At 37.4% G+C, this 60948-nt stretch overlaps 1 protein-coding gene across 1 annotated transcript; it reads left to right on the plus strand.

The window, feature by feature from the left end:
- The first annotated feature begins 1491 nt into the window (after positions 1-1491).
- On the plus strand, positions 1492-53170 carry LOC127183086 (leucine-rich repeat-containing protein 52-like). The gene is made up of 2 exons (XM_051138907.1): positions 1492-2550; positions 41166-53170. Exons 1-2 carry the CDS (start codon positions 1902-1904, stop codon positions 41498-41500), a joined length of 984 nt encoding a protein of 327 aa, XP_050994864.1. The 5' UTR covers positions 1492-1901; the 3' UTR covers positions 41501-53170.
- The last annotated feature ends 7778 nt before the right edge of the window (positions 53171-60948 follow it).

Genomic DNA, 60948 nt, shown 5'->3' on the forward strand with positions numbered 1-60948 from the left:
TTCCACAAATTTTGCGTGTATGCAAATTGTATGATATCCAGTGTACACGTTTCTAGTAATTGGGCAGTTAATTCTCATATTGTATTTTCCTCTCCCCAAATTTGTCATTACTGAAACACAGTAATATATAATTTAATAAGATGTGTTATATTGACCTATTAAGAGTTTGCTTACATCTTCTTTGTAAATCTTTTTTTTTTTCATTTTATTAAAATGTTTTCAGAGGTAAATCAATGACAATTGTAACAATATTTCAGATGTGATTTATGAGATTTATTTCGAATCCAATTTTTCTTTGTGAAAGGCAAGAAGTTGATAATACTGATTTCAAAGTTAAGGATTCATTAGTTTGGATATACACTTAACCAAACACTATCATAACATCTTATGATTAAACATACTAAAATACTAAAAATGTGCATAACTTTGGTAAAAATTTGCTTGTTTCTCCCAAATAATGGATTAGGTGTTCCTTTTTGTCACTGTTCACCAAATGTTTTGGTCATGACAATTTTGGTAGTGACAATTTTTGAACCTAGCTCCAATAGGAGAATATAAAAATGGTGTTCAGTAGTGACATTCTTTTTAGACACAATTTTTTACTTTTACTTAATACTTTTGAACACATTTACCTCAAAATAATACAGCCTATCTACTCACCATAGCTATGAGAGAGAGGGACAAATATTTCCTGATCATAAATGTAGGGGTGTAGCTGAAATCAGTCTTCCCCAATGGACTAAAACATACAGTGTTTCGGTAGTGACAGGAAAATGCAGGACACATTTTGTACATAAAGTTTCATAATTTACAAAGAAAAAAAAGAAATTTAGGGGTTAGGGTTCAGGACAGCCACCTCCCAATTGCAAGCACCAAATGATGATTTTACATATATATTAAGCTTACTGATATTTTACATATTATTGTGGGTTTCAGTAGATAATAGTTAACATCTAAGATTTGAAAATGTGTTTTTGGCTGTGGGACGGCAGTTTGCACCGGTTCTGTAGAATGGCCCATAAGTGTGTGTTTGTTTGTTTAGAACAAAAAAAGATGGAACAAAAAATATTCTGTATGTTCGTCTAACATTGTTTTAGAACGTTCGGAGAACACTGAAAAGTAACATTTCCATAATGTTTGCAAAATGATCAAATGGAATGTTCCTGTGTTCTGTATATCCAGGAATTTTGACAGTTTGAACGTTCAGAGAACATTCAGAAACAATGTGTTAATAACTTAATGGCCATAAACTGTTCTAAACTATTTAACCTTAAAAAAGTGCATCCACCTGTGTGCTCTTTGAGCGCAGTGCACCTGTGTTGCAAGCTTTTAAGACGTATACGTGGGTATTTTTCTACTGTGCAAATTAGCGGGACACACAGACGTTGTGTCAGACTGAGTGCAACAACCTCCCTCTCTTTCTCTTCCTCACACTCACTCACTCACTCACTCACTCACTCACAGCTGCAGAGAGAAGCAGCGCAACACACACCAGAGTGAAGCCGCCGTACAGCAGCAGCACACACAGCGCGATGGTGCGCCTCAGAACCGCGTCGCGCAACTTAACTGCGTTTCAACGCGGAATCAAACTTGTGGACTTGTAAGCCAAGTCAGTTCAAGTGTTTCGTCCTGAACTAAGAAAAATGGTCAAGAAACTGTTTCCAGGACCCTAACACAACACTGCAACGAATGAGCTCATGGTGATCTCCACAGAACGGACTAAAGACGCGCCACGCACGGTCACCTTCGCTGTTGAGGAGACTTGCGAGAGGATTCCGAGAACAGCAACGGCTCCGTAACACCGAAACGTTCCTGGCCAGCAGTAACGACCGAACCGGATCCCGCAGATCAATGAAGAATGCGCGAGCGCACGCACAGTCGATGAAGCCGGCGGCGGGATCATGCGTGTTCTGCCCGAACCGAGCGCGCAGTCACTGCGGCTGGTGTTCCTCTTCGTCTTCGTCATGGATGTAGCGCCGTCCCCGGCTCTGACCGCCGGCTGCCCGGACCGCTGCGTGTGCGACGACCAGCTGGTGGTCCAGTGCGCCGGGCAACAGTTAAGCGACTTCCCCGTGGACCTCCCGCTGGCCACCCGGCAGCTGATCATCTCCAATAACCGGATCGGCGACCTGCCGGCGCTGCAGCTCAACTACCTGTCGGACCTGGTGTACCTGGACTGCAGCAACAACTCGTTGACGGAGATCTCCGAGTCGACTTTTGGCAACCTGCGCAAGCTCGCCTACCTGGATCTGTCTTTCAACAGCCTGACGCAGATCGAGGACCGGACGTTTGGCCCGCTGGCCAGTCTGGTGATGTTGAGGATGACGGATAACCCGGGGCTGTCCGAGATCCACCCGGACGCGTTCGCGGAGAACGCGGCGCTGCAGGTGCTGGACGTGAGCCGCAACAACCTGACGGCGCTCAACATCAGCTCGCTGATCGCGCTGCCGGCGCTGCGCTCTCTGGGGCTCAGCGGGAACCCCTGGAGATGCGACTGCGACACGGAGGACCTGTGCCTCTGGATCCAGATAGAGGGCTTCAAGTTCCAAGGTGAGATGCGCTTCTCGTCTTTAACTGCTCTGAAAACTTTCCAAGTTCAACTTACGGGTAAAAAAAACGGCAGCTGTGGTTGCCACAACTTTAGCGTTTTAAAACAGTCATATAATGCTGTAATACCAACCAATTCGAGCTATTAAAACCAGTTTGTTACTGTAAAGTCTACTAATAAAAGCACATGTGGTTTAATGGAAGTCGACATAATGATTAAAATATGATCAAAATGACTCCAGCAAATAAAAAACAAAAAATGCACATTCCCAATTGTTCATTATTATTATTATTATTATTGTCGTTATGTAGGTAATAATTTAGGCCTAAGTGTTTTTACAGTATTTTGCAATGCCAACGTCTTTTAAAATATATTTTCTGCTGTGGTAAGATGAAATAAAGCTAATTAACATTTTTTCTTTTATTCATTTATTTATTTATGAAGCACTTTTCAACTACTTCATAGCTCAAAGTGCTGAAAAATCATGAAAAATTCAAAGGACAAACATAACACATCACATTAAAGCGCCACACATCAAATCAGCACCCCTAATTAAAAGCCAAATAATGCAAATAGGTTTCTAGCCGAGCTGTAAAATTAATGGCAACTCCATAAACCTTTCCGTAATCTGGGCCCAACAACAAAACTATGAACAAAGTTTTTACTGTGTATCATAGATCAATGTAATGAAATTGCCAATAAGCAATTTATTGTTTAATAATTCAGTGACTTATAATACGAAGTTGCTTAGAGTACACATATTACATAGACAAGCGCACTGGAGCAGGTTATAATCATCTCTTTCAGAAGTCTTTAACTGCTTTTGCATTAACAAATGTTATTGCCTTTCCTCCAGGCATCGTAATTGAGCTTAATGGAAGTGCTAATTGTTAATTAGTCATTTAGCTGATGATTTTATACAAAGTGTCCTCGTACACATATTATACAGTCTCCCTGGGGTAATTTGGAGTTACGTTTTTCGATCAAGGGCACTGTGTGTCACCACTAACAAGCGATAACCACATTTTCAAGGTTGGATGATAAAAATGTAATCATTTAAGATTCAATTCAAATTAGTTGAGCACTAATCTACAGCCCCGACTTATGAAGTCTGACCAACAACCAGCCTAAATTAATCACCGGAATACATTACCAGTGGTTATTCCTTTTCCTTAAAGCTACACTGCTGAATATAAAAGCTAGTTGTTAAATAGCTGTCAGTGAAAAATCATTATTTAAAAAAACATAATATGTAGATTTAGGTGATTTCAGTTCATTTCAACAAATGACCTTAGAGTGAAGGATAAAGAGGAAGGGAATGAAAGGCCAGCTAATTATCTCCACCATTAGACCTCAAGAGTGAGAAGGTCTTTATCAGTCTTATCACCACAGTTTGCGTTATCGAGTTATTCAGGCTGTTAATTTGATCTGAAGACTGCGTCTCGGTGAAACAGAGGGCAGGGCACAGGCAGACCCTGTAAACACTGCGGTTTTAGAGGGCAAACTGGCTTTGTTTACAAAACCACGACAAAAGACTAGAACAATATGTTTGGTGAGAAAAAACAAGACGTCAGTGTGATACTATGTCTTAGCTGATCATTTGCTCATTTTAGGAAAGGAAACCAGCTGAACACCAGCTTGGCCAAGCTTGGAGACCAGCTAGGCTATATTAAACTAAAGCCAGTTTAGTCTTGGGGCAAATACTTAAATGTTAATCTCTGCACAAATGTGACATTTTGAGCTGAATGCTCATCGTTATTTTTAGTCGAGCAGCTGTAATTGAACTTCAGATGTGTGTGCTTCACATGATCCATGTCGCTGTGTGAATCATGCATGTGCGTACGTAGGCTTATCCAATTTTTTGGGGATGGTTATTTTCTGCCTTCCAGTTTAAAACCGTGCTTTAGTGGAATGATTGATTGACAGGGAGTAAAAAGAGCTTCGGTGTTGTCCAAAATGCATTAGGGCAGATTAGCGTTTACTCTATGAATGTGGTTTAAGTTATTTGATCCCAAAACTTTTGGGATGTTTAGGGCTCACTGTTCACACTGGCATTTTGAATGTGACAAAATGTATCATTATATGGCTGATTGCCAATAACAGAGTTTCAGTGTCCAAAACTATTAACATGTTCACTCATTCTCTATTCATTCAAGAGGAGTCTGGATTTCCTTTGCTGTAAGGAAAACTTTCTTCTATTTGGCGTGTACGACATTAGAAATTAGAGATTACAGTTTATAAAGTTTGGATATGGATATTATGATATTTATGGATATGGATATTATGGATATTTTTCTTACACAAACACATCGATTCACTTCAGAAGGTCTTTATTAACAAAGCTGTGCGGAGTACTTTTTATAATAGTTGGAAGCACTTTATTAGACTTCAAAGACTCAACACCCATTCACCACCATTGTAAATCTTGGAAGAGCCAGAGCCAGGGGTCATCGGATGCTAAGTTGACTTTTACATGCTGTTTGAACATTAATGTGTGTTGGCAGTGTATGTACAAATCTACCCTGTAATGATAAAAATCCATGCAGTGGTTTTTAATTAATCTGTAAAAATAATATCCCCTTTTTCAAATCGAGCCATTCTCAGATGCCTGTCAGTGTGGCGTCACACCCACAGAGGCCGCTCCCAAGATAGTTGACTGACATGAGCATCTTACCTGAGATCAGTTGTAACAGTCCAACCTCCATGATTTGATGCTGGAGCAGGGATGTAAGTTAGACAACAATTGAGCGACTGAGGTGTTGTGTTGCTGGATGTAATAATAAACATAGTGGTCGTCGTTTACTCACAACATCTGAGCCGCTGAAGATGCAGAGGATTTCGTCTGTTTGTGAAGGGAATGCGCCTCCCGATCTACATATATCCGTCTATGTTCACGTGAATCATTCATGATCCAGCTTCACTTACAGCATAAGTGAGTATAAGGGTTTTTTTATGAATCTTTGCGATCACCTTTCCTAATAATAATCCTAATAATGTAAACGCGGCTAAATGCAGCTAAAGAAAACAGGCTCGTCACTCCACAGAGCAACCTTGACCAGAATGAGATGATTTTTCCAGAGCTGATTTTGACAAGGTAAAAAGTGTGTTTTACACAACCACTGAGAATTTTTAACCAAAGTATATTATAGACTTTTCATTAAGACCCTAAAGAATCATATCAACTTGTGGAAAATGGGCATCGATGACCCCTTTAATATAAAGCCGACAAGTCATCAAGGATGGCTTGAAGGTGTGTGAAACTAAATGCACATACAGTTGAAGTCAAAAGTATGCATACATCTGCAAAATGTGAATTACTTTTACCAAAATAAGAGGGGTCATACAAAATGTATGTTATTTTTTTTATTTAGTACTGACCTGAATAAGATATTTCACATAAAATGCTTTACATATAGTCAACAAGAGAAAATAATAGATGAATTTATAAAAATGACCCTGTTCAAAAGTTTACATATGCTTGATTCTTATTACTGTGTTGTTACCTGAATGATCCACAGCTTTTTTTTTTTTTTTTTTTTTTTTTTAGTGATAGTTGTTCATGAGTCCCTTGTTTGTCCTGAACAGTTAAACTACCTGCTGTTCTTCAGAAAAATTCTTCAGGCCCCAGAAATTCTTTGTTTTTCCAGCATTTTTGTGTATTTGAACCCTTTCCAACAATGACTGTATGATTTTGAGATCCATCATTTTACACTGAGGACAACTGAGGGACTCATATGAAACTATTACAGAAGATTCAAACACTCACTGATGCTTCAGAAGGAAAAACCATGCATTAAGAGGCGGGGGTGTAAACTTTTGAACAGAATGAAGATGTGTACGTTTTTTTTATTTGCCTAAATATCATATATATATATTTTTTATCATATATAATTTAGTACTGCCATTCATAATCTACAGAAGATTTCCCAAAAGACAAAATAAGTTAAATGTACCCTTATCTTTAAGTTCAAAAAGTTTTCACCCCCCGACTCTTAATGCATTGGGTTTTCTTCTGGAGCATCAGTGAGCGTTTGAACCTTCTGTAATAGTTGCATTTGAGCCCCTCAGTTGTCCTCAGTGTGAAAAGATGGATCTCAAAATCATACAGTCATTGTTGGAAAGGGTTCAAATACACAAAAATTCTGAAAAGCCAAAGAATTTCTGGGACCTGAAGGATTTTTCTGAAGAACAGCAGGCAGTTTAACTGTCCAGGACAAACAAGGGTCTCATAAACAACTCAGTTAAACAAAACAAAAACAGCTGTGGGTCATTCAGGTAACAACACAGTATTAAGAATCAAGCGTATGTAAACTTTTGAACAGGGTCATTTTTTATAAATTCAATAATTATTTTCTCTTGATGACTATGTATAAATGTCTTTTATGTGAAGTATCTTATTTGGGTCAGTACTGTATGATACCATTTTGCACATGTATGTAAACTTTTGACTGCAACTGTATGCATATTCACACAAATGGAAATAAACTTATTGTGCCCCCCTGGAAGCTTGCTGAGGCCCCCTAGTGGGCCCCGGCCCCCTGTTAGAAAACCTTTGGTTCAGAACTGCAAAGAGTTCCACGCAGAATTTGTAAACACTGGATCTTCTGTTTGTCTTTGCGATTTAGACCTGAATGGATTTGATTTGTGCGTGCTAAAAATCAGACTTTGTGGGTTGTCTAAACAAAGCCTTCTTTTTTTTTTTGCAGAGCAATTCTGTTCTTGGTGCTTTATCAGCTGTTACATCATAATGAAGCTGTTAAAGATAGAGCATAGAATTTATAGAAAGAATAACAATGCACACAATCTGTCCAATCCATCTTTCCAGAAATAAGTCAGTGTAGTCTGAGAACTCAATAGAGAGCTTTTCCAGACATTGAGATTGAACATAAGCTCCGTCCTCTCCGTTATCGGGGAGCAAAACCCCAAGAATGCAAAAACCTCATTTCTCTCGGTCTATTCAAAGACGCGCTGTCTGTCTGCTCATTGTCTCTCTCCTGATTAGGCTCTCTGACGTTTTGGTGTTGCGGCGTCCACTGAGAGCAGATGGCTAATTATGTCTTTTTTTAAAGTGGATATGAGAATTCTTGTCCCATTATATAATCCTGTCCAAGCACTCTGGCTGCACCAGCTTACAAGAGCACTGGTGCGTCTCTCTTAATCACCAAATATCACCGGCTTCAGACAAGAATACTTGTGCGTGAGCGTGTTAAAGTGATAGTTCAGTAAAAAAAAAATTACAATTCTGTCATCAATTACTCACCCACATGTTGTTGCAAACCTGTATGACTGTGAACACGAACAGAGAAAGTCTGAAGGAAGGAAACAGAAGTTTTCAAGCTTTAATCAGATGCAATATCACCATAAAAATGATGAATATGACTTGTGTGCTATATTTCAAGTCTTCTAAAGTAATTCGTCTCGACTTGAGAGAAGTGATGTCTGATTTATGAATGAATCAAGGTTTTTTTTTTTTTTTTTAAGTGAATCAGACTGTTCCAGTTCTTAAATTCAACTTGCTCAGTGATCCAGTCGCAGCAGTTTAATCATCTGTGTCAGTCCCAAAATTGCATAAATTTGATCTATAGTTTTAACAAAAGCTGTGGAAACTGTCAAAAGTCAGCTGGATTGTGCAAAATGACTAATTTTTTCATCCATTTCATCCAGTGGACATTTGCTGACAAAAGTAGATATGGATATGTGACAATATCTAACAATACAAAGCTGGTTGAAAATTGACAAACTTATACTTTAAAGGAGAAGTCCACTTCCAGAACAACAATTTACAAATAATTTACTCACCCCCTTGTCATCCAAGATGTTCATGTCTTTCTGTCTTCAGTCATGAAGAAATTATGGTTTTTGAGGAAAACATTTCAGGATTTTTCTCCATATAATGGACTTCATTGGTGCCTCGATTTTGAACTTCCAAAATGTAGTTTAAATGCAGCTTCAAAGGGCTCTAAACGATCCCAGCTGAGAAAGAAGGGTCTTATCTAGTGAAATGATCTGTCGTTTTTTTTTTTTTTTGGAAAATAAAAATACTGTATACTGTATACTTGTATACTTTTTAAGCATAAAAGGTTGTGTAGCACAGGCTCTGGGATGCGCGTTCACAACACTACGTACTATTGAATCACTTCGAAAGGTCACGCGGAACTACAGACCCAGTGTTTACAAAGTAAACACCCACAGTCTCATAAAGTACAAGTAAGTCAAACGCTGTTTACAAACAAGAGGGTACAATGATGTCGGACGATTCTGAAGTTGTAAGAGAAAATGAGATGGAGTTTTTCACCATACTCTACCTTTTTGAGCCGGAGTACACAGACAATGAACTTAGACGAGATTCGTAGCGTCGTGGACGCGCATCCCAGAGCTAGTCCTACATGAACTTTTGTGTTTAAAAAGTATACAAATTTTTATTCTTCGAAAACAATGACAGATCATTTTGCTAGATAAGATCCTTCTTCCTCGGCTGGGATCGTTTAGAGCCCTTTGAAGCTGCATTTAAACTACATTTTGGAAGTTCAAAATCAGGGCACCAATGAAGCCCATTATATGAAATGTTTTCCTCAAAAAACATAATTTCTTTACGACTGAAGACACAAAGACATGAACATGTTGGATGATAAGGGGGTGAGTAAATTATTTGTGAATTGTTGTTCTGGAAGTGGACTTCTCCTTTAAAGTTCAATGTGTTTCTCATAAAGCCATTCTGTGATCTTATAACACTCGAAATATAGCATAGAAGTTGTGTGAACCATTTTTATGATATTAAGCTCCAGTTCACATTCATTCTAGTTAGGGCTGGGTGATATGGGCTAAAAATTATCACAATATTTTTTTTTCATATCAGTCAGTATCGATAATTATCACGATAAATGTCAAATCTTTATTTCTTTTAAGTTTAAAGTCAGATTTTTGCTCCAAAGTGAAAGTTGTAGGAACCAGACCATAATTAACAAAATAAATATCTAAATAGAACAATTAATTTCTGCATGTTCTAATGAGTTACATTGTTTCAAATCAAGAAACAGGTTTGGGTTGTCTGATAATAATGATGATGATAATAATAATAATAATAATAATCACTTTTTTTGTCTCTTAGAAATGCACATTTGATAGTAGCTTGAGGATGCAGAGGTAAATTTTTGTTCATTATCAATCAGTAACATCTGTAAAAATTGTAGTAACTTCAGTTTTATATTAAATTTATTCTGACCCAGTTTTTTTTTTTTTTATTTAAGCATTGGTCTCCCATAGTAGCAAGCATACACTTTAAATCATGATAAACGCACTTAAAACCACACATAATGGTACCTCAATAACATGGTAAAAATATAACTACATTGTTTTGTAAGTAGCCTATTTGTATGAAAAACGGTAGTCTAAAAACATTCAGTATAAATGCACACATGCTATAGCTCAATCACAAATACATACATACTATAATTATATACCATTACTCCTGTAATAAAAATCAGTGTGAATATCCCACATTGCTGCCACAATACCATGGTGCAGTGAGTGTTACTACAGTAAATCCATGGTAAGTGATGGCAATGTGTAGATTGAAAAGCCTCTGACTGTTTCGTTGCACACAGCTTTAAACTAGTTTGAATCACAGAATCATTTGTGTTCATCGCTGAATTCAAGTGTTTCACACTGGATCTCACAGCGTTGTTTAGTGCTCGTGTGACGGAGTAAATGCATCTTCTAGTGAGTGGCAGTTTGAACTTTGGTCCGAGCGGATAAACGGTCCGTGTGGCATGATTCAAATTCAAATTCTATCGAACATTTATCGAACTCTTCATATCGTTTTAGCGAAAATAATATTGTGATAATTATATTGAATTATCACCCGGCCCTAATTCTATTATTTTACGACAACATAAATGTAAGTAGTTGTTCGAAACCTGTATGATTTTCTATATTCTGTGCACAAATAGAGGAATTCTAAAAGAAAATGCACAGCTTTTATTTATAGTGAACCACCCTTTTAATGCACCCTCCTATGCTGACTAAAAATGTAGAAAAGAATGCTAAAGTATATAATAATACTCTTTTGTGTGTGTCAGTGTGTATGGAGTCTATTAAGTGTGTGTTTGGTGCAGATTGAGTGACCACTCTATGTGATTCACACCACTTTAGCATCTGTGAGTCATTTCGCGTTTTCTGCCTCCCTCTTTCTCTCTCTCACACCCTGAAATATTCACAAACAGGCCTTCAAAAAGCTTCTATTTAAATCAATGTCTTAGTCCAGTGCAGTATGCTAATTACAATTCTCAGCGCAGGGCTCCTTAAGAAGAGAAAGGGGTGAAACCAATATTGCAAAATTGACGTCAGCCTGAGCTATAAATGTGGGATGAAATCCTGATCCATCACCATCCTCCTTTAGCTTTGGGTATTATTGATCTTCAAAGATCTCTCCTGCAGTTCATGTGTGCTGAGAAACGTTTATGTGAAGTAAAGCAGTTTCTTTGGTTTCATACACACACACAAATCATCGCTCTCAGCTTGTGCTGTCTTAACCTCCCCTTGAAATTATTTTATGAATGTAAATGAATGCATTTCTTACATGTGTTGACGTATGTACAGTTGAAACGTGAACATACTATCCTTTGCTATTTGCTTGTTGGTGGTGGTTTGTAATAGGCTGATGTTTGGTTAATTACCACAACCCAGTTAGTCACTATAAGTACATCTTCTGGAGCCAAAAAGTACATTTCTCTATTAATTGTCACTCAAAATTAGGCTTATTAAATGGAAAATAAGATAAGAACATATATATTGCTTATATTTATGCATTATAGTACAGTAGATGTTTTAGCAGTGCTGGTTTTGCTCTTGTGGACTGCTGCTGTTCATGTCACTATGGAAACCCATTTCCAACTCTGAGTAAAAGAATAAAAAGGTATCTGCAACTTTATATCTCACAGCTGCAGTTTCATTTTGCACAACTGACTTTGTGTCTTGCAGTTGCAAATTTCTTTCTTGTAATCTGTGACTTTTTAAATGTCAGTGTAACTTTAAAGCAGTGTGACTTACTCTTAGTGTCACATTACTGTTTAGTGTGACATTACTGCAACTTTGTTTCTGATAACTGACTTTATAATTCACAATGTTATCATACTTTTGTGTAATTGTGTTTTTTATATCTTACAAATGGAACTATTTTTCTCTGACTTAATATCTTGCTGTGTAATTTCATAGCTCATAATTCCAGCTTTTTTAGTTCACAACTGACTTTACATCTTGCATTTAAAACTTTGTTCCTGTAATTTGCGACTTTTCTAGCAGTTGGTCATTCCATGCCAAATCAAACTAATTTCAAAAACTTTCCATGCTCTATTTTTTGATTTGGCTAATATTTTTTCTGACGAAAGATAGACGTGTATAGTGATGAAAGGCAAAATATTAAATGTCATGGATTAATATTTACTGAGTAATCCACTATTTTGTAGAGGGGGGGTCAAAATGGCAATTTTCACCTGAGATTCAGAGCCAATTTACAAGGGGGTAAAAATGACTTCAGAAAGATGGCAGCATCATAATGTTATTTTTACACAGAGATTGATAGCTCTCTTAGTATAATCTGATGACTTTAGCCACCTTTGTTGCAGTATGTGCCAATGGCAACCAATCAAAAATGGGGAAACAGCACTTTTCAAGTTTTTTCTATAAGTTTGCATGCCTGTAACTCAAGAAGTATTAAAGATTTCTTAATGCCCCTTTAGATATTGGGTCTTAACAAACTTGCCTTTTGGCATCTTTATTTTTAATGCCCTATGAGATTCGGTTCCAGAGATATGAGATCTAAATGTACACATTTCTAGTGGTCAAAAGCTAAATGTGGGTCAGTTTGCAAAAATATGATACTTCTTCTTCTTCTTCTTCTTCTTCTTCTTTAAGAGGAATGTCTGAAGAACAAATAATGTTGAAACTAGAGATGCTCATTTTCTTCTGTCAAAACAGCTGCATTGAACATAACCTGTTTGAGTGCCATAAATATTATTTTTCCAAAGTGTTGTAAGGCCCTACATTGTTCAGTTCCAGAGATATAGGGATCTCAATAAGTGGTTGAAAACCAAATGTTAGTCACTTTGTATACAGCTGATATTCTGATAATTCTGATTTAATATCTCCCAGTGTAATTTCATATCTCATAATTTCAGCTTTATAACTCACAATTGACTTCATATCATGAAATTGCAACTTTGGTTCTTGTAATCTGTTACTTAGCAATTGCAGCTATTTTTTATAATTATAATATTCTGAGTATGGTATCTAATATGACTTTTTGGTAACACTCTAGTATAGGGAACAGTTCTCACTATTAACTAGTTACTTATTTGCATGCCTATTATTAACAGATTGGCTGTTTATTTGTACTAATAAATCACCTATTCTGCATGACCATATTCTTCTTCCTTAATTCTACCCAATACATGAACTTAAAAACTACCTTACTATTAATAAGCAGCAAATTAGGAGTTTACTGAGGCAACAGCCATAGTTGGTTTGTTAACAGCGAGAACTGGACCTTAAAATAAAGTGTGACTGACTTTTTATATTTCACAATGTGACTTTATTTCTCATTTATATTGTTCAGCGTCACATTATAAACTTGTCTTTATAACTCACAGTTGCTGCTTTATTTTGTGTAATTGTAGTATTACATCTTATAACTGTGATTTACAACTTTGTTTCTCAAAAGTGGCTTTATATCTTATAATGTAATTTCATATCTCACAATTGAATCGTTATGTCTCACAATTGATCTTTTGGGATCCAGAGCATCCCAAACATGCTCAATGGGTGACATGTCTGGTGAGTATGCTGGCCATGCAAGAACTGGGATGTTTTCAGCTTCCAGGAATTGTGTACAGATCCTTGCAACATGGGGCCGTGCATTATCATGCTGCAACATGAGGTGATGGTCGTGGATGAATGGCACAACAATGGGCCTCAGGATCTTGTCACGGCATTCAAAATGCCATCAATAAAATGCACTTGTGTTTGTTGTCCATAACATACACCTGCCCATAGCATAACCCCACCTCCACCATGGGCCACCCGATCCACAACGTTGACATCAGCAAACCGCCCACCCACACGACGCCATACACGCTGTTTGCCATCTGCCCTTTATAACTTACAATTGTATCTTTATTTTACATAATTGTGATTTTATGTCTTATAACCGTGATTTACAACTTTGTTTTTCAAAACTGTGGCTTTGTATCTCATAATGTAAATCTTTAAATCTCACAATTGATTTTGTAACTGCAACTATGTTTCTTGTAATTTGTAATTCTTGTAATAAATGACTTTTGTGACTTTCGTAATTGTGACTATTTCTTATAATTTTATCTCATTTTGATCTGGATTTGGTTTATATTTCCCAATATGACTTATATATTTCACAATGTGACTTTTCATGTGACTTTATAAATCCTGCAATTTCACATTTTGTCTCGCAATGTCACATTAAATCTTCCAGTTGCAAGTTTGTTTTTGATAACTGACTTTGTATCTCTTAATTGCAACTTTATTTTGCGTAATTATGATTTTATATCTTACAACTTGGATTTAAAAATTGTATTTTACATCTTGCAATGTCATTTCATATTTCATAATTATAGCTTTAAATCTCACAGTTGACTTTGTATCTTGCAATTTGCAACTTTTCTAATTTTCTTGGTGTGACTTTATAAACCTCGCAAACTGATTTTTATCTAACAGTCACATTTTATCACTCGAATTGCAAATTTGTTTCTGTTATTTGCCTCTTGGTTTGCATAATTGTGATTTTATATCGTACAACTGCGATTTACAACTTTGTTTCTCTAAATTCTGACTTTATATCTTGCAGTTTGTTTGACTTTTCTAGTATATGTAACCAATTCTCAAAATTTTAATAACCTGGGTTTGATTTGCATCTTTCAGTATAATATTTTTTGTATTCACATTGTATCTCCCAACTGCAACTTTGTTTCTGAAAAATGACTTTATAACTTATAATTGCGATTTTATTTTGTGTAATTGTGACTTTTTATCATACAACTGCAATTTGCAAACTCTGTTTCTCAAAATTGGGATCTATTTTAAACTTTCACAATTACCATATTTATTTCTTGCTATGAGGCTGAAAAGGGCCAACATATATCACAGTGCAGGATAGTCTCTGAGTCCCCAGTGAAGAGTTTGGGTCTGTGCGGGACATCATTTTTCTAGCTCTATAAAGTCTGCAAATTCCATCTGGGCTTGCTCATTACATTTTTTTCTACAGCGACAATAAACACAGGCCAAAAGCAGGTCTGTTATGATGTTTTATGTTTTCTGGCTTGATTACTTCATTTTGTGTTTGTAGGTGTGTGTGTGTGTGTGTGTGTGTGTGTGTTTATAGTTGTGCGTGTATGTGTGTGCTCTCATATCTCTGTTCTCTATTTGTCCTGAGCCTCAGAGAGGCGGTTTCATTAACTCACACATTAAAGACTCCCTCCTTTGGGGATACCTCTGCTCCAGTTGTTTAGTGTGTGTTTCTGTGACGTGTGTTTCAATGAGGCGTCTGGTGCCGAGAAACTAAGTTTCACCAACTTGCTGAGTTCAAATGAAGTTTTACTTCATTTACTGCATAACATAGACAAAGCCTTCACTTTGAGTTGAAAAAAGTTACACGCTGCTCTCTGCAGCGTGTTTTTGTGCTGTAACATGCTGAAGTGTTGACACATGGATATGGGTGTTTGGATGATCAGATGTGAGAGGTAATTGTGAGTCCTCTGGCATAGTAAATGCAGCGTATGGGAGTGTGGGTGTTGCATACTGAGTGGATGCAGAGGCATGTGGTGACGCCAGATGCTTCTGCTAATAGGGTCTGATTTAAAGGCGAGCCTGGGGCTCACGGTAAGTTCGCTAAGTGCCGCCTCATTCTGCGGGCACTAAGCGCATGAGAAATGAATGTGACAATCGTACGTAGTACGTTTAAACACACCATTTACGCTATTGAGTATGTGGCAAACACAGTTTACAAAACTGAATGAATTATGTGACCTGTAATGCAGTATTTCACGACAAAATGCAGTATTTTGTGCAGAAAGAAAAAAGAAAGTTGCATTTCATCAACACAGATGTAAAGTCAGCACTTCATTTGGTGCACAGAATTAAAAGAAATGCATTCACAACAGTTCCTTTTAATTTGTGCACATAATGAATTCACAGTTCATTTAATGAAAAACACTTTTTGGGAACAAAATGCACCCAGTGGGTCACAGTGGCTTCTTGACATATGTATTACATTGACCCTTTATTAGAGAAATTTAGCACTTGACAGATGGAGATGGCACTTACACAGACTGCTTATACTCAATTTGTGGCAGAAACAATCCAAGATCTGACTGATGTCACCAGTCTCAATCTGATTGGCTGGCTTTTTGGAAAAACAAAGTCATGTTTTTGAAGACCCATGCTGCGGTAATCAGCCTGTCAGCCAACTGACAAATTTGTTGAATTTTCACCTTGAGTTTACAAGAAAACTAAAGAATTTGTGTTTGTCCATACAATTAAAGACAAAGTGCCTCTAACTACATTTTTGTAAAACTACAAAAACCCATCTGTATGTACATGTCACTCCAGTTTCCGCCTAAAATGTAAACTAGTGGCATGTAAAACACAAAAAACTTTTTGTTGCCTTTTCACACTATAGTGGCAGATTGCTGATGACTTTAGTGCAATTTCCTTGCACAAAACACCTCAAAAACATCTCAAAACACTACGCTTGCTATCGGTAGCCTGTTACATTTTAGTACCAAAAATTTAACGTACCACATAAACAGAGTATGGAGAGATGACTGATATGACAATGGCAAATGATTTGCAGATCCTGAGCACCATCTAATCTTGTAAAATGTGTGATACTGCCGCTTCGTAGTATACACAGAGTACGTGTGATAGCAAATCTCGAAAGTGAAAGTAAAAAGTGAACGCGCATTCAAAAGCTATTTCAGTGCACCACTTATTAATACTGGCTCCCTGATACCTGCAATTTTTATCTACAGTATAATTGCAAGAGAAAGCACTAAATTGAAATTTTCCTCCCATCTAGTATTTGTTTCCTTTAAAGATCCGTAGTACACATCCTTTCCTATCTGAACACAATATTCGGATTTGGGCACATCCCTAATAGTAAACTTGCTCGGTCGCACACCTGGTGCATTTTATTGTACTTAAGATGTGTAGTGCTTGTAGTAAAACTTGTAGTAGCTAAAATGGCATGACTGCTTAAGCAAATGTTTTTATCTCACAATTGCTTTTATTAAAACTACCAGTTAGGTTCAGGATTGAGTTTAGAGTAGGTGACATGATGTTTTCAAATTCAGTAGACCAATTTGGAGTAGACTTCACAGTTACGTTACCTGCAGCTGCGTGCACATAGTTGTTGCAGTAAAACACTGGTAACAAGTGGAGGTAAATGTGTAAAATCCTTGGAATAAGAGAAAGAATTTTTGTGCCTTTTGATGTCAAAATCGGAATGCAAATAATTTGTATAGAATTCTGTTGTCAGAGATACCATTTGAAGCTAAATTCAGATGTTTCAGATACGATGGATAAAAACTGCTATGATTACTCTACTTTTAAAGCATAAATATGAATTAAACAATATAGGTCTACATAATATTCACATATGCTGTTCACAGAGGACGCGTTGTATTATCCCTATCGTTACAGTATGAAATATTATTTAAACCTATTTTTATTAACATTTTTACATAACACTTATTTATTTTATCTTGCAAGACTTTTTTTTTCGCAAATGCAAATTTATATCTCCTAATTCGGACTTTATAATTCAATTTAACTCAAAAATAGTGAGTTTGTCAATTCTGAGGGAAGAAAAGCCAGAAGTGTAGGATATAAACTCCTATTCTGAGCCAAGGAGAAAAGAGAGAATGACGAGTTGTTTTTCCTTATTAGATTTGTGACATATAATCTTGGATTTGCAAGAATAAAGTCAGAATTTTGAAATATAAAATCAAATTGACCTCTTTTTTTTAAATCTTTTATTCCATGGGTCCATAGACTGCCACTTGACAACTGTTATTTTCTGTCACCAGATAGGCTCCACCCACAAAACGCTCACTATCTAATGTTAGTTTTGTTGAATAACAGTGGGGTGACAAGCTCTTTTAATATGCGGAGAACATTTTTAGAAAAGGACATCTAATCAATATAATCTATAATCTTTTTAAATGTAACTATTTTGTACCCTCTCCATGTAATTCTCTAGCCGTAAAGGCTATTTCTCCGGGGTTTTTTGCAACGATGTGCGCGTATCGTGAATGTTTACCAACTTATACTTGGTCTATAGAACATTAAGTATTTAGCGTCACTCAACAGATATTTAATTTATGGATTTTTCTGCAATACATACAAGAAACAATATAATGAAACATTGCTAGTTTAACGTTCATCTGTTTAGGATGAAACCAAATGCGCTTTTAGCACCACCCGCTGGACAGTTATTTAAGTTCTGTAAATTGTGCATAAAGCAATGAAATATCATTTTGCAGAAATTTCACCTCAAGCATGTTTTTTTTTTTTTTTTTTTTTTTGCAGTGATCACTTTATATGTCAACCAGAGTGTCTCTTCCTGTCTAAGTGGGCGGTTCTTGGCTATAATATCTGCTATGTGGAACAGACTTTATGCTGATAGTCAAAAGTGTTGCTACAGGACTACTGACAACCACACAATCAAAACGCTAATCATCCTCTGGACGCTCATTGCATTTTTTGCTGTGCATTCACACTTTGTGTGCCCTTATTTTCTGACTGTTGTATTGTGGCAGCCCATTGTATACTTCTCACTGCTTCAGTCTATTAAAAGCAGAACTTATAACCAAGGGTCTCATCAGGATATGAACGATTACTGCTGGCTCATCAACTACTGTGCCTCATAATAAACTAGTCTAGGCCATGTGATTGTGTATAATTGTGATGTAGTGTGTCAGAATGCGAGATGATGGCATTTCTCAGCGGCTCTTTTGTTTTTGGATCAGCTGCTGGAGAGGTGACGGTTCTCCTCATTGTCAGCACTTTCACAGTGTTGACTAACAGAGCGAGAGAGGAAGAAACTGTAAGGGAGAGACAGGACCATCTGACAGAACAGCATTCTTAATGATTGACACTCACCCAGAGAACTTTATTTCAGTCTGACGTCATCAAAATCACCTCATGTCTGAGATATATTAGCTCTGGTCCAAACTCTGGTGAGCTGCCTACCTACGCACCATGTTAGACTTGGAATAGACGGAAAGATAAAGCAGTACATCTGTGTCTGCCTATAAAATACCCTGTTTTGTCCAAATTCTAGAGCAGGACTTCATGTAAGCGTCATGGGTAAGGCAGTCCACTAGGGGGCGCTGCTAAAAGGATGCTTTTGGCAATGGTAAAGGATTAGTTCACTTCCAGAATAAAAGTTTCCTCATAATTTACTCACTCCCACGTCATCCAAGATGTTCATGTCTTTCCTCCTCCAGTCAAAAACATTCCAGGATTTTTCTCCATATAGTGGACTTCAGTGGTGGCCAAAGGGTTGAAGGTTCAAATTACAGCTTTAAAGGGCTCTAAACAATCCCAGCTGAAGAATGAGGGTCTTCTCTAGCTAAGAAAATCTTAAACATAGTGTATCTGGTAAAACTAGACTTACTTTTGTGCACTTCTGACACAAAATGAACTTAAAATGATGCAAAATGTGAATTTACCTGTGAGTGAATCACAGGATTTGACGACTAATTGTCTAAAAAGAAGGTGAACAGATGAACACTGTTTAATAACAGCATAAAAGAAATACAAAACATGCTTGTAACTGTATTATTGTAGTATTTACTCAGATACTGTATACTGTGTTATAATTATATTGCATTCTAAACTGCAACATATATTCAGAAGATCTGTGTTATACTCATAACTCATATCGATTGACTCAGAAGGACAATAGATTAGTCCCGTGACCTCCATCTATACTGGGAAACTGACTGAATTCCCTCAACCTCACACGTCCACTGATATCTGAAGTGTATACGGTTGTGTACGCAAGTTTTTTGAGGGGGCCGATCTTGGAGAGAGTATTAGATTCATATCTGCAGCAGTAAGAGTGATGCCTTCCAGCAAATGCTGTTTAACGGGAAAGAGAGCAGCAGTTTATGTCACTGAACACTTGTGTTTTTCTCTGCAGTATGGTATTGCTTTCACCTCATCCCAATCCCTTGATTTTTGCCCTGTTGTTCGCTTTGTTTCACCCTGATGGAGTGCACTGGTTGGCTGAAGGGTATCTGGTCCGGCCAGGCTCATAGGCACAGAGCCAAAGAAGTGGGCGGGCTCAGGATGAGAGTTAAATATTCATGAAGAATGGGATCAAAGCACAAGGAGAAAAACCGAGTCAGAGGGAAAAGCAGATAAGAAAACAGATATGCAGAATGTTATGGCTTGGTCTTATGAAGCTTAGATCAAAAACAGATATTTGTTCTGTTATTTCCTCTACTAGTCAATCATAAATAGATTTTTAGTTGTTTCGTACACATGGGAATTTGTAGGCACAGCAGGATTTGATGTTGATTCAATAAGTCAAGATCAGATTCCACATGATTCTTTATGCATCTCAGTGTTTCAGTGCTGGTATTGACTCATTGTCATGATGTAGATGTGGTTTTTAGATGTGACGCAGGCCGTAGAGTCGTGTGTGATGTGTTTGGTAATGACCTCGGCATACGTCGTAGTAGCTCATACTCCACAGACTCAGAGGAAGGTCACCAGACAGGCGCTGAATGTAATCTACCTTAGCTGATGTCATTGGTAGGAGCAAATAATATGCATGATCTCAAGGGCTTTCTGTGTGCCTTTATTTAGTAGTACCTGTAGTTGACATTCAGGAGAGTTTTATGGCACTAAAATAACGTCATTCTCCTCAAATAAAAAAGCAGAAGTACCATGGCATAAACATCTGATTGGTCACTGCAGAGTGCACTTCAGTACAACTTCTCCTAAACATACCAAGACAGATATTTACTTTGTTTAGCACTGGACTGGCAAGCAATTCCAGCTGCAGTGTTGAACCCATCCCCCGGTGGGCATCTCTGCGTTATCCTGTCTTCTTGTGCATTTTGTTTTACGTGGACGACCAGCCTTTTTGGATGACTGGAATTAATTAGTGTCATTGTAAACCTGAAATATTCGAGAAATCACAGATTTGGAATTAGCAACTTCTCTTGCAGTGGCTGAAAGTGTCATCCCTTGAAAAACCCGAAGACTCGAATCAGGTGAACTAATTCCAGTACAGAACCTAATAGGATGTTGCGCATGCGCAACTGAACGAATCACTCCCTGAGACGACTCGTTCTTACCGAGTCACATTAAAAATTAATTCAAAATGAACGAATCGTTCAAGAACAACCACTAATCACTAATTAGTAGCATTGTGAATGTGCATCCCAGAGCCTGTGCTACACAAGCTTTTGTGCTTAAAAATTAAACAAATTTTTATTTTTTTTTTAAAAAATGACAGATCGTTTCACAAGTTAAGATCCTTCTTCTTCGGCAGGGATCGTTTAGAGCCCTTTGAAGCTGCATTTAAACTACATTTTGGAAGTTGAAAATCAGGGCACCAATGAAGTCCATTATATGGAGAAAAATCCTGAAATGTTTTCCTCAAAAACCATAATTTCTTTACGAATGAAGACAGAAAGACATGAACATTTTGGATGTCATAAGGTGAGTAAATTATTTGTAAATTGTTGTTCTAGAAGTGGACTTCTCCTTTAACCTTGTCTAATAGGTGCTCAAACTTCATTGGCCTATGGCTGCCACGTTTTTTGAGATACACAAATGTCCTTATAAACGCTTGTAGCACTTTGGACCAAGACCGCGCGTAGTGATTTTCACATTGCGAGGACAAATGGTTATAGTCAGTTGCGTTTTTTTTCCTCTTATAGCGCCACCAAGTGGCCTCAGCTCTTACATACGTGTTGTGAGTTTGGCGAAGATATCTTGTTCCGTTCAAAAGTAATAGCCATTTTAGTAAAGCCGGCCCTGCCCCTTTTGAACATTTTGGTGCCCCTTTGTGACGGAAGTCGAAAGTTGAAAATATTTTTGATTATTATTGATATTCACTCTCCAGAGAATCTTCCTGCACTGGTTTGATTCAAATCGGGCAATAAACCTAGCACTAGTTCACAAAAGTGATCGCTGTAGCTCCCTCATCAGGCTGATTGGGGCGAGCCCTGGTGACACCATCAGCGGTGTGAGTTCTACCGTCTCTCCAACTTTCAAGTCTCTATGACTTATGGTCTGTCCGATCAGTTTTATGTAGAGATCACTTGTCCGTTACCATACAATTACAATAGGGCTACGCACTTAAAAAACCCTAAAAATCTTACCAACCAATTTTTGAACAGTAGTGTGTCTCACAATGTGATTGTGTATCTTGTAATTGTTGGTTCATTTCATACATTTATATCTTGCACTGTGACTTTATTTCTTATTTTAAACTTTTCTTATTACTCCAGTGTGCTTCTATACAAGACTACACAGCTTAGCACAAAATCAGAGCCCAGTACAGATATACAGTACATGGCAGGCGTACACATTCACACTGTACTACAAGGTCATTCTGGGGTAAAGGAAATACAGCACAGTACTGTACATACACAGCATCACACATCCATCCACAACTGTGATTTACACTACAAAAACACAAGACATTTTATAAAGCACTGCTGCCTGAGCTAATTCCTGTACAATAATCTTCTCCCCACCGCACGCTTATCAGAAAGTCCATCCTCATTGAGATTCAGAATGAGAGTGGGAAAAAGTCTCCCACCTCCCAGCACTTCATCCTCTTAAAGATTACCATATGCAATTACGTAATTAGTGAGCTTTAAAAATAGCAGGCCGCTCTTCTAAATGCATTTGAACTCATCCCTGTTAGATTAATACATGCAGTATTGCTAGAGAACTTTACTAGGCATGATTAGAAAACACAATTAGAGAACATAAATGGAAACTGGTCAAAAGCATGAAAAGAACTGGAGGTGAATGTCTCCAAAAATGTGCCCATGACATTTCATGAGTATCTTGTTATGAAAGTATTGAAATATTCGAGCACAGTTTATGAGCCACAAACAGGTGCATGTGAGTGCTGTACTGTCAAGCGTTGTGAAAGTGTTTGGCAGGAAAGGACCCAGTGTACTGCAGTGTACAGGCATCTGATATTTGACAGCCATAAGGTTTTTTTGAAGAGATGAGCACATGCTGTGTGTTGGATACTGGTCTCAAACATACTGGTGTCCCTACCAGGCTTTTTATCTAGAATGACTGTGTTTGTGCACCTGTATTTTCTTCCTTGTGAACAACATGCAAAAGACCAACAACAAACTAGTAATGAATCTGACTGGACTACCTTAGAAGTTCATTTAGGTCTATGCTGAACTTGACTGCACTGGTAATTAGTGGGCAAGCCATTCTCAGGAAAAGCTGTGGATTTTCTGAGTACAAGGATTTAGACATGAAAGCCATGGAAGCACCAAGATATTCATGAATCATGTTTTGGATGATGTCATTTTTCCTAAAGCACATTTTAATAAGCATTGAACTGTGTATGATTTTCACTCTCTCTGAGATCTTGAAGGAACATCCCTGTTAGAACAACAACCCATATTCTGATTCATGCACCAGTGTTTATTTTCCAATCTTTTCATTTATTCCAAAACTAAAACCAATAAACATTCATTAAAGGGCACCTGTTATAAAAAAATCACTTTTACATGTTGTTTGAACATAAATGTGCATAGGAAGTGTGTGTACACAACCACCATACAACGATAAAACTACACCCACTCATTTTTTTAATCCCCATAAATCATAAGCAGTGTCTCAAAACAAGCCGTTTACAGAATCTGTAAAATATGACATCACATTTTGCAGACCCCACCCAGAGCATTTAAAAGCAGTATTCAAGTAAGAAATGTCTTCTTAGTAGAGCTACAGAAGTTTTTCAGCACAGAGCAGTGATTGATTTTCTGTTTTTATTTGATTGTTTAGGTCATATTAACAGCGTATACGGCAGTACTGTATATTATGCTGTTGTCACTTAATATCAGTGTTGGGGAAAGTTACTTTTAAAAGTAATGCATTACAATTTTGCATTGATCCCCTAAAAAAGGTAACTAATTACATTACTTAGTTACTTTATGTGGAAAGTAATGTGTTATGTTACTTTTGCATTACTTTCTAAATCGGACAGGGCATGCTTGTTTGTTTTAATATAAAGAGTTCTATTTTTGGCAAATGTAAAAGCCTTTTCACACCAAAAGCCTCAGGCTGAAGGAAAAGTAAATTTACATCTATACAGTAGAATGCAGAAGACGAAAGTTCAACACTTCAGCAATAAAAAAAGAAGAAATGTTAGTTTATCCTGAGTAATGTTTGCTTGATAATATGGTTGAATTGGATCATCGAAGGTCAGCGGCAAAGACATTGGTTAAAAAAATGGGATTAAATACATAAAAGACATTTGTATTATTTAACATATTTAATTATTGCAAGTTTGCATCATATTCTGAGTTGCATTTAGAATAGGATGATTTTTGAAGAGCTGATTTTGGCAAGGTAAAAAGATTGTTGTTTTACACTACCATTGAGAATTTTTAACCAAAGTATATTATAGACTTTTTATTAAGACCCTAAAGAATCATATCAACTTGTGGAAAATGGGCATCTGATGACCCCTTTAAAGGGTTAAAAAGTAATGCGTTAATTTATGAGTTACTTGAAAAAAGAAATCTGATTACATGTTACTTGTAATGCGTTAACCCCAACACTGCTTAATACACAGATTTAGTATAAACATGCAATTTCATTACCAGCTGTTTAGCTTCACAGACATAACCAACTGTGTTTTTGTAACTCCTGTGTGTTTTTAACATAAACTTGTGTGTTTTTGACAGTTTAAGCGCAATAAGACGTAAAAGTTTAGTACTTACATACCACTTGACAGATTCTTTCTTTGCGCATGCTTCGGATGCAGTTGAATAGCGGACGGGCACACAGGCCCTGCGTGTTGGGTTGCATCGTATCAGGTGTCGACGATAGCCAGAGACATTGTCAAAAGCATCAAATATTGGCAATATTAAGAGGATTTAGCATTTCCAATTATACTTTTATTATTCAGCTAAATTACAATGAGTTTTCCCCACAGTAATTTCATAGTGCATCACTGCATGACGCATTATGAGGACGATAAAAGATTAGGCTATTAGCTTACTCCTCATTGAAAATGTTTTAAAAAAAAAACAGGTCTGTTAGTTTATACAATTAATTATATACCTATAATTAAAATGATTAACACTGCAGTCATCAATGAAAATTAAGAGCAGCTTTATTTCATGCACTGATTTTCAAAAACAACCTGTTGAACATGAAATACGTTTCTTCTTGTGTTTTTTCACTATATGGGCCACAAGAGAAATATTAAGGGAATAATTTAAGACAGTTAATTACCGTTGTCATACCTCGGACTTGAGGTTCGCGGTGGGGCCCTGTGATTTTCTGCTACGCCTGTTTGGTTGTGTGCACTCAGAAAACCTTGTCAGAAGTTTAAAGTAATATGGTTTACAACACTGATTTCAACATGATAGACATGATAATAAAAAACAATGTTTTTATTATCTGAGTTATGAGCTGTAAAGGCACAGCCCTATTCTGGAAAAGGGGGCGGGGAGCAGCAGCTCATTTGCATTTAAAGAGACATGCACGAAAACAGTGTGTTTCTGCTTCCACTCAAAATAGGCATTTTCAAAACGATATATACAAACTGCCTCACAGTTTATTAATATTTGAAGTTTTTGTCGCCAACCAGAGTGAAGTGGTGTGTACAAAAGTAAATAACGTCATAGAGACGGATGCATTTCTAAAAAATAATTTGACCTTTTTGTGAAATGGTGAGGTTAGTTCAAGTTTTAATATGTCATATGGTGCAAACCCACAGACTGAATTATATTTCCAAATTAAGTATATTTATAAATTATATTTAATTTTTTTTTTATAAATATATACACTTGAATCTATTCAAAATGTAAGGAAAATCTTACTACTTTTCTTTAAAAATACTTTTTATGTTTTACAATCATTAAAGGGGACATCAAATACCCATTTTCCACAAGTTGGTATTATTTTTTTAAGGTTGTCATGAAATGTCTGCAACATAATTAGGTTAAAATTCCTTAATAGTCGCTTTTTACCTTGTCACAAACAGCTGCCAGCAGCCACAGCAGCCAGTTTCAGTGCATGGCCCTTTAAATGCTAATAAGCTCTGCTCACCCCTCCCCTTTTTTCCATTTTTTGTGTGTTTGGTGTTGCGTTACCATCAAAAACAAAACTAATCCAATGCGCCCTTATTGGCTCTTATGCCACGTGCAAATGAAGACTCTTAAATTCACTTTTACATCCAAATACAAAACACCTGCATTGTTTACGAGACATTGTTATCGCTACAGCTGCTCGAGCGTGGAGAAAATGGAGGACAGCGTACAACTGGGTGAGGATGGAAATATGCTAATACAGGACAGTCCGTCAACAGACATGGGTGGGGCTTGAGCAATATGACGCTATACTGCTCAAAAATTTAATACGGCTTGATTTTAGTGAAGCAGATTTTTAAACTCTTCAATCATACAAAGGCAATGAAAATTCATAATTAAGTGACAAAATAGCATCACCTGTCCTCATCCTGAAACTAACTGGACTCTTAACTAACACTCCCTGAACCTTTACCTAATCATTAGCTGTTTTCTAGTTTCTTTCAGACTGCAATCAAGGGAGTTTGAAAATAACCTGCATGTATTTGGTGCCCATCCCTGGCTTTCGAAAGCTCTGCATAAATATTGTAGCAGCTAAAGCAAGACTAACGGTAAAGCCGCAGGGCGTTCTTTAATTGAGGGTGACGGGACAGTCTCTACACTGCACACTCAGCGCTATTGACACTAACCTTGAGCAAAAGTGTCACTGAAAACACAACTGAATAATTCACAGCAATTAACACCACTGTGGTGCTTCACTTATTGCTGAATAGAGAAATGTTTGGTTTTGTCTTTAAAGGCATAGTTCACCCAAAAATATCTTCTTTTGTGTTTCAGAAGAAAGAAAGTCACACAGATTTGGGATGAGATGACACTGAGTAAATGATGACAGATTTGTCAGATTTTTAGATGAACGATCCCTTAAAGTGAAATTGTCATTTGTCGATTGATATGAAATGCGAGAGACCTTTGACCTTTCCAAGCTTTTATTGTTTAAGTCTCCTGGTGGAAAAGTTGAAAAACACTGATGAAATGAATTTGACTCATCAGTTCCCCGTCAGACAGATGGTTATTGATATCATTTCTCTCTGTCTGGTAGTCACCTGCTGTTCATATGTCTCCTAAATGAAATCTGCTCAAAACCCGTCTCTTTCAAGTCCCGCCGCCTGCACCTTTCCAGAACTATATGTCCGATAACAGTAAAAAAAACATCACGGCTTCAGAGACCTAAAATAATTAGAGTCTTTAAAAGAACTGCTGATGATAAAACAAAACACGATAACAGCGTTTGTCGGACACACTTAATCAGGTTTTTTTGCAAATGGCAGCAGATGTTCCTTTATATTTCATCTATCAGAGCAGCAGGTGTTTATGTATAAGAAAAATAATGAAAATAATGATAGGATGAAAGCTTCCTGTAGACGGCATGCCATCTGTGGACTGTTTCCTGTAAGGAGCTGACAGATACAGCAGATCTTGCTCTGATACAGTGTATGTGTGTGTGTGAAGGTATGTGACAGCTTTGACTGCAACATTAGCATCACTACATCCTTCTGCTACTAATAATGAAGCACTAATGATCTAATTAGGCTGAGGGTATGCTTTTTGGCCGTACCAATTAACAGTTCCAGCACCCTGAGGATACATTTTTTTGTATGCGTGCATGTTTTAAAAAATTAGATAGTACTATATTTATTCAGATGCTACCGGCCCAATTAGTGAAGTAGAAAGTTAAGTTAAAAAGGGTACTTTAAATCAAAATTGGAGCTTTTATTTCATGTTTGTTTTTAAAAGGGCCTCCTAGAAATATTGTGTTTTGTGTTCCCCCAGGAAACTTTTTGATTACTCACAAAAGGTTCCAAGTACAGTTGAATCCACATCAAGTGTAACATGAAGAATAAGAAACAACATAAAATTAAAATAACAAGACATTAAAAAACTCACTCAAACTCAATTGGTTAAAGTCAACTTGAGAAGGTGGACTCTGACCCAATACTAGTTCTGCGTTCCTCTAAGAAACTTTGTGTTTGCATTCCTCCAAAAGACTTTCTTTGCACACAAATATTTGTGTTCAGGCAAAAACTTTCCTGAAAGGCTTTCCAAGCAAATGCAAAATTTTCTCTAGTCAAATGCAAATGAATGTCTCTTCTTGCAGTACCACTTAAAATCTGATTAGCATGTTTTCAAATCAACAGCTTTGAAGTAAGGCTATTCTCTATTTGAAAAAAAAGGAACTAGCTCTTCACTAGTTTCAGTAGGTGAAAAGTCAATAAAGGAAAGTTAGTTAAAGGTAAATTGTCATAAATTGTATTTAGAAATAAAGATTATTTTCATGGAATGTTTGTGTCTGCTATTGGTTAGAAAACAGTCCTGTCCCAGACTAACATCATTGGTTGAGTTATACAGTACACACTACACCTTTAAGTTAATAATTGTGTTTTGCTAATCTAAACATGTTTTACACTAAACAAACAATGCTTTCATTGAAAACTATATGTAGATTTTACCTTGAAAAAAAATGTTATTTTTAAAGAGAAGGCAGAGTAGGGAATGTCACGACAGCTAGGACTAATTTACAACATTATTACCAGCAAATTTATGTTGCATACTATTTAATAAAAATATTGTGTAATATTGTGTATTGTCTAAAATATCTTTGGTTTCAGGTTTTACCTGAAATTTTACTTGAATTGTAATTATGTGACCATATGGCTTATATAAATATAATGCATTTTAATAATGTAGAATGACTACTGGTCAAAAATGTTAAGATTACGATTAGTGCTCTTGATAGAATATAACAATTTTGACCTTTTTGTGAACCTCAAAATATTATTATTAATTACTTTAACCGAAACTTAAAGGAGAAGTCCACTTCCAGAACAAAAATATACAGATAATGTACTCACCCCCTTGTCATCCAAGATGTTCATGCCTTTCTTTCTTCAGTCATAAAGAAATTATGTTTTTTGAGGAAAACATTTCAGGAATTGTCTCCATATAGTGGACTTCTATGGTGCCCGTGAGTTTGAACTTCCAAAATGCAGTTTAAATGCAGATTCAAAGGGCTCTAAACAATCCCAGCCGAAGAAGGGTCTTATCTAGTGAAACGATCGGTTATTTTCTTAAAAAAATTGACAATTTATATACTTTTTAAACTCAAATGCTTGTCTTGTCTTGCTCTGCATGAACTCTGTGTATTCTGGTTCAGTTAGGGTATGTCGAAAATCTCCCATCTCATTTTCTTTTCCAACTTCAAAATCCTACAACACTGTAGAAGTACCGACCCAGTGTTTAAGTGAATGTGCAAAGAAACTCAAACTCTTTCAAATCCTTTACAAAAAAAAGTTAAAACAGCGATGTAGGATGCAAAGATGACAAGACGACCAGCTGCATTTAATCTGCAATTTGGAAGTTCAAACTCATGGGCATCATAGAAGTCCACTATGTGGAGAAAAATCCTGAAATGTTTTCCTCGAGAAACATAATTTCTTTACAACTTAAGGAAGAAAGACATCAGCGTCTTAGATGACAATGGGATGAGTACATCTGTATATTTTTGTTCTGGAAGTGAACTACTCCTTTAAACAACTTAGAACTAAGAGTTTCATCCACTTAGCTATGAAAGAGCAGATTTGGAGCACCAGAATCATTGTTTGCGCATACATGTTCATTTGAGTATGCAGCTACAGTATATGAAGTGGGATGGATTTACAGACTGACAGTCCCATCACAAGATGTTCAAACTTCAATTTGCAGCTCTATTTACCCTAGCGGTACCCAGGTCATTTGAAGGAGGCATATCTGACAGGACTGTCCCCCGTGGCATTGCCGGGAGTGACCCCTTTCTGAGACCATAATTACTACAGCTGACTGAAGCTGTACGAGTAGGCAGGATGTCACTCTCTGTTCAGCTTTATCTGGCTGCTATTAGACCCATGCAGGGTGTTCCTCTAAAACAGGCCCGGGTTTCACACAGGCACCTACTCAGCAGAGCAGCACATTTTGCTACCCTGTTCGTTTTTGCTCCAAGAACCTAGTGGGACGTTAAAGAACAGGCTTCTAGGTTAACCCTGCCCTGATTCACTTTGTTTGATCATCTTTAAAACACCTTTAGAAATCTTAATTTTGCAAAGAACATAGTGGTGCTTGTCACTGCAAAAGTATTCGCCATGATGCTGGATTGTTGCAAACTTACAGACCCCAAACTTATGAACTATATGGACAAAAGTATTGGCACTGACCATCAGTGATGGGAATAAATAAACAGCGTTATTTTTTTCAGTAATGAGTATTAACTTATTATTTATTTTTTTATTTTAGTAGGCGGAACTAATGCGCAAACGGCAATCTCATTGGCTGGCGCTCACCTATTATCCCCCCTGTTTTGATTTCAGCAAATCACTTTGAGCGAACGCAGACAACGTCATTAATATTCATGAACCCAGCAGCTCATTAATCCATAGTGCGTTTTACATTGTTATTGTCAGTAGAATTCGTAGTAGTTTTGTTATCTTATCAGTATTATTTTTAGTTTTTTTCCTTTTTTACAGAAACACTAAGTGACAAACAATATCTTAAGCACCACCACCAGTCCGAAGTTTAGTCAACATGACAAATATGCATTCATAAATGGTTATTCTAATTACTAAAGTTCTAATTACTAAAGTTCAATGCTAAATTATTATAACGCTTGACTGACTGATGCTATATGTACTTTCAGATATTTAAAAAACTATAGATATTTAATATTAGTCTGGTTAATAAACAACAACAACAACAAAATTACTAGCCAATGGTGATTCTATTGCCAAGGTGTCTGTACAAGGTTAATAATATTTATAATAATTTATTGAATTTTATAGGTGTCTTTCATATTGTCCCACAAGTAACATTAAAATACATTATAGTACAATAGTGTACAATGTTTTATAATAATAAGGTATTCTATTTAGTGTCCATTTCATTCATTTAACATATTCAATATTGGGGACATCCAAGTTATTTGACATATTTGAGCATTTTTTCTAAAAAAAAAAAAAAAAAAAAAAAAAAAAAAGTAACGCTGACCATTACACTGAAAGGGAATTGCATTCTAAATACAAATAGGTCCATGGGATTTGTCCCTTGCAGCTTAAAATAAGCGCTGAATAAATAATCTTTCCATTGATGTATGGTTTGTTAGAATAGGACAATATTTGACGAGATACAACTATTTGAAAATCTGGAATCTGAGGGTGCAAAAAAATCAAAATATTGAGAAAATCACTTCTAAACTTCTAAAGCAATGCATATTACTAATCAGTACTTAAGTTTAGATATATTTATGGTTGGAAATGTACAAAATATCTTAATGGAATATGATCTTTACTTAATTTCCTAATGAGTTTTGGCATAAAAGAAAAATTGATAACTTTGACCCAATGGGTATTGCTACAAATAAACCCGTGCTACTTATGACCGGTTTTGTGGTCCAGGGTCATTTATATATTGTATATATGTGTTATAGATGGTCTCTGTTATACATACACATAGTATAGGGCTTTGATTTTTTCACAGCTGTAATAACGTCCAATCTCAAAAAGCAAGAAAAATTGCTGTACCTCTAGGGTGAGGGGAAATGGTGACTTGTGGGTAATTTGACGGCGGGCACAGTGAGATTATCTCTGTAATGACACGTTATGAGCAATCTAATGAGCAATCGCCCTCTTTCAGTGTGTGTGTGTCACAGATGATGACGCAAGAGACCGTGCTTTGAACTAATATGCCCTCAAGGAAAGAAGGATGGAGGGAGGGAGGAAAAAAGACGAAGAAGGAGAGGCTAATCATAGAGGGAGGAGGACAGATTACACATAAATGACAGAGTTATGGTTATGGGACTTTAGATAACGAGAGCGAGTGATGTGTCCTCACACACAGAAACCCCTCTAGTCTGGGATGTAATGTAAGGTCATACATTGGGCAATGGTTTGAGAGACGATTGTGTGTGTGTATGTGAAGGAAACATTTGAGGGCGTCGAGGTCCGTTCAGTGTCACATTCTGTTTGCATCTTGTTTCGTTCGTTGCAGATGCTTTCTGTGTTAATCTCTGATCCGTGCAGTGCTTCAATGGTGACACTAAGATACGCATTCATTTCTGTCACCACAGTGCTTCCTGTCAGACCAAGCCATATCAGCCCTAGTGCATGTGCCCGAAACACAGCCAAATATAGCTCATGTGTGCACGCTCATGCAATCTAATGTCCTGTCAGTATGAACTCAAATAGTCTCATGAATGCTTAAATCGACGCATGGATGTACGTGACAGAGCAGAGACTTACAAGCTCTTCATTCGGCCATGTGCTAATAGGAAGGCAGTTATGTTGTAGAGCTAATTGGGAAATGTTGTTGCCTATCAGATTTGTGGTCTAAAGGAATGTTCTGGGTTCAATTACCATATAAAATAAAGGTCCCACTTTATATTAGGTGGCCTTAAATACTATGTATTTACATTTAAATTAATCATTTGGTACAGTGCACTTGTGTACATACATGTTTTTACATTGTACACTACCAGTCAAAAGTTTTTGAACAGTAAGATTTTTAATGTTTTTTTAAAGACGTCTTTACTGCTCACCAGGCCTGCATGTATTTGATTCAAGTACAGCAGAAAAAGTAAAATTTTGAAATATTTTTGCTATTTAAAATAACTGTTTTCTATTTTAATTTTTTAAAATGTAATTTATTCTTTGGATTTTAATGCTGAATTTTTAGCATCATTACTCCAGTCACATGATCCTTCAGAAATCATTCTAATATTCTGCTTTGCTGCTCAAAAAAAAAAAAAAAAAATTATTATTATTATTATTATTATCTTGAAAACAGCCAAGTAGATATTTTTCAGGTTTCTTTGATGAATATAGGTCAGAAGAACAGCATTTATCTGAAAAAGAAATCTTTTGTAACATTAATAATGTCTTTATCATCACTTTTTATCAATTTAAAGCATCCATGCTAAATTGCTAAATTAAAAAAAAAAAATATATATATATATATATATATATATACATATATATACAGTTTATACATATGAATATATATATATATATATATATATATATATCTGTCTCCAAGCTTTTGAATGGTATAGTGTATAATATTACAAAAGTTTTTTATTTCAGATAAATGCTGATCTTTGGATCTTTTTATTCAACAAAGAATCCTGAAAAAAAGAACTCAACTGTTTTAAATATTAATAAAAATAACAATAACATTGTTTCTTGAACAGCAAATCAGCATATTAGAATATTAGCATATCAGCATATTAGAATTCTGAAGGATCATGTGACACTGAAGACTGAAGTAATGATGCTAAAAATGTAGATTTTATCACAGAAATAAATTACATTTTAAAATACATATATAATAGAAAGTCATTATTTTAAATAGTAAAACAATTTCACAATATTACTGCTTTTGCTGTATTTTGGATCAGATAAATGCAGGCTTGGTGAGTATAAGAGACTTCTTTAAAAAAAAAAAAAAAAAAAAAAAAACGTTCAAAAACGTTTGACTGGTAGTATGCTTATATTTAAAAAAAAATACCTGGATGTAATTACATATGTAAATAATTTATGTAATTACATTTATAATTTCACTGTTGACCCATTCCTTAACCTACCCATACCACCAAACCTGTCCCTAACCTTACCGGTATCCCACCTCAATAGCAGCAAATGTTTTGCAATTCAGTATGAACACAGTAAATACATTCTACTTATTTTTTTGATGCAAGTACACAGTAGTTAAGGTCACCTAATATATAGTGGGACCAAAATAAAATATAAAAAAATATATATTTTTGTCATTCTCAAATGTGCGTTACACTGATCAAAAGTGACAATAAATATTTTATAATTGTACAAAACTGTGTTTATATACAGTGGGTACGGAAAGTATTCAGACCCCCTTAAATTTTTCACTCTTTGTTATATTGCAGCCATTTGCTAAAATCATTTAAGTTCATTTTTTTTTTCCTCATTGATGTACACACAGCACCCCATATTGACAGAAAAACACAGAATTGTTGACATTTTTGCAGATTTATTAAAAAAGAAAAACTGAAATATCACATGGTCCTAAGTATTCAGACCCTTTGGTGTGACACTCATATATTTAACTCAGGTGCTGTCCATTTCTTCTGATCATCCTTGAGATGGTTCCACACCTTCATTTGAGTCCAGCTGTGTTTGATTATACTGATTGGACTTGATTAGGAAAGCCACACACCTGTCTATATAAGACCTTACAGCTCACAGTGCATGTCAGAGCAAATGAGAGTCATGAGGTCAAAGGAACTGCCTGAAGAGCTCAGAGACAGAATTGTGGCAAGGCACAGATCTGGCCAAGGTTACAAAAAAATTTCTGCTGCACTTAAGGTTCCTAAGAGCACAGTGGCCTTCATAATCCTTAAATGGAAGACGTTTGGGACGACCAGAACCCTTCCTAGAGCTGGCCGTCCGGCCAAACTCAGCTATCGGGGGAGAAGAGCCTTGGTGAGAGAGGTTAAGAAGAACCCAAAGATCACTGTGGCTGAGCTCCAGAGATGCAGTCGGGAGATGGGAGAAAGTTGTAGAAAGTCAACCATCACTGCAGCCCTCCACCAGTCGGGGCTTTATGGCAGAGTGGCCCGACAGAAGCCTCTCCTCAGTACAAGACACATGAAAGCCCGCATGGAGTTTGCTAAAAAACACCTGAAGGACTCCAAGATGGTGAGAAATAAGATTCTCTGGTCTGATGAGACCAAGATAGAACTTTTTGGCCTTAATTCTAAGCGGTATGTGTGGAGAAAACCAGGCACTGCTCATCACCTGTCCAATACAGTCCCAACAGTGAAGCATGGTGGTGGCAGCATCATGCTGTGGGGGTGTTTTTCAGCTGCAGGGACAGGACGACTGGTTGCAATCGAGGGAAAGATGAATGCGGCCAAGTACAGGGATATCCTGGACGAAAACCTTCTCCAGAGTGCTCAAGACCGCAGACTGGGCCAAAGGTTTACCTTCCAACAAGACAATGACCCTAAGCACACAGCTAAAATAACGAAGGAGTGGCTTCACAACAACTCCGTGACTGTTCTTGAATGGCCCAGCCAGAGCCCTGACTTAAACGCAATTGAGCATCTCTGGAGAGACCTAAAAATGGCTGTCCACCAACGTTTTCCATCCAACCTGACAGAACTGGAGAGGATCTGCAAGGAGGGATGGCAGAGGATCCCCAAATCCAGGTGTGAAAAACTTGTTGCATCTTTCCCAAAAAGACTCATGGCTGTATTAGATCAAAAGGGTGCTTCTACTAAATACTGAGCAAAGGGTCTGAATACTTAGGACCATGTGATATTTCAGTTTTTCTTTTTTAATAAATCTGCAAAAATGTCAACAATTCTGTGTTTTTCTGTCAATATGGGGTGCTGTGTGTACATCAATGAGGAAAAAAAAATGAACTTAAATGATTTTAGCAAATGGCTGCAATATAACAAAGAGTGAAAAATGTAAGGGGGTCTGAATACTTTCCGTACCCACTGTACATAAAAAAAAAATTCCAGAAAAACAAAAAAAAAAACAGTTTCCACAGAAATAATAAAGTTCTCTTATTACGCTATTTGAAAAAGGTTCATAATTTGGTTTTGGAGTCCCCAACAACAGGTTTGCATCCATGCAAGGGCAAAAACAGTTTCATTTTTTTATGCTGTGCATTTAATTTTAATTTCTCAATGACTCTCAAACAATTAATTTGAAGATTCATCTAATGGGATGTCCTATTCATTCTTATGGTATCCGTAAATGACAATTGTCGCACGACTCTGACTGAAATTCAGTTATGTCAAGGCTGAAATATGATTGGTTATCAAGGAACACGTGATCCAAGTTGACATTACGCTTTCTCCAGTAGTAAGTCATACAGATATATGTTTTGATATAGATCAAATATATAATTGTGAGTGCGACCTGGATGTGTCGTGAATGGTGAGATATTTTCCTAAATAAAATGATCCTGCCTGAAGAATTGCCTGAAAACTTATGTGTGTATCATTTCAGTGACCTTTTATGAGGTTTCACAAATGCACATCAAGTATTTTCCTACATTTCAGTGTGAATGAGAAAGTTTTAGAAAATGCTTATAACAGCTAGTGTGGATGGAGAGCGTTTTGAAATGAAAATGCCATTTTCAGTGTATATGTATTAATGTAGATGTAGCCTAAGATACCATGTGGCTAATATAAAAGCACAGAGTGCCTCAGATAGTCCCACATTTTCCTCGTTTGTCCTGAAATTACCTCATGGCTCATATGATGTAGTAGGAGACCAACTTGACAGCAATAAAGCCCAGAGGTCACAGTGTCTCTGCTGGGGCAGGTGGTTGTTCCTGGCCCAGTTCACAGGGTATGGGACACACTAATCATCATAATGACTTGCATAATGTCTGCTATTTTTGCCTGTATGGGAGAAGATTAGTTACCTGTAATCCCTGTCTTTCGCACCAGGTGGTTTTTTCCACACTTCTCCGTTGAACATAGGTCAGATGTTGGGTTTTGTGTATGTACATGTTCCTAGGGAAACAAGCCTAATGGAATGTTTGCGGGATCCTAATGTTTTTGTAATTTGGAACTAATTGCGAACTGATCCTACTGGGAAATATTTTCGTAATCTACACAGAAAATAGATACAGTACATTAAAAGTAATTCCATTAGTTCCTTTGTGATCTCACCAATGACATTAAACATAACTGATTCTCACATTTCTTGTAACCAGTCATCATACTTGAATGGACTAGAATGAGATTTGAGATTGCTGAGCAGAAGATTTTTAGCAAATAACAAATTAAGTTTTATATACAGTTGGTTTCAGTGGTTCTCAACCAGGGCGGTTTAGCAAACTTTCAAGCTAAGACAAGTTCATTGGTTAGAAAGAGTTATTCAGCTGTAAAGAGGGGAAATGCGCCAGGTTCCGAAAACAAAGTGCCAGGTGTGAAAGCACCCTTAGATTATAGTTAGTAGATCTCAGTGAGGCTCCATGTCCAGATGTTGAACATTTCCCATTTTCAGTGCTTGAAAACCAAATGTTGTCACTTCATATACAGCCAGTACTTCTTTTATTTAAAGAACAATGTCTGAAGAATAAATAATGTTGAAGACTATTTATGACACTCAGACTGGTATGTTCAGTGCAGATGTTTTGACAGAAGGAAACAAGATACATCTTTAGTTTCAACATAATTTGTTCTTCAAACATTCCTCTTTAATAGAAAATAAGTATCATCTGTATGCAAAGTGACAGGCATTTGGTTTTTGACCACTGGAGCCATATTTAGATAACAGTATCTCTGGAGCTGAACTATACAGGGCCTTATAGGCACAAGGCACATAATGCAACAAAGTCAACAGATTTTACTAACAGACCTATCAATCTCTGTGTAAAAAAATAACATTGTGATGCTGCCATCTTTCATTTTTACCCCCTAATTTGGCTGTAAATCTCAGGCCATTTTGACCCCTCTCTACAAAATAGTGGATTACTCAGTAAATATTCATCCATGACATTTAATATTTTGGCTTTCATCACTATACATTATCTTTCTTAAGAAAACTATATATATATTTATATAATTTTTTTTCTTTTATACATATATATATATATATATGTGACGAGTGACGAGTCGGCTGCCTCCCCGGCAGCATCTCCCCGTCCCTTAATCACTGCCCTTCACCAGGCTCCCGACGGGAGTGGGCGTGCGAGAGAGGAGGGGCGCCGAAACAGCCAGGTCTGGCGGCATGTGATGAGGCACACCTGACGTCAGTGAAGCCTCATCACCGCTGCTGTCGAAATGCCGAGCACGCCTCTCCTCGGGAGACCGCTCTCTTCCCCGTGCATGCACGCTGGTGTCCTTGTGGGTCCAGGAAGGGAGTGTTGAGGGGATCGAGCGCCGTCAAAAGCAACAAGTTGCCGGACCCGCGGTCCGGACGAGTACCGCACACGTTAGAAGGCTGACGGGCGAGGATGCCGGGCCGTTGATGTAGCCGCTGAAGGAAGCCGCCGCCCCTAGAGCAACGGACCTGAGAGGGGAGCGTGTACGACCACTGGACTCCACGCCTTACCTGGACCCTTCCCTTCCAAACACTGCCCCTCCTACACAGAGCCCCCAGCATGATGAGGACACCAGATCCCCTGTTTATTTTGGACACTTTTCTTCTTTATTTTATATTCAATAAAGGCCTCTCCGAGGCCTGACGTCACACCCACTGTGTCTGTCATTTGCTCGTCCCGCCACACTGGTGGAGAATGCAGGCAGGGTGGAGCTTAGACAGTGCAGTTGGGAAACACCTGATGACGTCATTCCCTCTCGCTCGCAAAAGAAGTTGGTGAAAACCCGGACCGGGGCGGAGAAACGACGCCACTTTACCACTTACCTTGCGAGAGGGGGAGTTGCCCGGAGAAGAATCCCCGCCCACTCCGACTGCTGGAGCCTGGTTGAGGAAGGTAGCACTCCCGTGTGGGTGGCGGCCTTATGACGGGGATGTCGTTTGGAGGGGGTTGGGGGCTTTGGTTGTGACCAGTCAGCTGCCTCCCCCTGCTTATCATCGTCACCTCGTCCAGCAATCGCCGCCCTTCACCAGGAGTGGGAGTGTGAGAGAGGAGGGCGCTGGAGACCGCTCTCTTCCCCATGCATGCACGCTGGTGTCCTCATGGGTCCAGGAAGGAAGAGTTGAGAGGAACGAGCGCTGTCAGAAGCAACGAGCTGCTGGACCCAAGGTCCGGACGAGTACTGCACCCATTAGACGGCTGATGGGTGAGGATGCCGGGCCGTTAAATCCCCCTTAAGTGTCATGAGCCAAGGAGGTCATAGCCCCTTACCTGGACTCTTCCCTTTCGAACTCTGCCCCTCCTTCACGGAACCCCCAGCACGATGAGGACACCAGATCCCCCGCTTTATTTTGGACACTTTATTTATCCCTTTTTTGACACTTTTGTTTACTTTATGTTTAATAAAAGCTTCTCCGAGGCCTGACGTCACGCCCACTGTGTCTGTCATTTGCTCGTCCCATCACAATACATATATATATATATATATATATATATATATATAAATATGTATATATGTATATATATATATATATATATATACATATTTATTGTCTCAGGTATCCAAGCCACCTCAACTCAATCATCTAGCATTTGAAACACTTGGTTTATAGGTCATTCAAGTTCAAAAATGTGAAGTTCGACACGATTTTTAAAAAAACTCTAGACTATCATGCTCGATTGTTGCCGGCTTTGCATGTGTGCCAGTTCCTTTTTTGGCTTTATTTTTAATTAAAACATAATGAATTATGTTGTCATCTAGTTATGTCTGAGCACTAAGATTTGGAGTACATTTGGCTGGTCAAGGTGCTCATTAAATCTCTGCTGAATGCAGGACTCTTTCCAGGACAATGAAACCCAGAGGTGACTTATTGCCGCCCCTGCTGTCTCACAATCTCTTCTCTTCTTTATAATGAAGGAATTAGTGCTTTTTGATTAAAGGTGAAGTGGCATCATTTCTCCTAACAACTCACACTGCCAAAGGACCAGAAATAAATTAATAAGACAAAAGATGTTGAGTGGAATGTCAAAAAGACAAATGAAGAAAAGAGATGCCTTTTTCTACCTTTATCTCATTTTTTTATTAAGTATCCACAGTGTGTAATGAGACACTGAGGATGACCGAAGTTGAGCTGTGGCCGTTCTCAGTCTCAGCGTGAGTGTGTGTGTGGATCATTCTGTCAGGCTGATATGTTGAGCTGACAGGATGATGCTCTGCTGGGCTCAGACTTAAAGATGGAGATGATGATTACTGACCTGTTTCTTCCTCAGGGCCACTTCTGGAGGGCTCAAGACACTGGGTGTGTGTGTGTGACAGAGAGGATGAAATTGTGTCAGAATAAAAGACAATTCACATTCTTGTTTTTCAGGTTTTAGCAGAACGCTTTAGCAGAAACTCATATTATGAGTCATAAGAATGTCTGTATTAATTCCGAACTTCTTTGAAGGTTCCTTTCAGATTGACAATGTTTCAGAGGACTGTAGGTTGGTATATTGGTACATTTATATAAACACATGAATCACAGTTGTGTGAAACAATGTGTACAGGCATTGTATAAGATAAATCTTTGTTCATACACCATTCTAATTACAAAATCATAAAAATCATCATGTTTAGTCATTCTTATCTAGCGCCTATGAGTACATAATATATTAATATTCTTATACACCTACATAATGCGTTGATATTAGTAAGGCCAAAATACTTTTAATATAAATATAAATATAAATAATATTGTAAAATATATAATTATATAATCTATAATTTTTTAATTTAAAACAACTATTTTCAATACTGAATATATTTACAGTATTTTAATTTAATTTAATATTTACAATATTTTAATTTTGTACAAGAACTGTATTTTAATATATTTTAACATGATTTTTTTAAATGTTTTTTTTTTTAACAAATGTTTGTTATGCTCATCAAAGATGCATTTTATTTTAACAAAAATAGTAAAAAAACAAACATTTTTTTAAAATAGACTTTAAAATATAATGTATTACTGTGATGCAAAGCTGAACTTTCATCAGGCATTCAGAAATCATTCTAATATGCTGATTTATTATCAGTGTTGGAAACAGTTGTGCTGCTTACTGAATTATTTATTTGAAACTGTGATACTTTTATCAGCATTCTTTGATGAATAGAAAGTTTAAAAGAACAGCATTTATTTGAAATATAAATATTTTGTAACAATATACAACACCGTTCAAAGGTTACTGGTGTCAGTATTTTTTTTTCTTTCTTTTTTGAAAGAAATTAATACTTATATTCAGCAAGGATTTGTTAACTTCATTGAAAAAGTTCAGTTGTTGTTCACACAAGATATGTACTTGGAATATATGCATTATAAAAAAAACTGTAAACATTTTATTCATCAAAGAATCTTGAAAAATGTATCACAGGTTCCAAACAAAATATTAAACAGCACAACTAAATCAGCATATTAGAATGATTTCTGAAGGATAATGTGACACTGAAGACTGGTGTAATGAATGCTGAAAAATCAGTTTTGCATCACAGGAATACATTTTATTTTAAGGCATTTTAAAATAGAAAACCATTATTTTAAATTATGATAATATTTCACTATATTACAGCTGTTGCACTCATTCTTACCCATTCACTCCTGTCACTTCCTGTCTAGATGAGGGGCAGACGGTATGCCAGGGGCCGCCAGACATGCTGGGTCAGCGCCTGGCAGAGGTGGGCATGCAGCTGAGATCGGAATGCCACCAGGGCCTGGGTTACTGGGACTACCTGTTCTTCATCGCCATCGGCTTTGTCATCTTCAGCGCCGGGACAGTGTCGGCGTGGGTGATGGGCGTGCTCATGGTTCTGTACGAGCGCTACAGCAAGAGGAAGAGCGAGGAGCTCGACAGCGAAGACGAGGAGGAGACAGTCACCCGAGGGCCAGGAAGTGGAGGAGGAGGGGGCAACCATGGCAATGGGGACCTGAGCAAACCAGGCATGCAGGTGTGACCAGAGGACAGAGGGACGCTGGGAAATCTTTGACGAACAGACAGTGAGCTGCGGACAGAGCGAAGGAGTTTTTTCTAAAAAGAGGTTTTAAGTGCACTTTTTTAGAATGTGTCAACATTAGTTTTAGATTAAGAGAAGGGCAGGACAGACAGATTAGATTTATTTCTATTCTAAAAGGTGGACGCAGACAGATAGAAAGTTAAGAGGGTCACAGTGAACTTTCAGCTGAAAGAGATTGCTGTTTCTGACAGATCTGAAGGTTGGTCTCTGTTAAATGCATAGATATACTGCTCACACACACACAATGCTCTCCCCAGTGTTAGTAATGTAATTGGGGCAGGGTGACAACACTGTGTTTCACACTTAAGAGACAGACAGCGAGAAGGAAGAAAAAAGGGAAAAGATAGATAGGTAGACAGGCTTAAAAACTTATTCAGTAACCTATCTCAGCTTTTATTTACTAGCTCGGTCAAAGAAAGGAATATAAGTGGAGGATATACAAGGCAGTCTCTCCAGACTCATGCAGTGTGAAATGAACGAATAGAAGATGGAAGACTCTTCTAAACTGTCTGCACAACTCCATGGAAGGCTGAAAATGCATTTTGAGGGGTCACAGACTCATTGACTGCTCAAATGATGGATTGAGAACATTTTACTGCGAGGTTTAACAATAAGGATTTTTTCTGCTTACCCTGTCGGGCCAGTAATTTTCACCATGATGAATATTATATAAATATTGATGAATAATAATTATATTGACAAATTTGAATGAATATTATGATATACATTTTAAATTATAATATTGATATAATTTTAAAAAAATACAATTTTTGTCATAAAAATAGGGGGTGGGCACAAAAACAGCAAATTAGAATGATTTCTGAAGTATCATGTGAAACTGAAGACTGGAGTAATGATGCTGAACTTTCAGCTTTGCTCACAGGAATAAATTACATTTAAAAATATAGTAAGTTTGCAAGGCATAAAATCACCTATAGATGATTAATGAATGCAATACTGCACTGGCCCAACAGGGCAAGTGAACTGGATGGAAACATTCTCACTGGCTCTGCGCCATCAGACCATCCTTATTGTTGAGCCCTGTATTGGATGGGACATTATTGATCTCAGTAAGCCTGTATGCACTGCACCGAAAAGCCTTACACACAAGATGTAACCAGTCCAGCAATAACACCTCCAGGTGATACTGAGAGCAATAGAGGGAAGCGTGTGAGAGTGTGTGTGTGAGTGCGTGTGGCTCGTCGCAGCAAAACTGCTATAGGTGGGGAAGAATAAAATATGTCAGCATTCTGTAATTTTGGCAAGGCTTTATTTTTTTTTAATCAAATGTGAATCCTCCCATGGCTACCACATGCCACTTTAGAACAGAGCTAAAGTGACCCCTTTCTCTTCACACTGCACCATCAGCACCCACTGAGAGTGTTGTTTCAGTTTGCGTTTTAACACAATCACATAGAGAAATTATGATAATTGCATGTTTAAAAAATTTGTGGAGGACTCAGCGTACTATTACAATCTGGCATACTTTACTGTGTAGCATTACTACTGCAATTCAGGCACCTGAATCGGCTCTTTAAAATGCTGACAGTGCTCTCAGCTGCACAGCATGTCTGGATCTATAGCTATTCTCCATTATTTGACCATCACTGGATGAATTGCTGGTGCCATAATCATTAGAAAATGTACACAATCATCTTGCCTAAACCAAAGTGGTTTCTGTCAGTGGCAATGGCACAAGGTTAATTTCTCCAGGCAAACTGCAGCAACGTTTGTGACTTCTTTATGGTTGAGAACTATACCAACACAGTTGGTGCCTGGTGAGGCTGGACTGCTGGTGATTAGTGAATAGGGAGCAATTTCACTCTTGAATTACCAAAATACAAAAGTGTCTGTGGCCAGTTGCATAAGCTATGTAGACTAGTCTCAAAAATTAGTCATCCAATTGTTTTTTCTTTGAGACTGGTCTTAACTTTTAAAATTCAGTTGCATAAAACTGTTTATAGGTCTTAATTGAATCTGAAAAAGACTGATTACCACTTGATTAACTGGTAGTTAGTGAAACTAGTTTGAAAGACAATCTTAACATTGTGTCTGATTTTATACAACTGCCCCCTGGTGATGCTGGATTGTTGGTTATTAGTGAATAAGTTTCACTCCTGAATTTCCTAATACAAAAGTGCCTGTGGACAGTTGCATAAACTATTTAGACTAGTCTTAAAAGTTAGTCATCCATTTTTTTCTTCAAGATTGGTCACAACTTTTTGAATTCAGTTACACAAAATTATGTGTTGGTCTAATTGGAATCTAAAAAATTAAGACTGATTACCACTTGGTTAACTGGTAGTTAGTCAAACTAGTTCTAAAGACAGAGTCTAAACATTGTGACTAAATGTATGCAACTGGCCCCCTGGTAATGCTGGATTGTTGGTGATTAGTGAATAGGGAGCAGTTTCACTCCTGAATTACCAAATACAAAAGTGCCTGTGGCCAGTTGCATAAACTATGTAGACTAGTCTTTAAAATTAGTCATCCATTTTTTTCTTCAAGACTGGTTATACAGTGTCTTTCTGAATTTAGCTACATACAATTGTATATTGGTCTAATTTGAATCTGAAAAGTAAGACTGATTACCACATGGTTAACTGCTAGTTAGTCAAACTAGTTTTAAAGGCACAGTCTTAACAAGTTTATGCAACTGGCCCCTGGTGATGCTGGATTGTTGGTGATTAGCAGCTTTCCTCCTGAATTACCAAATACAAAAGCACCTGTGGCCAGTTGCATAAACTATGTAGTCTAGTCTAAAGGGTCAGTCATCCAATTTTTTTTCTTCATGATTGGTCATAACTTTTTGAATTCAGTTACATACAATTGCATATTGGTCTAATTTGAATCCAAAAAGTTAGACTGATTACAACTTGGTTAACTGCTAGTTAGTTAAACTAGTTCTAAAGATGCAGTCTTAACATTGTGACTAAGTTTACGCAACTGGCCCTGGTGATGCTGGATTGGAGCAGTTTCACTCCTGAATTACTAAATACAAAAGCACCTGTGGCCAGAAAAGTAAGACTGATTACCACTTGGTTAACTGCTAGTTAGTCAAACTAGTTCTAAAGACAAAGTCTTAACATTGTAACAAAATTTATGCAACTGGCCCCTGGTGATGCTGGATTGTTGGTGTTGGTTTCACTCCTGAATTACCAAAAAATCTGTGCTTTTAACACATTTGCTTATCATCTGTCTTAGCATGTTTATCCCTATATTCAGCCTAAGAAAGAGACGTGTACAGCAGCTACATCTTCTCTTCTGTGGAGTTTTTAGTGGAGAGGTAAAGCTGGTTTTGGGGTGTTGTGTGATTGAGGGTTGCTAAATCCATCTGTAACGGGTTAAAGAGCTTAAGGGAATAATGCTTGCAGCCTGAGTTGCTCTCAAAAATATGTCAGCTGCTGCTTTTATAATTGTATAGATTCTATAGCTAATATTTTGTTGACTTCTTGTTCACCCTTTTCTTAAAATCACAGTGGGTAATTTGCACACAACTAATGGCACCTACCGGAATAATGACCTTTTCCAAACAGACTCCCCAGACACTCCCATCTATGGAGCACCTAAACCAAGACGATAATTATAAAAATAAATATTTCAATGCAAGAAAACAATAATATCAATTATATTTCAATGCGAAAGAACACAAAAGTTTTGTAAGTGACTGCCCAATTGAAATAGCATTTTACCTATTTCTATCATCGTGTCCTCTTTCGGGGATCCATTCCCACCTGCCATTAGTCAGTCAAACAGATACTCCCACCCCAAACACCACTGGTTGAGTCAGTGTTGCTTTGATGGGCCACTGAAAGTTTATTTTGATGCAACTCTGCTCTATATCTCACATCTAACATACTCTGTCTCTAATGGTGCAGAAATTACACACTGTGTCTTTAAACCTGCACATACTCACTAAACCCTGTTTAAAACTGGATTTGAATTAAGAAGTCCAAAAAATCCAAAACCCAACAAGCTAGTCTTTTCAGCTAGAAAGTCTCAACTTCAGGTCACAACCCTGGACTGAGTGTGTGTGTCGGCACATCCATCTCACCTCCTTCTCAGCCGTTCATTCATTGTCTTTCTCTTTCTCTCTCTCTCTCTCTCTCTCTCTCTCTCATTCTGTCCTCTCTCACCCATTAGAAGGTGGGCCGTTTCATATTACGGGTTACAGTGGAATGTCACCATGTCAGCATTATTTCCAAAGTGTTAACCCCATCCTGAGAAAAACTAATAATACCATGTCTTCAGGGGACCAGGATTACATGTGTACAGTTGAACCAGGAAATACCTGGAGAGACTTCCTCAAAAACAAATGAAAGAAAAATACAGCTAAAAAATGTATGACAGAAACGTACAGTAGAGGTTGAATGAATCATGCTGATGTCAGCATTATGGCAATATAAGGATGGACAGTAGAGGTGGTAAACTTTATAGCAACACACTGCAGTGTGTGTGCCATTTTCACCTGCTGTGAACTCTGAGAGTGATCATGCATGACTATGTCATCGCCCTTTAGAAAAAGAGAGAAATTGAGGAGGGGTTGTATTGGTATTTTATTTCCCTATGAATATTAATGTGTAATATAACAGGTAATAAAGAGGACGAGCCCTAGTGCTATCCGATAGTCAAGTTCAATGTAAGAGCAGGACTTTATCTGAGTCTCCAGGCACTAACAGTGCCACACCACTGCAGTCTGCTCAGCTCCAAAACCGCAAGCACCATCAGCAATGCAGCAGGGGTGGCCTGTGTCAGGAAGATCTGTAGAGATACACACACATACACTCAACAAAACGCTAATGAACTAGCAGCACAACTCTGGTTATATCTTTGTGAATGCACAAACAAAACCTCAGCTGTTAGTAGTGAAACAGAGAATTAATAATAGAGGCTGAAGTATATGCAGTATGCAGCAAACATTTTCAAACAGATGCAGCCAGAACCTCACAGTGGTCATTAGCGTTAATTTTTAGCATTAGCTGATCTCATGATGAAAACATACTTGTAGAAACATTTTTGCCAGACACGAAATATGTACCAATAGTAAAAACATGAGTCACGATGAAAGAGCCGAAAGATGAGAGATCGAAAAACAAGCTAAAACAGCATGCTTGCGATTGCGTTTTTACGTCACATTTGCTTTTGTTCACACTGTCGGGTAGGTTTAGGTGTAGTGCAAATGGTATGTTATTTTAAAATGTCACAGAGCATTAGAGTTATAGCGCCACTCAATGGACATTTTAAGTTAGAACTGCGGTGACACATACAAAACCAACGTCACATAAAACGTACCAAATGTACGTTTATCTGTTCTGGGCAAAAAACCAAACACTCTTTTAGCACCACTCAGTGGACATTTCTGTTGGAAACTGCAGTGATATGTACTCATTGGTATGTATTTTGTGTCTTGCGACAACTTTCCCACAGATACGGTTTTTCTCATGAGACCAGGTTGCTAAATTTAGGTCCCAAAGGAGTCGGGTATGTGTGTAGAGTGTAAGGTAAGCAAGCAGATTAATCAGATAGCAGATGTGCTAAGCGAGTACAATGAGAGGTTGGGTTGCAAAACAAATAACGAGAAATTTATATCTATGGTTATATTCTAAAAATGCCCTGTCATAAAAATGCAAACAATTGTATCGTTAGTGATACAACAACTTGTCACTGGGACAGTACCCTTCAAGGGACAATTTTGTACCTTATCTAGCCCTGAAAGGTGCAAATTGGTACTTTAGAGAAGTAATACATATGTACCCCTAAGGTACTACTATGAACTTTTTAAATGTAAATAAGGTGCAGAATTATCCCTCTGAGGTCACTATCCTAGTGACAAAGTGTTGTACTACTAAAGATACAATTTTTGCACATTTTCTGAGAATGTACTGTAAGTAACAGTAGTTTAGGCAAAATAAACCAAGCAATTTAGTATGATTTCTAATCAGATTATGAGCTGCATACTCATTAAAAGTTCTTTTAGCCAAAACTTTTTTTCAACTTGCCTAACAAATTTTCAAATTTTTAATGAAACAGGAATTTCCTGTTTCTAACTTGGTGCATAAAGTCAGCATGCTTGCAAACAAATGTTAGCATTGTGATTTTGTACTGTACATCACCTTCCTAGCAGAACACTTATGGTTGGAAAGTGGACATTTGAAATAGGAAAATCCCATGACCAATGAACACTGTGTTTTACAACCTATTAAACTTCTTAGACAATTAGCAATTTAGGCCTCATACACTCTCAGATAAAATGTATAAATGTTGTACTTTTATGGGTACAACAGCTTGTCCCTTAACTAATTTGTACCCTTTTTAACCAGTGAAACATTCATAGGTACAAGCTTGTTACTGAGGCAGTACCCTTAAAGAGACAAGCTGTTGTGCCCCTAATAGTACAACATTTCTACATTTTTCCTGTAAGTGTAGATGCATTCGAGTTAGGATTTGAGACACAGCCTTAACGTTTTTATCTTACATTCTTGTTGTGCCAGTAACCAAAATGAAAGTGTGGGTGAAGCCTCAGTAGAGTTTCAAATTACATTAGCGTGCAGAGAGTAGCTGATTTTAGGAGGGTTTGGTTCAGGCTCAGTCTAGGATATATATTGATTTTAAGTTTTTTTTTTTTTACTTTTGGTTTGGATTGGAGCTTTGGGACCACAGGCAGTGCTGCAGACTGCAGGTCTTGTTGTAGTTTCAGCAGCTCAGGACTGAAGTTGTGCTCTGTCAGACTTTAGATTTGCTGGATTGATTTGCTGTCTGCGGAGGTGTGTCCGTCACGCTCTGTCCATCATGCATGAAGCTCTGCAGAATTTCCCCAACTGAGAGTCACTAACACTCTCTTCTTCTCTCCTCTCCTCCTTGTCTTGTTGCATCTCATCACTTCTCTTCATCGCTGTGGCTCATCTCATGTCATCCTGTCTCCTGTTGTGTCTTCTCCTGTTTCATCTCATCTCTCTTCTTTAGCTTGTCTTTTTTCTTGTCTCTTTTCATCTATGTTCTCATTTGTCTTGTCTCATCTTGTCTCTTCTTTGTCTTCTCTTCATGTCCCTATTCTTGTCTCATCTCAATTTCTCTTTTCTCACTTGTCTTGTTTTGTCTCATCTTCTGTCCTCTCCTCTCCTGTCCTCTCTTCTTTGTCTCATTACATGTCTTCTCTTCTTTTCTCTTCTCTTGATTGTTGTCTTGTCTCGTCTCATCTTGTGTCCTGTTCTATCTTCTTTTCGTCTTGTCTTCTCTCTTCCTTGTTTTGTCTCTTGTCTTCTCCTCCTAGTCTTGTTTAATCTCTTCTGTCCACATTTGTCTTGTCTTGTAATGTTGTCTCACGTTGTCTTATCATCTCTCTTCCTTATTTTGTCTTTTCTTGTCTCTTTTTTTTCTTTTCCTGTTCTCATTTTGTCTTTTCTCACCACTTGTTTTGTCTAATCTCTTGTCTTCACCTCTCCTCCCCACCTTGTCTCCTCGGCTTGTCTTATTTTTCATATTTTTTCTCCTGGTTTCATCTTCTATTCTCTTCTTCCCATGTGTCTAGTCTCATTTAGTCTTGCTTCTTGTCTTCTTTTTCTCATCTCCCACCTTATCTGGTCTCTTCTTGTCCCTCATCTTGTCTCATCACCTATCATATCTGCTCCTTTCTTGTCTCATTCTTGTATCCTGTCTCCTCCCCTTCTTCAAGTCTTTATTGTCTCTCATCTCATTTTGTCTCATCTCTAGTCTTACCATCTAGTCTCTTCTTGTCTCCTTTGCAGTATTCTGCTCAGTTATACCTCTGTTCAGACTCTGCCCTCCTCTTTCGTATCTCTGCAGTGCTGGTTTAGTGAGGGTGATGCCATAAAGGCTGCTGTAAGCCGTCTTTCTCTGTCTTAAGGAAGAGGAGGACTAAATCAGGGCAGATGACAGGTTTCCACTGGGAACCCAAGCTTAGTGACTTTTCTTTGCCTTGACTCACAGTGCTTTTATCCACTTCAAGCGTTGTGTGGATTTTCCCATTAGCAGTTGGGTGAGTGTAGACAGTTTGAGCTTTTACCTCTGGTATATTTTTTTATGATTATAAATCAAATTTAAACACAACTTTGCTCTTGCAATGTCTGCTGCATACTGTAGAAAAAGTTTGCCTTTCTGAGAATGATCACATCCTTTTTTAACCCATTAATGATCAGAGGCCAAAGGAAAGTATGACAGCTGCTCTCAGCACTATATGTTTTCATAATGCTAAGGTGACTTTGTATATAGTGCATCATCAAATGGTGTCATGACATCATTTAGGGAACATTCCAGCCTGACACATCCACATAAGCCCCACACATATGGTCACTGATCATTTTTATGGGGTGTGTGACAGTTCACTGGGATATTTAGTGGAGTCAGATCACCTCCCTTGCCAAACACTTGCTCAGTGTGTGCGAGAGGTTCTCCATTCTGATAACCCCTCTTGAGCTCTTGGCATCCTGTAACACAGCGGAGGCTTGACTGCAGTGTGACAACAGCTTAGAGAAGGAAGAGAACGCTGATGCTCACAAACACACACTACAGAGCCGGATCAGCCGTTTATCATCTCTGGCAGACTGAAAACTTTTGGTTATTACTTATTCTCCTTTTCTACCCCTCTTTTTGTCTTTGTGCTATTGGAACACATTTAGAACCAGTGTTTCAGAAGCTGCTTTAAAACTGCAGCTTATCAAGTTACAGACTAGTTCTAATTTAGAATGACTAAATTACAGTCACAATTCTACAACAAATATCTTTTGGTACTTATTACCTAGTGAATTAAACTCAAATAAATTGGCAGGTGTCCCCAGGGTGTGTAAACAGAAACATGCTGTTTTCATGCATGGCTCTTTAAATGCAAATGTGCTGCTGCTCCCCGCCCCCTTTTCCAGAATAGAGCTGTGCCTTTACAGCTCATACCTCAGATGCTCTGCTAAAAAAACATCTGTTTGGTTTTGAATATCATGTTTATCTTACTGAAATCATGCTTTTTAAAGCCATATCAGTTTAAACTTCTGATATAGGGTTTTCTGAGCACACACTTTCGAAGCGCACACACAGGAAGCGGCTGTCACACACCATGTGAGTACTAAACTAAGTTCTCTTTCATGTCTTATTGCGCTTAAACTTTCAAATACACACAAGTTCATGTTAAAAACACATGAGTTACAAAAACAGTTTCCCTGTAAAGGAAAACAGCTGGGAATGAAATCACAATTATATTAGATCTGTGTGGCAGCAGTGTAATTTACAATAAATAAATCAATAAATCCAATGCTTTCTTGTCTCCTCTGAGGCTGGGACTATAAATAGTGTTCTGTGCTCGTCTGTGCAGCCAAAGACAAAACAGTTAGCATGATTTGCTTGAACTTTCACCATGGCATTAGAACTGGTACATTGTTTTTACTTGCAAAAGCAAAATGGCGGCACCGTGGGTGGAAATGTGCAGATTAAGGGGTGGTAGTGTTATAATAAGATCCCCTTTTTCACATTTTCTGGGTTGGTAGATCCACCAGGGACCAGATTATAGCACTTAAACACTGAAAAAGTCTGATTTTAACGATATGTCACTTTTAACCATGCTGATGAATGAATCAGACTTCCCAATAATGCAAATATGTTTTCTAACAAGTAGCACAGGCAAAACACCCATATCACTAATTTGAAAACTGCTGAAAAATCATGCTACTGAAACATTTAGTCACCACTTTTAGTTAGTTGCTCCCCAACACTGCTCATTATACTGCGGTCAGGAGGTTTAAGGCTGAGGACGTCTCTCGGGCATAATCAAAACATCTGATGTAATCAGTCAATAACATGGTCACACACACACACAGCCTGCCTTCCAGGAGCAATAAACAGGTGACTTTGAGGCCTCGGAAGATGTCAAAGTTGTTTTACGACAAGAGAGAAAGTGAGGCTAGAGAGTGTTTTCATTTGCAGTTGTTTTCCAAGAGCAGAACATGAAATATTCACAGGCACTTAATCTCTACTTACTGACATTCATATCTGAGCAGCTCGTTCTTTAAGCGCAAGTGCTTGCGTGTACATTGACAATTGTACATTCAGTAGGGATTTCATGTGAATCTCTCAGACAGCTGCCTGCTCGTTGTGTAAGGGGTGACACACAGAATCACACAGGGGCCCAAGGGGGCCCCTGACCTATTTACAGCCCCCCTACCCCACTGGTCACACACAGCCAAACACACACACAGAGCCTGTCACTTTTCTAGACAAAAAACATACACAAATTCAACCTTCCTAAGGATTTGCACCTAAAATGAGGGAGAATGTGTGAGAATGGCTAGAAAACTTAACTGAGATGTTCAAGTTAGCAGTGGCCCACAATTACGGAAAGCAGAAAATGGTTAGTAGTAGCTAGTAGAAGATGTTTAGTAGAGCATTTAATTTAAAATGGCCAAGTTTAAATGATTATCAGGAATGGCAATAATCTCAAGGTGGCCAAATATTCAATTAGTTGTCCTGGTTGACATATAGGTGTATCGTGTGTTCACTCTGTTGTTATGCTTTTGGCACTTTTAAATGGCACTTTGACTTTCATGTCTAAAACATGCAAGAAACTTAAATATTCAATAAGTAATCAGGCTGAGATTTCTCTTAAAGGGATAGTTCACAAAAAAAAAAAAAAAAAAAAAATCTGTCGTCATTTACTCTGCCTCAGATTTTTCCAAAACATGTATGACTTTATTTCTTATGTGGAAAATAAATGTTATAGAACTACTTTTTTCATCCAGTCAAAGTCAATGGGGTCCAAAATGACACTGAAATGAACCCCATTGACTTTCATTGTTTTGATAAATAAAAACTTCTGTGTTTTTTCACAGAAGAAAGTCATAGAGGTTTGGTACGACATGAGGGTTAATATTAATTTTTGAGTGAACTGTCATTTTAATTACCCATCATGCAGTGCAGTATTCTTCAAAACAGATATATATATACCTTAGTGACAAAAAAATCCCCACGTCACTGCAGCTTTAGTCTTTAATGGTTCTTAAAGGCACCTCAATGTCCATCCTTGCAGTAAAGCAGATGCTGAATGTAAAGTCGACGTTTTATGAACATGGTCTCATGTGCTTTGGGCTTTATCTGATCTGTCGTAATGGGATTCGGCTCTGTACTGGACTGGTGAAGTGGGAAAGTACACATGCTTCACACACTTTGGTGTTTAGAAAACCAAGTCAAGAAACTCCTCACCGTACGAACATTTAGGGCTCGTTCAGCTCTGCAAGAAGCTCTGTCTATTTAATAAAACTATAGTAACTTATATTAAGTAACATATATCTTTTACTAAACCAGAAAAAAAAAGAATAGAATATGTTTATGGATTTGTTTTTTTGTTGTTGTTGATTTGTTTTGCTGTTTTATTTTCTTACTCTGGTGTGAAACATCACCTGTATTAGCACAAATGAGGAGGACGCAGGCAGACGAGATCAATAGTTTTCTTCTGGCTGCCCCTTTTGCTTTGGTGCAGAAGCACTTAGAGCGAACAAGTGAGCCGCGTGTGTGTGCGTGCGTGTGTGGCCAGACATGTTTGTGTGTGTGTGTGTGGCTCACGTGTCCATGCCTGTCAACTTTGTATTTATAATATCATTAAAGGTCATTTGAGTGAAGAAAAAGGTGTCCACCTTGTCTTATTGTTGCTTGCTGTGAGTTTTCTTTCTGTTTCATGCACACACACACTTGTATTTAGCCTGCTCAGCATTTTTTAAAGAAAAGTCTAAAACACTGCAATGATGTAGGAATGACAAAGTGATATTAGCAAACACACTCACAAATATTCCTTTAAAGGAACATATTGTCTCCCTTTGTAGTGTTTAATTTTTCCCTGAAGTCCACTTTTAATATTAGTCAAAAGTTTTTTGCTCCAAAAATAGTCATTTAGTTGTTTATGACCATTTTTCACTCTTACTCTGAATTTTAAATGTTCTTTTCATTCTTTCGTTCTTAATTTCCTAGTTTGATGCATATCGCACACAAAATTGGAAGTCATCATCGGATTGGTCAAATTATACAGAATTTCCAGGAGATGTTTGTGTCACGTTCTTTAATGTTCCACCTGGAAACAAAGGTGCCGTGACGCCAACCCCCCCTCACGAAAAAAGAAAGCTGTCGTGTTTACAACTGTGACGATAAGCACTTATCAGTATCAACTCACTGCTGGATTTTCGAAAGTATGTGAAATATTTTAAGTTTCCGGCACAGAATCTTTAAAATACATTTAAGAGTTTTACACACCGGTCTGTTAGTGTGGGGACGTTTCCACGCCCCTAAACATGACGTGGCACAAAACGAAACGTGATTGGTTACTTTACCTGTCAGCCATATGGCCTCTTGGGTGGGCCTTGGCCATTTAAAGCAGCCAAGGTTCCCAGACCTTCTGCCATCAGTCTGAGGGTCTGGCTACGCAAGACTCTTAATTTCCAATGGAAGTATTACGAAAACTGAGTGGAAATTTGACCATATGCGTATGCAATTTTTGGATCTGGTTTAAAAATATTATTTCAGTATTTCTACTTCAAGAGTTCACTTTTAATTCAGTGTGTTACTTGCCATAACTTAGCAATTATTCGTGAAATGTACTAGCAATTTCTGAGTGAAAATTGCTTTACTACCTTTTTTTCAGTGTAGAAAACCTGTTTTTCCTTAAAATATTTTGGTGGACATGTGTGGATATATTCATACAATTATGATTTATATATTTTACCATGGCAAATTAGGGCAGGGTAATGGCTGGTTCATGATTATCCAAAGATCCATGCAGCTGCCACTAGGGGGCGAAATGCAACGATTGTACATGAGGTGGAAAGGTGGGTTTAGAATTCAACATGTTTTTTGTTGTTGTTGTTGTTGTTATGTTTGTTTGTTTGCTGCTGTACCTTTAAGACTTTATATGTAAATGATCTCTGTTATGACTGGTTCGCTATTTGCATACTTTGTACTCGCATAATTTTTAGTTTATCAAGGTGGCTCAAGTTACTAAATAAATGTTACAATTATAATGTGGGAAGTTACATATACAGTTGAAAAGTTTACATACACCTTGCAAGATATGTAAAATGTTAATTATTTTACCAAAATAAGAGGGATCATACAAAATGCATGTTATTTTTTATTTAGTACTGACCCGAATAAGATATTTCACATAAAGTTCACAAAAGAAAATAATAATTGAATTTATATAAATTACACCGTTCAAACGTTTACATAAACTTGATTCTGAATACTGTGTTGTTACCTGAATGATCCACAACATTTGTTTGTTTGTTTAGTGATAGTTGTCCATGGGTCCCTTTTTTATCCTAAACAGTTAAACTGCCCACTGTTCTTCAGAAAAATCCTTCAGGTCTCACAATTTATTTATTTATTTATTTTTTTTCAGCATTTTGTGTATTTGAACCCTTTCCAACAATAACTATGATTTTTAGATCTATCTTTTCACACTAAGGACAACTGAGGGACTCATATGCAACTATTACATAAGGTTCAAATGCTTACGATGGAAAAACGATGCATTAAGAGCCAGGGGTGTAAACTTTTGAACAGAATGAACATGCTTCTTATTTTTCCAAAATATATATATATATTTTTATTTAGTACTGCCCTTCAGAAGCGCCCCGTGTTTCCTTCTAAAGCATCAGTGAGTGTTTGAACCTTTTGTAATAGTTGCATATGAGTCCCTCAGTTGTCCTCGGTGTGAAAAGATGGATCTCAAAATCACACAGTCATTGTTGGAAAGGGTTCAAATACACAAAAATGCTGAAAAACCAAAGAATTTGTGGGACCTGAAGGATTTTTGTGAAGAACAGCAGGCAGTTTAACTGTTCAGGATGAACAAGGGACTCATGAACAACTAACACTAAACAAAAACACAGCTGTGGATCATTCAGGTAACAACACAGTATAAAGAATCTAGCAAATGTAAACTTTTGAATAGGGTATATTTTATAAATGCATCTATTATTTTCTCTTGTGGACTATATGTAAACTTTTTTGTCTTTTTTGTGAAATATACTAAATAAAAATAACATGCATTTTGTTTGATCCCTCTTATTTTGGTAAAATAATTAACATTTTGCAGATTCTGTAAGGTCTATGTAAACTTTTGACTTTAATTGTATGTTATAACTTGACATTTCAGAATGATGCTTTTATTTATATAAATTTTGCTTTTGTCATATAGTGCTGAGAGAGTTTTGCATTGTGAATTTGATTTTGCATAAAGTAAATTTGAACCAGAAGTTGCTTTTACAAAGTAAAATAAGGTCAGATTTTGATTTCTTGCAGATGTTAATGAAACAGATTTGCATTGGACATCAAGTATGAACTAACACACTACCACAGTTGTTTATGGTACAAATTTTTGATGGTTTTAAGCTTTAAACTGAGGAGAACATTTGTCTACATCAGACCTGGGCAAACTCAGTCCTGGAGGGCTAGTGTCCCTGCAGAGTTTAGCTCCAACCCTGATAAACCTCAGCTGGTGGTAGCTTTCTAGTAAACCTGAAGACACTGATTAGCATGTTCAGGTGAGTTTAATCAGGGTTGGAGCTAAACTCTGCAGGGACACCGGCCCTCCAGGACCAAGTTTGCCTAGGTCTGGTCTACATAGTACATCAAACAGTAGATTTCAGAAGACACAGAAAAAATCCTATTTCCCAACCTTTGAACTTGCAGTTAATCTATGACTTTGTGCTGTAAATAGTTTTTCCGTGGTTGCCATGTAAGTTTAGCACCCAGCAGTGGAGGCCAGTGCTTGGGAGTTTAATATGTACACATGCAGATCTCAGCTCTAATATGAGTCATAGTGGCAGATAAATGGGTCAAAGCACAGACACAAACAAAAGACCACCCTGGAGGAAATAAAGGTTATAACTTACTCATGGGCAGTGCAAAGCTCAAAACACTTGCTTACTATCAGACAAATACTTGTATTAGGCGAAAACTCTTTGTTTGGAAGTAATATGATAGCTTTGTGTGAGGAAAAGTAATATTGAATAAAATAAAAATCTCATTTGTAATTCTGCATAATTCAAATTTGCAGCATTGTGATTGGTTACAAAAAGCGAAAACCAATGATGGCATCATTAACGTCAAACCTGGCATGAAGCATCTTGATTCAGCAAATTTGCAAGACTGAATGCACATTATGTGGACTTTGAACAACATGAGGGTGAGTAAATAAATTTTAATTTCTGGCTGAGCTATTACTTAACCAGTGCTCATACGTATAATGTCCCTTGCACTTTTTTTGTCTCTGTGTTTCCTGTTCTCTTTTATCTTCCTCTTTGTCTCTCTTTCTCTTATAGAAATGTGTAACACACAAACAGTGGGGTATTCCAGGGCTTGTGTTGACTGCCAGTTCACTGGAAACACAATCGCAGCTGACAGTTATGTGTGTCATGAGGACAACGGCACAGCGGGGCAGAGATGGCAAACACACAAATCCAGTCACCACGTCAATGCACACACAAACAGAGACGTCTTCAATCCCAGATTTATTTACACACACACAAAGACATTTAATTTGGAAAACTGGAATGTTTTGGATCCATTCACACCCACATAACGCTTACAGTCAAGCAGAGGGCTAAACCCGTAAATCCTCTGAACGTCAAGCTGAAATGAGAGAGGTTATTAATACGAGACAGAAGGTTGGCATAATGCCCCAAATGCTATTCAGAATGGCCCAGTCCAGCTCTGAGTCTCTTGGATGAAGGGAAATAATGTAAGGGAAATCAGAGAAAGATTTGGTAGACTCTTTGACCAAAAACAAAATGCATTCAAGATCTACTTTTTTATCAAGTATTTGTATACTCTATTATGTGGGAATCGAACCCACAGCTTTGGTATTGCTACCGCAACACATTACCAATTGAGTTATAAGAACAAAATGCAGAGTTTGAAAAACTGAACAACCTTGGCATCTACCTCTCTTTGCCCCGGCATGATGGCAACACTCCCCCAAAGTAGGCAGCAGACACCCTGGTCTGACCTCCCCTCCCCTCTCCTCTCCATGTGCCTGGCGCTTTTTATAGCAGACCATATTCATTAATAGAGAAGGTTCCTCCCTGGAGAACAAAGCTCATTACAGAACTGCACATCCTTTGGGTGCTCTCTGGATCCTCGTTTGGGATCTTTCTCTGGCAGGTCGGCACCTTTTCCCGATTTGGACGGCTTTGGCAAGAATTCCCCACCTCAATCTCCGCTCTTTCCTAACTTAACTACTCCACAGAGAGCGTAGGACAGAGAAACATCCGTCTTTTAATGAGTTTTGCTAATGCAAGCCATTTGCTAAGTCACCTCTACAAATACAATGCAACGTTTCCTTCAATGTTTCCTTCATTCTGACATCAAGATATATACAACTTTTTCTACCCACAGTAGAAGATTTGATAAGCTTATAGCTTTGTTCGCTTAATTATGGTTGATAATAAAACAGATTTTCACTCTGCAATTTTACAAAACTGTCAAAGCTGTCACTGGGAACTTTAGGTACAAATATTTGCCTTCAAAATAATATTATATACAATTTTAACATTAAGCCTTGACATGTGCTTCTTCCTTCGGACAAGTAAATCAGTTATTCACTTGTCCGAGTAAAAAAGTTACTTTTTTGTAGCTTGGCGTAAATGTAATCCATTCTGTAATCCAAAATGTAATCCAGTCCTACTTTAATCAGCATATTTGTGATATTTGCCTTAAATTGATTTCTAGGACACTTTATGAAGGGCAATATTTTCCTAACCTAAATCTACGTGTCATCATTTACGTCAATTTCTTATCAATACATTCATTTAGAATAATCAGACTCTGTATGGTTGTTACCATTCAAATGAAATCAGTATCAACAAACTCCATCTTTCCACTGCAGAGGAAACACTGAAGCTGCATCGAAAGTGCCATTTAGATGTATTTTTTTCAGACTGTTTAATGAACAGGTTCCATAAATGCATTTACATAGTAAACCTGCAAGTGCATAAATGATGATATATTAATGTTTTCCTTTTTTTAACATAAATCAGAAATATTGGACAAATGCAGTATTTTTAATATGAAACCAAACCACCAATAGGTGGCATCAAATCTTAATAACTTAATGAGTCTTAATGAGTGAGTCACTGATTTAACAAATGTATTCAAATGGCTAATTCATTCAATAAATAAAGCAAATGACTGTCTTTATGAATGACTCACTGAGTCACTGACTCACTCGACTCAAAAATGCTGAATCATTCAGTAACAAAACACTGCTGTGTGTTGCTCGGAGATGCGCAGCTTTGCTTAGAACTATTTTCGTTAGCAAAAATGGTCAATAATGTTTCTAAAATGTAAGTAACTTGTTTATTTCCACAGGTTGATATGATTCTTTAGGGTCTTAATGAAAAGTCTATAATATACTTTGGTTAAAAATTCTCATTGGTAGTGTAAAACAACACCCTTTTTACCTTGCCAAAATCAGCTCTGCAAAAATCATCCCATTCTGGTCGAGGCTGCTTTAAATGCAAATGAGCTCTGCTCGCCCCGCCCCTCTCTTCTCTCTGTGGAGAGACAAGCCTGTTTACTTTAGCCACATTTAGCTGCGTTTAGCTGCTAAATTTGCTAACTAACACATTATTAGAAAAGGCGATCGCAAAGATTCATAAAAAAACGCTTATACTCACTTCTGCTGTAAGTAAAGCTGGATCACAAATGATTCACACGAACATAGACGGATATATGTAGATCGGGAGGCACATTCCCTTCACAAACAAACATAATGCACTGCATCTTCAGCAGCTCAGATGTTGTGAGTAAATGACGACTACTAAGTTCATTATTAAATCCAGCAACACAACACCCCAATCAGATATTCTTGTCTAACCTAATCCCTACTCCGGCATCAAATCATGGAGGTTGGACTGTTACAACTGATCTGAGGTAAGACACTAATGTCAATCAACTATGGTGGGAGCGGCCTCTGTGGGTGTGACGCAACAGGGGGTATTATTTTTACAAATTAATTAAAAACCACTGCATGGATTTTTATCATTATAGGGTAGATTTGTACATACACTGCCAACACACATTAATGTTCAAACAGCATGTAAAAGTGAACTTAGCATCTGATGACCCCTTTAATGTCGAGCCCTGAAGATGTCAAAACGTTTTTTGAGGAAAACATTTCAAAAATTTTTCTCCACATAGTGGACTTCAGTGGGGCTCTACATAATCCCAGCCAAGGAATAAGGGTCTTATCTAGCAAAACGATCAGTCTTTTTTTTTTTTTTAAAGTCAAATTTATTTACTTCTTAACTAAAATGCTAGTTTTGCACTAGCTCGACATGACGCATTACGTAGTCACGTTGGAAAGATCACGCATGGCATAGTAAGTAACTAAAATTCACAGTGTAAACAGTTTCTGTGATTTTAATAGGAGTTTTTGAGAGTGCTTGAACCCTAGATTGTTAGTAAAAATGTGATTTGATAATGTAAATGTTCTTTGCTTTTTCTGTACAATGAAAGTGTTATGATTAGTAGCCTAACTTACTTTTTTTTTTGTTCACATTAGCTTTAATTGTTAAATTCACTTTAAATATAAAGTCAGTCATATCAAAAACCCTAACTGTAATGGCCACATTGAAACAGGAAAATACAGAGCTCGTGCAAACTTAGACAAGAGGAGCGTCTGAGGTTAAAAATACATAAATTGTCAGTTTGTTGCAAAAATGACAGATCGTTTTGCTAGATAAGACCCTTCTTCCTTGTCTGGGATCATTTAGAGCCATTTAAAGCTGCATTTAAACTACATTTTGAAAGTTCAAACTTGGGGGCACCACTGAAGTCCACTATATGGAGAACATTCCTAAAATGTTTTCCTCAATAAACATAATTTCTTACCAACTGAAGAAAGACACAAACAGTTTGGATGATAAGGGGGTGAGTAAATTATCTGTAAATTTTTGTTCTGAAAGTGAACTTTTCCTTTAAAGGTGAGAATCGACATATTTCATGATATAGTTAATTTATGTTTGGGAATGTTTCGAATAAAAATAAAAAAATAAATAAAACATAAGACTATTGTGGCTGCTGTGACATGATACATGATTTTATTCTGGAAGTGAACAAATCCTTTAACAACATTTTTGGAATGATACATCTGTCTGGGGCATACTTACTTGAAAAAGAGTACCTGTCAATTAAATGAATGTAAATGAAATCTTAAAGTACAGCTGTACTGACATATTGACACAACTCATATCTATCACTCAGCACACAGGATTCCTTTGTGGTGGCCTGTAATGTGTTACTGTTTGAGCTGGTGTCAAATAATTAGCTGTACAATTAGAGAAAGGTCACCGCTGACAGATACTTATCTTGAACAAACAGCAACAACATTTCTCTGA

Source organism: Labeo rohita, chromosome 20 (assembly GCF_022985175.1).
Source record: "Labeo rohita strain BAU-BD-2019 chromosome 20, IGBB_LRoh.1.0, whole genome shotgun sequence".
NCBI lineage: Eukaryota > Metazoa > Chordata > Actinopteri > Cypriniformes > Cyprinidae > Labeo > Labeo rohita.

Bases quoted from the DNA above. Each gene is read 5' to 3' on its own strand.
- LOC127183086 (XM_051138907.1), top strand. From the start codon at position 1,902: ATGCGTGTTCTGCCCGAACCGAGCGCGCAGTCACTGCGGCTGGTGTTC. The intron at 2,551-41,165 runs GTGAGATGCGCT...CTTCCTGTCTAG, and splicing joins AGAGGGCTTCAAGTTCCAAG to ATGAGGGGCAGACGGTATGC.